The sequence below is a fragment of the Prunus avium genome, chromosome 2 (assembly GCF_965620075.1).
Source record: "Prunus avium chromosome 2, drPruAviu1.hap1.1, whole genome shotgun sequence".
Lineage (NCBI taxonomy): Eukaryota > Viridiplantae > Streptophyta > Magnoliopsida > Rosales > Rosaceae > Prunus > Prunus avium.
In genome coordinates, this window is record NC_142285.1 from 3,894,922 (window position 1) to 3,957,096 (window position 62,175).

Sequence of the window (62,175 nt, forward strand, 5' to 3'; positions counted from 1 at the left end):
ATTTGAAAATTCCTTCACAATGTAAATGTGTGTTAGGCAATGTTGACCAATACAACGTGGCAGCTCAAGTTCGATCGATATTATCATACATTAGAGTAGTTTAGAATATTGAATCTTCAAAAATACAAAAAGATCCTTGAAATTTTTTATTTTTGGTAAAAAGATTCCTTGAAATTGGGTTGGTAGAGAGATGTGTGTTGTTACGTGCTACCTAAGTTTGCTTTTAAATATTCTAAAACCATCTTTTTAAACATGGCATCACCTTCTCTTGAAGTAATGCTCGTTATACATTTTCTCCTCGTCTCTTTTTATATATAGCTAACACAAACTCATCCTTTAGCTCTTCTACATAGCGAACGTGACATACTCATTCACTTCCTCTAAGTAATTCTCAGTTCATATATTGTCCCTTTTGTGGTTATAATTAATTATATCATTCAAGCTTCTCGCAAGAGTTCACCAGCTGAAACATTGCATTGGAGAGCTAGGTAAGTCTTGAAATAGTTGTTTGCCTTCACACTTCAGCACAACGCAAGTGATTCGCTTGACACTTTACTTGGAAATCTCATGTTCGTGACCTTTGTAATATTCTTTCTGTATTTTTGGGGATTAAGGGCCTGTTTACTTTTTTTGGTTTCATGCCTATAAGTTTTCTTGCTTTTCTTCTTCCAAACCTACTTAGCATTATTTTGTCCTATTTCTGTATTATTTATTATCTCACAGCACAAATATATATATCTTTGTTTCATCTATATATTTCTGGCTTTATGTCTGCAGTCTTTCAAGGTAGTTGTTGCATGGCGTTAGTGAGATAATGAGCATTCGGATTACGGATAGTGCTATAAATTGCTGCTAACTCAAGGTTGGTTTTTCTTAGAAATTTTTAATTTTCTTTATCGACTACCTCTTGGCACACACTCATGCGTTCACCAATTTACTTTTGTTTCTTCTTCTTATTTGTTTTTTATAATTGTGATGGAGAACCTTTTAGAGTAAACATACATTAGTTTATGCATTAAAAAACAAGAAAACAAATGAAAAAAACAAAAGAATGAAGTTGTTCAGCAAAATTACATAACCAGGGATATTTGAAGGGTTTTTAATGTTTCACTATTTGTGGTCTCTTCCTTTATATATAGATTTCATTTTATGATCATACACCCATTTTATTAGATTGCTTTCTTAATTAAATAAACTTTTTAAGTTAGAAAACTGTTGAAGTTAGCTCAAGTGGTGAGGGAATGCAAGGTAATGACAAAGAATTAGGATAGGTGTAGGTTCAATACCCTCTAACATAGCCAGAAAAAGAAATAATGATTAAAAAAAAGGAATGTTATTTTCTAGAATTTTGAATGCTTCACCCAAAAAATGTGTTAATTTTAAGTTAGTATATATCCATGTTTTCATTTTTAGCAAGTACCTACCATTTTTTGAAATTGTTACACGTAGGGTTCATTTTAAATGACAATGTGGCACACATAGGGTCCACTTAAAAAAAAAAAATGAAGCAGAATAAAATATTAATAAAACATTTGAAAATTCAACTTAAGATTAAAAAAAAGATTCTTAAACCAAAAAATTAAACTTAATAAAATAAATACTTATGGTCCGCTTGATAACGATTTCAGTTTTTTGTTTTTATTAGTTTTCACTTTTCATTTAAAAAAAATTAAAACTACAAAACTTGTTTGGTAACCAACTTTAGTTTTAAAAATTAAATTGAAAATTGTTTAAAAGTTGTTTGATAACTTATTTCAGTTTTATTTGGAATTTGGAAATGAAATTTTTTTGGGGTCAAATTGTGAAAATATGAGATCATATATAATGAAAGTCCATGTTTCAAATATGATCTTAGTCGGGAGGTCCCAAATACGGAGTTTGGTGACTTAAGTGCAATGCATGTGTGGTGTTGTTAATTGGTAAAAGAGAAACGAGAGAGAAAAAAAACTATCCTTATCTCTCTTAGTGAATTAGCAGTAAATTAGAGAGAAAATTAGTCAAGTGAGCAACGTTTTCGAGGACAAAGCACTGGTCATGTGCCGGTTATTGATTTGAACTTTGTGATATTATTTGTCTGCTTTGCAGTGAGCTGAATGAAACTATGAGGAATTAATTGGATTTGAAACTCGGATATAGGTTTTAAAATGATGGATTCGACTGGAATTTGAGCGGGGTAGTGTTTGTCACCAAAATAGGTGTCGTCTTAAATTTATATAAATAATCGCAAGTGCATAAATCGAATGTAATGTAGACATGTAAGAATGAGGTCATACAAACAAGAACTGCACGAAGAAGATAGAAAGCTAATCCAACCCGAATTAATTCAATTACTAACCTAGTTCCATCCAAGGATGATTTGTTGGTTGAAAAGACAATTAAATAAAGCATAAAAAAAAATTATGGGAATGACAATAAACTAAGGTATTAGAATCCACACCACACTATTCCATAAAACTCTAATTATTTACCTATCAATTCCCATAGAGTAGCAATCTAGAAATCAATTTACTACTTTCTCAAGATATATCAATTAAGCCTCCAATTTAATAAATCTTTTGTAAATCCCCCCTTCATTTATTAGTATAAATTCTAAGCATCACATGTAAAAACAATTATTTAACTATAAAGGATCAAAGTTTCCTAAGTATCCTAAGTGAAAAAGGTTATTTGAATGACAAGAGATCAAAGAAATTTGTATACTAAAAATATAAAACCAAGGATGTATTAATAAATTAATCCAAAACTCTTAACTACCATAAATATATGATAAAAGCGGTGAAGAGAAAGTTAATTTATTAATCATGTGAAGCCAAAGTTATTAACATTGAAGAATATAATTAGGAAATAAAAGAAAAAATATGATAAATTAATTTTATAATGGTGTTTCATCATTAACAGAATTTAACTAGACATAAATAAAATAATAAACTACAGCAAAAGATAAAAACTAAAGTAGAAAGGAAAAATTAAAAACTGCATCATAAACCAAGATTATAAATTTACGTTCGATTTGTTGAAACATTCTTCACAACTGGTTCCGTTCGATTTGTTGACCAAAACCAAAAATTAAGTGAAAAAACCCAAACCACTGATTCTGTTTGGTCGGTTTGGCAGTCTATCGATGTAAATTGCAGCCCTAGGTGAAATGGGATATGAGGGCGACAACTAGGGTGAGATAGAGGGTGGGGGCCGCGTCTGGAAGTTAGATTGGGGGAGGGGCTGTTTGGCCTCGTCGCCTAGCGTGGGTTGGGGGTGCCCCTTGAGGTTGACGATGTCCTTTTAGAAGAGATGAAAAAACAAGGTTTTGTTTGTTTGTTTTTAAAATATTTTTTTTCTTATTTTTAAATTCTTCTTTAAGAACAATCAAGGTAGATGACCCTTGGGGGCTTTAGGTTGCTTTGCCTGGGCCTTACTACACACACATACCTGTATGGATTAATCACAAACCCAATAATACATGATCTACTCATAAGACAAATAGAGTGTTCAAGATTTAAGGACTAGTATGCATTATTGCGACTTAATATTCTTGTTTGACATAGAAGTACAACTTCCACGAAAGAACTATTAATTGATCGCGTTTAGTAAATTCACCATCTATAGAGCAGATGCATACTTTTCTTAGTGTCTCTACATTAATGACTAAAGAACAGTCGTCCTCCTAATTAAACAAACATAAGATGCCCCAGTTTTTATGGATTATCAATACTCAGTTAACAATCCTATGGCTATGAACTACATTGACTATGAGGATGAGAGAGAAAGATCTCATGAATCTAATTAACTTTTTTACTTTCTCTCTATTTCATTTTCATTCGACTATTGTTTAAGCATATAATTATTTATTGGAATATTTCTATCAATAATGATCTGGCCATTAATTTAATATAATTACTAAGTAAATATAGGTAATATCCATAAATGATTAGGTTTTATAGGATATTTCCCACACAATATATAATGGAACAGTATTATAGGTGGCCCTTTGAGTTGGGCTTGACTAAGCATCTACTGATCGATTGTTTATTGAGCTCGACTTGACTTAGCATCTATTGATTGAGTGTTTATGGTTGGCTCGACTGAACTCATTTTTTAAGTGAGTTTAGAGCATCCATAATTCTAAAACACCTCTTTAGACAACATTTATGGAGGAATTGAAAAATAGAGAGACCCCTAGAACACCTCTTTAGACAAATTTTACTGAGTAATTGAAAAATATGGAGACCTTTAGGAGCTCCTAAATTTGAGAGAGAGAGAGAGAGAGAGAGAGAGAGAGGATTTCTAATGGCTCCCTATAATTTAATGCTCCCTTATTTTAATAGTATTTTAACCATTTATTTAATGCCAACTATTTTTTGTTGTTGCTTTTGTGTCTGCACTTTATTCAAAAATTGAATTAAAAAAAATATTAAACTAGAGAGTATGGTTGGAGTTGAAATTTGATAGAGAACTCCTAAAATACTAAAGAGCATGATTGTGGTGGATGCTCTTAAACTCAAGTTTAGCCCAAGTTAAGAAAATATTAAAATCAATGAAAAAAAATAAATCAATGAACGTTTTTAAGTACACAAATATAATAATTGCGACATCTTTGCATTTAATTATAAGATTGTAAAGCCTAACGTTTATGACCAAACTTGAATGAAGCAAACGCAAGCTATTTCATAAAAAGATGTGAGCTGCTAACGAGATTTGTCAGCTGGGCACACCAAAGCTCAAGCTGGGGTCATTTTAACAAGGGGAGAATTTCACTTAGACTCCCTGAAGTTTGGTATAATTAGAGTCAGATCCGACATGTTTCATTTACTACAATCACACCCTTTTGTTAGTCTATATCTGTCTCGTGTTAACTATAGTTCAAAGGTCAAAATAAAGACTAAAACTTAAACAAAATAAAATATAGAAAAAAATCCTAGAACAACCCAAACACCCCAAGAGCATAAGCCCAGAAAATCACCCCACCCTCGTCGCTCATAATCATCGTTTCAAACCTGCTGTGATTGACATAAAAACTAAAGTTTAGTTGCATATCTAGAAACGCTTAGTTTCAAATCTAATGAAATCAAATCACCATCCATGAAACAACCTGAAAGTAGATGGGAGGATTTCAAATTAAATTGAAACAGAGCATCTCGTCGGTAGAATATAATATAATATCATATACGAATCCATTGATGATGGGATGATTGAGAGATCTCAGAATCCCATTACCTTGAGCAAATCAAGGAGTGGGCGGTGGGTGTTTGGCAAACGTGTTGTCAAAGTAGGAATTGAGAAACAAAAATAAGAGAGAGAGATACCAGCGGTGGGTGTGGCTGTGATGGTTTGGTGTGTTGAGAAGTTTTTTTGGTGGGGGAGGAGGAAGAGTGTTGTTTATAGATTATGAGTTAGAATTGCTAGGAGATTTGTTTGGTTAGGTTTTTGATTGGTTTACCTTTGAATTTTTCATAATTAAAAGTGTAGGTGTTGAACTGCAACATAAAATGGAGGAGATTGGTACTTCAATTGCATCTAAAATTGTAGAAAAACCGGTGGCACTAATTGGGAGACAACTCAGTTATCTAATTTACTACGATTCTAACATAGAAAGTCTAAAGAATGTGCTTAAAATTCTTGATGACAAGAAAAATGACCTGCAAAGATTTGTGGATGCTGCAAAAAGGAATGGTGCAACCATCAAAAATCAAGTTCAGAGCTGGCTGGAGAATGTAAACAAAATATTTCATGAAGTGGAAGAACTTGAAAAAAAGGTCAACGAGCAAAGGCGGTGTTTGTATGGATTGTGCCCAAGTTTGAAATCGCGGTATTCTCTGAGTAGGAAAGCCAAGAAAATTGCTGAGCGTGTACTTGATCTCAAACTAGACGAAGGACTAAGTAATAATGTTGCCAATCCTGCACCTCGACAACAACTAGGGTCAATAATCTCTAGTGAAGGTTTTAAGGGTTTTGAATCTAGAAAAGATGTCATGAATGATGTACTTAGTGCTTTGAGGAATGAAAAGACAAGAATAATTGGGATTTGTGGGATGGGAGGTGTGGGTAAAACCACAATGGTGAGAGAAATCATCAAGAGATTAGAAGGAACCAGTCTGTTTGATGATGTTGTGATGGCAACTGTCTCCGCAACAGTTAACATTAGGACAATTCAAATTGCAATTGCACAGTCACTAAGTATGAAATTCGTCGATGAAATTGAATCTATAATAGCACAAAGTTTACATGAGAGAATCAAGCAGAGTAAAAGAATCCTGATTATATTAGATGATGTATGGTCAGAGCTTAAATTTCAGGATGTAGGAATCCCTTTTGGTGTTCATGAAGGGTGCAACATTTTGTTGACATCTCGAAATGAAGAAGTTTGTAAAGTAATGGGGTGTAAAGATGACATTTTTAGAGTCCAAGCCTTAAATAAAGAAGAAGCATGGGAGCTTTTCAGGGCGACTGTAGGTGAATCCTTGGACAATGATCCTGATTTGTCTCATGTTGCAAAATTGATTGTTGACGAATGCAAAGGTTTACCCATTGCTATCATAACTGTTGGGAAAGCTCTTCTACCAAGTAATGGCAAGCATGAATGGAAAACTGCCTTGCATGAACTGAAACATTCCCTCCCTGAAAACATCCCTGGAATGGAACCTGAGGTTTATTCTTGCATAAAATTGAGTTATGATAAATTGGATAGTGATGAAGTCAAGTCATGCTTTTTACTTTGTTGCTTATTTCCAGAAGATTATGATATTCCGATTGAGTATTTGGTGAGGTATGGGGCGGGTCGAGCAACTTTTAGAAACACCAACACAATCGAAGATGAAAGAAACAGAGTGCATTCTTTCGTTGGACAACTAAAAAGAAGGTATTTGTTGATGGATAGTGAAGAGGAAGAGTGTATCAAAATGCATGACATAGTTCGTGATGTTGCTATATCAATTGCCTCAAAAGATCCTCACAAATTTATGGTAAGATCGTTTGATACAGAAGGTGGAGATGGAGGATGGTCAGGATTACAAAAAGCTACAAACCAAGAACATTACAGTGCAATTTCATTAATTAATTTTAAGTTAGATGAAGATAATACAGATGGTTTGGAGTGCCAAAAACTTGAGCTTCTACAACTGATAAATTTCTCCAGTTCAGAATATTCCCACCACTTTAAAAGGTTGAAAGAACTCAAGGTTTTAGCTTTCTTGGGGATGGATATGTCAGGTTATTTGGCCTCGAAAAGATCTCTAGCTCTTGGAGAACCCAAGTACCTTCATACCTTGTGTCTAGAGGATTGTAAATTGGGAGACATATCTCATGTTATTGGAGTTTTGGAGAATTTAGAGATTCTCAGCTTTGCTCGCTCTGATATCAGTAAGTTGCCTAAAGAAATCAGAGATCTTCAACGATTAAGGATTCTAGATGCAACAGATTGTGAAGGACTTGAAGAAATTCCTCATGGTGTCTTATCCAACTTAAGGAGGTTAGAAGAGTTGTACATGGCAAAAAGCTTTCTCAATTGGGGGCCAACAATAGGAAGCAAGGACGAAACGAGCATGGCAAGCCTTGATGAGGTGACGTCTCTATCTGTTCATTTAAAAGTCTTAAGTCATAGAAATACTTGTTGGTCAGATAGTGCAGAATGAGTTTCTCTTAAAGAACGAGCATATAAGATTTCATGTATCTATCAATACTAGTCGATCACACAATGCTGGAATGCCTGGTTATCTATTTGAAAAGAGTTTGATGCTTTATGGTGATGTAACGGAATATATGGAGATTGGAACAATTGGATACCTTTTGAAGCAATCTGAAGACTTAAGCCTACAGGACACATACAATTTAAAGAGTTTGATGCTTTTGAAGCAATCTGATGATCAAGGGAGCTTTCAACGCTTGAAAGTTTTATCAATCATGTTTGACTTCACCATAAAGTATCTTATGAATGGAACAGATTGGACTCGTCAACATCCAGACAAGCGCTCCTTTATGAACCTAAGATCCATTGCAATTAAATTGTGTTATGAGTTAAAATATGTCTTTTCACTATCCGTAGCACAAAACTTGGTACAACTCCAAAGCTTAACAGTTGAAAGTTGTCATAAAGTAGAAGAGATCATATCAAATGAGAGAATGGAAGATGATAATGCATCTCACATGATAAAATTGTCAAAATTAAAAGTTTTGAAGCTTTGTTATCTGCCCGAGCACTTTGGTTTCTACACGAGCAACCAACACGACTCTACCTATGAGGTATATATGTATCTAAATATGTTAGTTAAACAAATAATTAATCTTTTGATGCTTAAATGGTACATATGCTTTTGCAATAAATATGTCATTGAATATTGATTTTTGTGTTATTATTTCTACATACATAAGTTAGAATAATAGTTAAGTTTGTCTGCATATGCAATAAATGTTTATTTGTAAATAGTAATTGAGGGAAATAGTGGGTAGGAAAAGGATTTCTCAAAATTTATGACAGAGGATGTGGGAATATAATTAAGGCAATTTGGAAATAAGACAAATGGTGGAAGTTCATTACTTATGTATTTCTTTCTTTTTGGCTCATGTGTAAGTTCATTATTTATGTAGAATTAATTATTTTACAGATTATAAAGCCTAATGATGAAAGTGTGAAGAAGATGAAAGAGACTAGGAATGACAATCAAGTTGCTGGGTCGACCTCATCTAAATCAAAAGTATTTCCTTCAAATTGCATTTCATGGTTACCAAATCTAGAGGAACTACAAGTGAATTCTTTGACAAGTGATGTGGTATTTGATTTAGAAGGGCATGACTCAGCATTTTCTCAACTACAGACATTTGAAGTGTGCAATTCAAATGAGGTATGTATGTGTTTGTTTGCATGTGATTTTCATAGCGATTTTAGAGTCCCTTGGATTGCATGGAGGTAAGTAACTTGAAGTTTAGAGTCCCTTGGATTGCATGGAGGTAAGTAACTTCTGTGAGTAAAATGTAGTAGGTACCCATAGCACAGATATCACGTGCTAAAATTAATGATAAGCAACCAGCCACGCCATCAGAAACAAAAAAAAATAATTAAAGAATCACGTGCCCTGATCATGGGTCCAATATCACACCACAGAGCTACTCAGAAAACAGCTTTATTCAGACCAAAAAAAAAAAAAACAGCTTTATGATATGACCCATGCGCCGTGCTACTTGTTTTCTTGTTACTAAAAATAAAAAAATAACAATACATGTACCACAACTATTGCTTTATGATATGACCCATATGCCCCAGCTTTAGAATATTAGACATTATTTATAATATTAATTCTATGCATTACTCAAATTTTAAGTTATATGTCATCTATTAATCTCATAACACATGAGTGAACGAAGTACCATATAATAATTTCTCTGTAGAAAGAGCAAAGGAGTCGAACATGAAGTTGTCGCCTTTATGAGTAATACTTATTGAGCTGTCATCAAATAACACTATTTTTCTTCTTTTACATCACAAGGAGCATTTGTGGAAGAACGTTCAACCTGGATTCCAAGGTTTTCAAAATGTAAGATTTTTAACAATTTTCGGATGTGGCAGTCTGAAATATCTATGCCCCTATGAAATTTACAAGCTCCTTGAGAATCTCCAAGAAGTCTTTATATATTTATGTGAGAATATGGAAACTATAGTACTGGCAGCTGCTTCCATAGAGGACAATATCCATGAAGAAGGGAAAGAGACAGGTGGCAGTGGCGCGAGGACTTTGTTTCCCAAACTACTGATCAATAGCTTCACACTTGAGAGATTGCCAAACCTTGAGAGATTTTTCCCTGATGCCTTTTCTTTTGCATGGTCCTCCTCCACGAGAACTATGGTGGTGAAAAGTTGTCCCAAATTAAAGACATTGGGCTTTGCACCAGTAAACAAAAAGCTCCCCGCAGCAGTTGCAGAGAATTTGAGTGATGATCATGTAAGAGGTAGAAAAGAATCAGGATCTGGATGTGCATCATCAACTGGATCTAGATCTGGATTTGGATGTGCGCCACTAGTTTGCTTACAAAGTCGTCCATCTAGTCGCAACTTTACTCAAATACTGCCCCGCCCTGCAAATAGAGAGGTACGTCATTATTCTAAAGCAATATTTAGTGTCTATTTTGTGAAAATTGGTCTTAGGTATAGATTTCATTGAAGATAAAAGATAAATAAAATAAAAAAGAAAAGTTAAATGGGCTTGGCCCAAGCACGACCCATGACAATTGTAAACACTTGTTCATTTTCATTTGGGAAATGATCACCATTATTTTCGCAAACAGTTTTATTGATATCTAGAATGTGATAATATACAATAATTAAACTGCTTAGTTAAACAATAAACAACATTGGTAACTTCTTTTTATATGAATACTAGTAACTTGCTTAGTTCAACAATAAACAATTCACTTTTCTTTTTTAAACAACGTTCTTGATTTCTAGAATGTGATAATATCCCATATGTTTATGATTGAAACACTAACAAATTAATATACAATTACTTTTCTACCCTTTTGGCAGGTTACGCCGGCGAATCTTCAGACCTCAAGTGCTAGCCACAATCTAGAAGATCTTCGTGTAGAAAGTTGCGATTTATTGGAAGTGATATTTTTGGTTCAGGAAACCCCTTCTACTCAAGCATTTGATAAGCTGAGGGAATTGATGTTGGAGAATTTACCAACGCTGAGCCACATATGGGAAAAGGGTTTACAAGTTAGCTCAGGCTTTGGAAACCTGAGATTACTGGGAGTAGTGGGCTGTGGCAATTTGAGATACTTGTTTTCACTGCACATAGCCAAACTTCTTACCTGCCTTGAGATAATAGGAGTTTTCAGTTGTAGTGCGATGGAGAAAATTGTTGGAGAGGTAGAAGGAGGAGGAGAAAGTATTGAGGATGAATTGACATTTCCGCACCTAAATTATATCATACTTCGGAATTTACCCAAACTTGAATCTTTCTGCTCTCAAGCTTATACTTTGAAGTGGCCAGCCTTGGAGGAAGTCAAAGTTGACGAGTGTCCAAAATTAAAAGTGTTTGCTCCTGAGTCTCTGTATGTATAAGCAGCCGACATGTGTCTATAAAGCGTCCACGTGTAAAGAAAAGAAGGTATGTTTTCAATTGAACCAAGCACTATGGTCGGTCACTATAAAATCAGTAGAAGATATATATAGCTTAATATATTTTCATGAATTGGCGTTGCTTTTTATTTTTCTTTGCCTTATCTTTCTTATGTCATTCGTCCATCTCCACATTTTTTATTATTATTATTTTTAAACTTCTTTTCAGGATTTACTATTGTTTAAGCATTAGAGAATAATTTCTATACCATAATTTTGTCTCTAATTGGCACAGAGAAGCCATAAACCCCTGATACCTAAGCTCTATGTTCTTAAAGATTATACTACGTACCCTGATAACACAAATGTAACTCAATAAAAATTACACTAATTTTCTTATATGCTTAGGAATTAGGCTTTTAATTGGACTATAATACAAAATAATCTCTAATCAACTAATTAATATAAAATAAAATAAAAATTGCATTTAAAATGTCTATATATGGCTCGTGAAAATGCTTATTTATATATGGCTCGTTAAAATGCTTCTAAGGATGGTATCCATTACATGCATTTTCTATTTTTTAAAGTAGTATTTAACCATTAATATTGTCCAGTAGCACTTGCATAATATCCATTACATGCATTTTCTATTTTAATCATAGATAATAATTTTTTATTCTTTATTTTGCATAATCTTTGAGAAGAATATCATCAGAAGCCAAGAAGCTAGGGACAAGAGTACATGATATGTTGCGGTGCACATCTACAGGATACCATGACATACCAATTTCGTTACCGTCGCTTTCATCACTGATTATACGTGTTCTTTGTTAATGTTCCTCATATCCTGCCATTGCATCTCTTTGATCAGATAATTTATTTATTATGTTTAGTTGTATTATAAAACTGGATTTATTTGGACCTTCCTTTTCATATGTAATATTACCGTATTGAATCTTTGGATGTTTGGCTCAACTGTTGGTATCTAGTTAATCAAATTACAAGCATGATAGTTTTAACTTATATTGTTTAACTTATATTGGTATCCAGAAATAAGGACAGTTTAGGTAGCCTGAATGGCTTAACTCCACAAGTATCATTGCCATAAAACTCAGGACCTATCTCCACCACGTTGTTTAACCCGAAAATATGAAGCTTTCTGAGGGACGGCAGTTGCCCCAGCGATGGCAACAAGGAACAATGTTTACAATCTCTAAGTTCATTAGAAGATAGATTAGAGAAAGAGGTGTCTCCTAACCAACCTGTAAATCTTATACCCCCATAAGATTCAATCACAAGGTCCTTGACGTTTGTATGAGGCTGAAGCTTTTGGAGCCTTTCTCCATCTTTTGCTGGATCCTCAGTTATACCATCTCCCCATCGCATCCTCGTCATGCGCAATCTTACCAAGTCCTGAGATCACAAGTGTTTTGCTCAAATGCTCAAGCTTTTAAAACTCTAATGTAATGGTCAGTGTGTTTGTCTAAGACAAAATATGGTAACAATCGGAGCTCTTTGAGCTTCCCCATATTTGGCGGCATCCTTTTCAAATTTGTACCTCCGGTTCCAAGACGACGCAAGTTGATTAGCCTTCCCAAGTTGGTTGGTAACTCAACAAGAGCTTTACAATTGAGCAACATAGTGCTTGTAAATTATACAAAACACACATTGTATTAGGTAGTGACCAAATTTTAGGGTAAATAATGACCAATTTGCCCTCATATTTAACGGAAATATTGACAGAATGTAACGGTGGGACCATTTGAGTAATTAATATAGAGTTGATGGACCATTTGAACGAAAAATTTAATTCAGGCCCCAAAATATAAATCGCGTACAAGTTTGGGGACCATTTGAGTAATTAACCCATTATATATATTAAATAGGCTTATTATCACAAAACGTCCTTAAGGTTTACGAAACTATCAGATTGCATCCTTAATATTTTTTTTGTCATTCACGGTCCTCAAGGTTAGTATGTGGGATCACAAATGGTCCATGCCGTTAGGTTCCGTCAAAAACTCCGTTAGTTTGCTAATGTGGCATATATATATATCTGCGAATGTTCACACATCTATCACAAATGGTCCCTGCGAAATTTTTTAATTTTTTAATTTAAAATTCATAAAATTTTGATTTTCTTTTTTATTTTATTTAAAAATATATATTGTATTTTAAATATGTATGGCACTATATTTTTGAAGACATATGCTATTTGGCGGAGGAGAAGTGCATCAACCTCATAATCATCCCGTTCCACATGCAAGCTAATATAGACGGCGCCATGGAGGATGCCAACCCTAGTTTGAAGAGCATCAACAATAACGTGATCGAGGAGGCTCCCTTCTCCGTGGCGGTTTTTGTCGACCGCGGATTTAGTATGTCCCATATGACCGAGTCATACAAGTACACCTCCCTGGCCTACCGCCACTTCGCCATGTTCTTCATCGGAGGGGCAGATGACCTCGAGGCGTTAAGCGTATGCATGGAGGATGGCAGGAAATCCGAGGGTTAACTTAAAGGTTGTACGGTTTATCGTTATCCCAAATAACAACAACAGAAACAGCAACGACGAAACTGATCCAAAGGTAATGGAAGACAGTGGGAGGGAGAGGCAAATAGACAAGTTGTACGTGGACGAGTTTAGGCTGAAGTCCAAGCACAACCCCAACATACAATTCTTGGAGGAGGCTGTGAATAGCTGGGAACAAACTCTGAATCTCATAAGGGAGTTGGAGGGTGAATATGACTTGTACGTAGTGGGAAGAAGGCATGGTAGCACATCACCAGCGAAGGCATTTTCGGATCATTATTTGAGCCAGACTGACGATCAATTGGGGCCTCTCGGGGAAGCATTATTGACTTCAAGTTTTGCAATTAATGCATTCATTCTTGTAGTGCAGCAGGGGGCCGTTGTGGATGAACCAGAGGATGAAAACGTTTCGGTTATATGAAATTAGCAAAAACCCTTCAAAATTCTTTGTGAACTTAGAATAGGATGACTTGACTTAGATCCTTTTCCTTTCTTTTTTGCTTCTTGTTTTGTTTTGCTAAATCAGGAAAAGTTATAAAGAAATTATTCACCCTTTTCATTGCATCTAGTTTTGAACCGTGTCAGTTCTATATTCAAGATATAGTAGAATGATACTGAGAGTTTCAAGAGCGAGCTTGTAGCTAAAGTGATTGCGAGCAGGTGCACTTTAAGTTTTACCACTAAGGAGCGATGTTAGACCAACAAGTAAATGGTTGGAGCTTGGATGAAACATTGGACATGCAGCTTTTCTTGCATATGTTTGAGCTAAAAAAATTTCCTGTTTCTTAATCACATTTATGGATTGAATTGAATTACATAATTTGTCTATGGATTGAATTGTGAACAAAATCCTCATATAGAGTTTCAATGTATATAATGGAATATCTGTAGAATTTCAATGTTTATAACTTTTGCCAATAAGCTAGACTTGTCACATGAGAATCTTCTGTCTGACTAATAAAAAATTGAAAAAGAATAATTACAGCTATATTTGAAACTTAACTATTAACCTGTCCATTCACCCTATGAAGAAGAAGAAGAAGAAGTTACTACTATCAACTGTCAACAAAAACTTTTCTTTTGAGAGAGCTGAACAAGGGATAGCTTTTAAAATGATTCAGACAACTCAATTGTGTTCTGTGTGACCTTAAGTTTTGATTTGAAGCTTTGTCAAATATTTTCATCAGAATTTAATTACGGTTTGTACAGAAGATTTTACCATATCAGCATTTCGTCCTTGGTTGCAGTCGAAGCAACTATGAATGCCTGAAATGCTAATTGTTAGTTAGTATATGAAAGAGTTAGCACAATGAAATGCAATGAAAAATCACTCAAGAGCTGGCAGCTATTTTAATTGTTACCAAAAGAAAGGGGAGATAGAAGGGAAAAGACAAGTCCAAATTTTATTTACAAATTCGTAGAATATTAGCCAAATCTGCTAAATGATTTCAGTAGAAAGTCACTATGCCATATATGCCTCGCTGTAAGATTACGCTTGAAGTTAGAAAATAACAAAACTATATTCCCTTTTAACTATTCAAAAAACAGCTCAATCAATAAGAATGTGCTTCAAATTTTCAAGAATTTTCAAAAAACAACTAAACTCGACTGCTTTGAATGAAAGTTAATACAAGAAGTAAATTGCCGAACTCATCTTTAAGGACTCTTTAGTAGCTCTATTTTTCAGTGCAATTTGAACGGCCAGAGGGGCCATCTGAATTATTTGGGTCTCCACAGAGCGATTATCCATTCCAAACAACAAAAGAGATAGATATACAGGAGATTAATCACAACTGGCAGGAATCGTAATAATAACAGAAGATTCCATTAGCAGTAAGCATATAGTCCAAGAAGAACAGCGGCAAAATCAACTAACCTGTTAGCTTGTTGCTCCTCAAGCTGTTTTGTTCTGTATATCACTTTTACTCCCTGAAAAGTACAACAAAATTTATCGTCGACAAATTTCACAACATTAAGCACAGTAGAACTAACAGTAGAAATGCATTTGAAGAGCATAAGCAGTCAGAGTGAAGTATATTTTAACTCACAGGAATGGACTCCAGAATTTTAGCAACTTCGGGAGATGCAGCCTTTCCTTCCACAAAAAGGAAAAAGGTAGTAGCTCCAATGACCTTGTGATAAAACATCCATGGTAAAATCTGATCTAAGCCAGCTGAAGTACTCGTAGTAATACATATCTGCACACAAAACTAACTTGTTAAGAGAGGAAAACTTCATTCTACCAAAATGTTTGCTTTCCTGATATTAATAAGCAGTACTCATAAAATAACTAGAACAGGAAAGTCCTAATGATACCTGATTCATATAATCAAATTCTAATACCCAACCATTCACTCTATATACTGGTACCATATAAAGTCTAATATGTAAACGGCAATGTTATCATATGTTCTCACTGCGAGTCTGCAGAACAGGTCGTCAATGAAACAATCAATCGCATTACGTTTATCTATTTGAATACCCAAGTTGCTCATGATTATACATCAAACCACATATAACACTCATTAAATGGCTGTAGCTAATTCTTCATTACATTCCATGATTTGAAGAACTATGATATTTCCTATATTCTTAGGCTGTGCAGAATCACTTGACATGCCATTGCAAGTGTAAAGCATATATAATAGTGTCTTCTATTAACAAGTCAGGCAAGTCTATTTGGAAAGCAAGGTTAAGTTGAGGTTTCCAGAATACGGATGAAGTCGGTTCACATTATTGCATGGCATTTGAACAGAAAGTGTTTCACGATTGAGATGATAATATGAAAACTCAAGCACCATATGTAATCTCTGTTGGAAAAATGGCTCACATTTAGTATGCAAGTGAAGGAGGAAGCGACCGGTCGCTGGGTATTTGCGACCGGTCGTTTTGAAGCAGATTCGAAGTCTGGAGGTGAAGCTGGAAGTCGCGAAAAGCGACCGGTCGCAAGGTGCAAGCGACCGGTCGCCTTCAGTCAGAGTGTAAAGCGACCGGTCGCCAGTAACGGGCGACCGGTCGCTAGGCTGCTGTGCTGTTTTCTTCCACGCGTTTTTCAAGAGGCCTTCACATGTATTGGTTCCCTACCTAATCCCTCGGGCCTCTAAGGTGTGTTATGGGTTCTAGGAGGTCTAGCAAGGTGCTGGAAAAGCTGGAGCACCATTGAATGAGGATTGTTGACTTGTTTCAAAGAGTACCTACCTTATAGCTCTAGATAGGGTGGCTGAAGTTGCAGCTATCAATGCCTAGCCTTTGGTCTGCCCAAGTTGTGGTCCATGTTAAGTAACCAAGGGCAGAACGTGGGAGGAAAGAAGGAGTCTCTTCTGAAGTCCAAAGGCTTGTGTATTAAAGGCAAGAGGAAGCAAGACAGCAATTGTGTGGTTAATCTCAAAGTTGTCAAGTAGCTGGGAGCTATTGTGTTCAAAGGGAGGTTATCTCACCAAGGGAGGAAGAGAGAGAAGGCAATCAGTTCAAGAGAGAGCTGAGTTGAGTCTTGAGTAGTCTAGACACCAAGGAAGGGAAACACCAAGTGTGAGAGAGTGTTCACAAGTGTATCAAAGTGTTGAGCAAGGGGTGAGAGAGAAAAGAGAGCTTGGGAGAGAATAGAGTTCTAAGGGGGTTTCTTTGTAAACTAAAGTTGTAACTTATTCTTTCATTAGTGAATTTCTCAAGGGGATCAACAAGAGGATGTAGGCAATTGCTGAACCTCTCTAATACTTGTGTCATTCTATGCTTGGTTGGTTTCTCAAGTGTGTGTGTGTGTGTGATTCATCCATCCTTGTGTGTGTCACAAAGTCCATCAACAACAAGATCATTAGGGAAGTGAGTGAAAGTGTTTGTCAATTTTCACAACAATCTCCAGTAAAGAGCAGCTACTACGCTGCAATAAAATTCACTTCTATTGTAAGCTTTTGGTTTATTTATTTATTTTCTGTGTTTGCTTTGCCTCAAATTATTGAAGCAACTTACTGCATTAACTAGCTCGGAAAAACAATTTAACAATCCAAGGGTCCATGGTTCAAGTGAAAAATCAAAAGCTCTGGTCTGACAAGAGAGAATTGAAAATCCATATCAAAAACTTGCTAGTTCCTAGATTCTCCGCAACAAAACTATTGCTTGACCAATGCACCACCAACAAATCACACCTAGTGTTGGGATAGCGGCTCAAATTAGTTGTCAAAGGCATGGAGGATAACCAACGACTCAGCTGGTGAGGAGGCATTTCAAAATGCAAAACAGCGCTTTTTGGCAGACATTAATGGCCTCTGCTGTGCCATCTGTCTGCCTGATCCAAGTATTTATATTGATGAAATAGATTGGTACCCTATTATCGATCCCGAACTCATTAAGGAAGTGGATCATGAGTACTTTGCTCCTGATAAGGAAGAAGGGAAAGGCAAGTTCGGGCGAAGAAATATTCAGCTTTTGTTCCTCCAGATGGACATAACAGGGTCCCAAATAACAGCAGAAATCCTTGGGAATGTGACAACATTCAGGGTAGTGGAGATTTGAAAAACACAGTTCAGGGCAGGAACCAGTGGAATACTAATGGTGACAACCCTTGGGAAAGTGGAATTACTCGGGGCAATGGAAGTATGGAGAAGAATGCATGGGAAGATAGCAGGGATAAGTCATGGGGATGGAACCAGGTGGGAGATAATATCACTCTGTCAAAGGGTTGGGATAATGATGTTAATCCTTGGGAAGGTGGCTGTCAGGGTGTTGCGTCTGTGGAAGGTAATAGATGGGGTGATCCAATATGTAAGTCTTGGGGCTACAACCAACAGGAGTCAAAGAATGTGGGTCATAGTGAGAATCGTTGGGGGGGCGGTCCTAGTCAAAACAACAAATCTCTAAAAGATAGAGGGTGGAGAGATCGTGGAGGAGATGAGTGGGGTTCGAAACAGTGGGGGAGCCAGAATAACCAGAAAAATAATTTGGATTTTAGGATAGTAAACAGTGGTTCGGGAGCTAGGAACGAGGGTGGCCATAAGAGGGAACGTCCTCACGAGTATATAGCAGGCTATAAAAGCTCAAGATTTCAAGGGAGTGATTTTCAAACAGGTAATTGCTGGAGTAGGGGAAATAATAGAAAGGGGGTCAGTTTTGCCCGAGTGTGATAGAGAATGGGGCATCAGTATATGTAATGGCCTCGAAACCGTCTATCCTTGGGAGTCAATAGAAGCAGATTTGCAGGCATGATCTACATATCATATCATTTCTGTTATCTATCTCCTATAAACAGTGTGTAATTTTGTTCTTCCAGAGTGCAATTTGAGGGATATAGTTTGGGGGCCTTTAATTTTAATGGACACTCAATGTTTGCGGCATTTATCATTGTAGAATTACTTGAACTGAATGTAATGTTACCCCTACTTTCCAGAAAGAAGTGCGACTTGTAGTGTTGACTGGATAAGCTCAAAATATTAAATTGAATGCCAAAGTTAATATAAAATAATTTGTGTCATATTGGTGTGTCCAGTTTTCTGTTTATAACTTCACATATATTGTATGTTTCTTTTCCCATATTTTATCGTTCAAGTTTTTCTCTCATCCTATGATGCGGGGATTGCTCGACTTCAAGTCAAAGTTCTCTGCTCAGTCTCTTTAGCAGTGAGAATTGGGCTCCATTTTGGGCCTCTTAAAAAGATCTACTAAATTCAATATAACTCTTACTATTCACCCCCCCAAAAAAAAAGTTTAACAAAATCATTATTTTTTTTTCAAATAGAAATTAATGTATGTACATATGGTATCATCATCATGCTAATATAATAATCAAATCAAATCCTCATCATGCTATGCATAAATTTTTTTTTTTTTTTTTAAAAAACCCTATAATAATAGCATTGATACTCTGTGTAGCTCAAGTTCAAATCTAAACAAATAGTCAAACAGAAATTAAACAAAATATATGGGATCTCAAGTTATGAAATTTCTTTTTTCCAACATGCACATTAGAACCACATTTCAACTATTATAAGAAGTAATAATCTTCGAAGAATTTAATACAATGGACTCATTCATAAAAGTAGAGTAATTAAATGCAGCTCAAGTTAATTTTCTTACCTCTCCATTTTGGATGTGAAAGTGAGATTTTGAGGAAGACAAGGGTGGAATGAAATCTTGAGATTGATCGATTGTTTGAGATCAAGAGAGGAAGAGTTGCTTAGAAGAAGGGAAATGCTGAGGTTGATTGAGGCAAAAACGCTGAAAAGAAGAGAAAATTTGAAAGAGCGGCTGGTCTGAGAGAGATTGAATGAAAAGAGGCGACAAACGAAAGAGGAGAAGATGCCTTTAGGCTTGTAAACCTTTCGATTTATGTTTTTTTTAAGGGAAATAGCGGTATATACCCCTAATTTTATAATCTTAACTAAAAATACCACCCCCCCCCCCAATATTTGTACAACTATCACCTATAAATATAAAATTATTGTCCACTTATTGCTGAATTTTCACAACTTCAGAAATTTTGTTCTCTCTTAGGTCACTCAGCTCTCTCTCTCTCTCTGGCACAGCTCTGTTTCTGTTTGGTTTCTATCTAAAGCAGCTCGCTGTGTCTCTCTTGGCTCTCTCTCTCTTGGCTCTCTCTGTGTCTAGCGCAACTCTGTGTCTCTCTCTTTGCTCTCTTTCTCATAGCGCAGCTCTTTCTCTCTCTAGCTTCGTTATGTATCTTTCTCCCTCTATTCGGTCTCTTGCTCTCTGTTTGGAATCGCGAACCCCTCCCTTTAGGTATGTCTTCTGAATAGCTGCTTGCAACCTTGAAGCTTTAGTGGATTGCCGACCTCGAAAAGGTAGTGTTGATGGTTATTTTCTTAAAATTAGTGGGATTATGTGAAATGGGTTATATTTTGATTGTTTGGGTTTATGATAAATTCGTTTTGGCTTTAATTGCTTTGGGTTAGGTTTTGTTGAATATTCATGCTCAGTCATCTGGGTTTGTACCAATTGCACTTAGATTGGTCTGGATATGTGAATCTTGAAACTTGGGATTTTCCATTTGATGTAGTATATCTGTATAGTGTGATTGCTGATGTGTTACTGTTGTACTGCTGTTGCGTTCCTCTTATTTCACTGTCGTATTGCTGTTATGTTGATGTTATATTGCTATTATATTGCTTTTATATTGTTGTTATATTGCTATTGTATTGTATGGTTATTGTGGTTATATTGTGTTAATGAAATGTTGTTTTGTCATGGTTAGAAATGGAGACAATTGTTATTCTCATGTGCTACAATGGAAAATGGGTCACCTCGAAGAAGATGTGCAAATACGAAGGGGGTGAGTCAAAAGGCTTAATAGTTCCACGGACCATCAAATTTGCTGAACTGTTGGACCGTGTGCATCAGATTCGTAATACAAACGACAGGGAAGACAAGGTTAGCTTAAAATTCTCAGTTTTGGTGGCCTCGAATAAGTGGAAGCACATAAAGATTGAGGACGATGATGATGTCAAATTTTTTATGAAGTACAATTGTGAGGTAACACCTTCAAAACTAGCTCCCTTACTCGTGAGTATAGAAGATAAAGGACTGAGAAATGATGTAGTTGATAGTATGCATATGACGACAGATAGTAGTCGGATGGGTCGTTCTTCAGTTGGCATTGTTGAAAGCAATCAAGTAACTTGGAATAATACAAATGGCACTGATGTGGGAGGTGAAATAGGGACAGATTTTATGGATATGATTGATTTTAGCGAGGTGGATCAGATGCATGGTGGTGATAATGGTACTGAAAGAAATGAAGTGTCAGTGTACTCTGCCCCTCCTATTTTGGGCTGCTTGAACACATCTGCCCAACTGCCAATAATGCGTTTAGGAGGAGAATCTGAACCCATTCGTGAACATTATTCGAATGAAATAGGTGAACAGAACCGGTACAATGAAGCCGGTGTAAATGATGGAGAAGCATATTTGGATGGGGGGTTTTCGCGAAGTCATTGGAATCCGAAAATTACAGTTGGGCAAATTTTCTCTACTAAGAAAGCATGGTTGACGGAGTTACAGTTGATGGCATTAAGAGGCCACTTTGAATTTAAGGTGCAATCGTCTTGCACTAAGAGGTTAGTTGTGGTTTGTTGTCAACGTCCATGCCCATGGCGAGTCCGAGCATCGAGATTTGGAGATAACAGCTTCATGATTGTGAGGTGTACAACTGTCCATAAATGTGATTTGAGGGTTGTAAGTGACAACCATCGTCAAGCAACTGCAGCACTTGTAGCCACTTCATTTAAAAGGAAGTTTAAGGATTCTCGGACAATATACACACCAAGTGACATTATGAGAGATGTGAAACACAACTTTGGTTTCAGCATCCATTATTCGAAAGCTTGGAAAGCAAGGGAGTTAGCTCTATTGTCCATTAGAGGATCAGCGGAGGAGGCATATTATATCCTTCCAGCTTATTGCTATGAATTGGAGCGTATGAATCCCGGCACAAAAACACACATCCAAACTGATGAGAACAATCACTTTGTGTATTTATTTATGGTGGTTGGCGCATGTATTAGAGGGTTTCGTTCTTCCATGCGCCCAATGATAGCCGTGGATGCCACTCATTTAAAATCCAAGTACAAGGGTGTTATGTTTGTAGCAAATGCATTTGATGGTAATCGAAATATATATCCTCTTGCTTTTGGGATCGGGGATTTGGAGACGGATGCATCATGGCATTGGTTTTTCACTAAACTTCATGAAGCCATTGGTGAGTGTCCCAATCTTGTTATTATTTCTGATCGCAATGTTAGCATAGAGAATGTGTGGAACAAAGTTTTTCCAACGGCGCAACATGGCATATGCTTTTATCATATGAAGGGGAACATGAAACGCACTTGCAAGTTGAAAAAGCATGATCACATACTTATGAACTTTGAGAAGGCTGCAAAATCTTATTCCATTGCTGAATTTGATTGTCATTTTCGCAAGATCAAGCGAAAGGAACATGTTGCTCAATATCTTGAAGACGCAGGGTTACATAAGTGGTCTAGAGCTCACATGGATGGACGCCGCTACAATGTAATGACAACAAATATTGCGGAGTCAATCAACTCAGTCCTTAGGTTTGCAAGGATGATTCCAGTGGTTCATTTGATAGGGGAAATTATGAATCTCCTTGTGAAATGGTTCACCGAACGTCGTGACTTGGCTTTGAATTGCACAACAACATTGTGCCCCAATTTTGGAGAGAAGAAGTTGAGGAACAGGTTGGAGGATGCTGCAAGGATGAATGTGGTTAAAGTAAATAATGCACAGTATAATGTTTTAGACGGTTATATGGATGGCCTCGTAGATTTGACGAACAACAGTTGTAGTTGTAGAAAGTTTCAGCTTGAGCAGCTACCTTGCAAGCATGTAGTTGCAGTTTGCCGCTTCTTGAAAGTAAATGTATACTCAAAGGCTTCTCGGTATTACACTCGGAAAACTTGGATGGATGCTTATTCGGATAGCATCTACCCGGTACAGCCTCACGGAAGGTGGGATATTCCTGAAGATGTTCGAAGTCAAGTTGTGCTGCCTCCCATGGCAAGGGTCATGCCAGGCAGACGAAAGAAGTTAAGAATTCCCTCGCACGGAGAGGGCACCATTACAAGAAAGTGCTCAAGGTGTGGTTCCGGAGGCCACAATAAAAGCACCTGTAAAAACAATATTCCATTGCGCAATGTATCTTAGACAATATGATTTGTGTTGCTTTGGTAGGTCATGTAAACTTTACTTTTATTTGTGGTGGGTTTCGTGTTATGTTGAATGGGAATTGTTTTAAATTTGCATAATTTGGATTGCATTGCTACAACATGCTGTATTGCTTCCAGATTGTTATTTTATTGTACTTTTATTGCACTGGTATTGCTTCCAGATTGCTATTATAATTTGAGTGCGAAATTAAAAGGCCTGGAATGTAATTCCAAAAGGATCCAAAACATTAAAGTTCTTAGAATTCCTTTATTACACAGTTACCCTGATACTCCGACTAAACCTTCTTTTCTGATTACAAATTCAGCGGATGCATAGGCCAGATGTGGGGCAAATACAAGGTGAAATGTCCTATGTGTTTGACTACATATAGTTGTTGAAGGAGCATTACGAATGTTAACCCCAATAGATTGCTCATGTCTTGCCAAGAACACTCTTGAATTTATGCAATGTGCCCAAGCCAGTCCCAAAGCTGGACTCACTCGTCTGCCTGATGTGTCCAGGGACTCCAAGTTTCCCAACCTCACCCCATTCACTCCATCATGTGGCCCAATAAAATCCACCACTTGGTTGGTGACAACCACTGCCAACCCAAACTTATTTGCTAAACCCTTCAATGTCCCAGATATATATGTTGAAGAACAATTCAGACCGCCATTTCAAATCTGCCGGTGTTGTCTGATACTGTGATCGGAACAATGCACCAATGGAATCAATGACAATGAGTTTGACAGGTAGGTGGGTGTGATCAATGGCAATAAATGCTTCTATGTCTCCAAGGACATGGATGAGTTCTTGAGCATCATGAACACCACGAACATATATGTCTTCCAATGGCTCCAACCTTATTAAGTTGGGGTATGATGCATGATAAAGGTTGCCTAGTTGTTGCAATCGACGAAATGAAAAGCTAAATTCTGTGAATATGTAGACGGAGGAGCCCCCTAGTCCGCCATGTGAGGGTGGGAGCTGAGCTCGTACCGTAAGTTGGAGACAAAGCTGCGTCTTCCCGGAACCACTCTCCCCTACCAATTCTGTTATGGAGTTGCAGGGTATCCCACCCCCCAAGCAGTGATCTAGTATTGGGCATCCAATGGATAATTTAGGGGTTGAAAGAGGAAGGAGCATGAGGTTTTGGGGTGTCATGTTTCTGTAATTTAGGGGGGGATGTGATGGTGCCACAAGGCATGCATTATATATATAGAGTTCATTTTGAAGGTCTGTAATGTAGGCCATATGTCTTTTAAGGGATGTATACTTCATCATTTTTCCAGGTTGTAATTACTTTTTTTTTTATGTTTTTCACCAATTTGTTGAGGACCAAATAATTTGAAAAACATTCTGATGCAGTACGTATTGTAATAGGATCATATTGTAACTCTATCATCTCTCTATTGTACTCTTATTGACATAATATTGCCATTATACGCTTGTTTATTGTATAGTTATTGCTGCTATATCGCCACTCAACTGGACACCGATAAACTGTATACGCACAAATACAAAAAGAGGCATGATCATTCCATAAAATCCTATTTCCAAACTTACATAATACAACAACAGGCCACCCCATGGTTACATAATACAAAAAGACGCCACCTCATAGTTCCATTTCCCTGCTGTTGACAAATTCGAAGTTTGCATACTGTTCAAGTGCGGCGACCACGACCCATGAAATTCATGACCCCGCCCACAGTGATGTTGGCCCAGTTTCCTGCCGGATCCACTATTTTTGCAAACTTACGAAATAGTTCAAATCCCCTTTCCACTTGTTCTTGCTTCAACTTGGCCATTCCTTCTGATTCCTTGAATACCATAATTGCAGTGGTAGGGGCAATTTCAATTTTTCCTTTGATTGCCTTTATATGTACGAGATGCATGCGGGCATGATAACGAGAGCGAATTGTGCGCTTTTTTATGACATCCCATCTAGCTTGGCCCTCCACAATTTTTGATACTATGTCTGCATGGAGATTTTTCCAAAAAATGGTATTGCCTCGACACTGCTGCATGCCATGGACCAAGTCTGCAGTGAGTGAATTGGGTGACTTGGCTTCTGTTTCAGTCTCCCCTCCTTCAGTAATTGAAAGCGTTGGGTTTGGTGTGAGGTTATGGTCCATGGTCTTCGATATTTATTGTAGGCTGGTGTATGACTTAATTGGAAAAAAGGGGGACTAAATGTGATGAGAGTGAAATCAGTGGGGAAGGTAATGGCTGCAAGCAGGAGTTAATGTGATGGAAGCTTTGATTTCAAACAGCTGGGTTTATTAATATAGGCAGGTTTTAATGACCTGGAGTAACAGAGACAGTTAGTGGCGGGAGGGATTAGGGGGAGTCATTGGCGGGAGGGATTGGCGAGAGTCTTAGGCGGGATAGTATTGGGCGGGAGTTATTACCCAGTTCACTGTATGCCTTTTTGTAATATATTTCTATTTTGGATGTTCCGAAGTTGGTAATTTTCCCATTATGTAATTCAAATAAGGGATTTGCCTATTTGCCTAATTGATCAACTCATTCAAATTGACCAATATGGTTATTGTCTTATTTCTCATTTCAGCAATCTCAATTCGTTTCCATTTTTCCATTATTCATATTTTCCTATTTTCCATGTGTCATCCAATAATGCAATTATCAAATTATCCATTTTTTCATTATTTGTGCCTATTTTTTCCTATTTTGCAATTTCCCAAGTTTCCTTTTGTTCTATTTCCAGTTTTCCAATTTTTCAATGTTCCTATTTTCCCATTATGTAATGAAAAAAAGTTGCCTACTTTGCCTAATTGAGAAAGTAATTAAAATTGTCCAATATGGTAATTGTAATTCGTTTCCAATTTTCCTTTTTTCCATGTGTCCCTGTTTCCTATTTCCATTTATCCAATTTTCAGTTTTTGTCCAATTATCCAATTGTTCTATTAACCAATTTTCTTTTTTCCAATTGCCCTATTTTCTAAGTTTTCTATTTTTCCTATTTCCAATTTTCCAATTTTCCAATTTGCTAACTTTCCTTTTGTTCTATTTCCTATTTTGCTATTTTCCAAGTTGCCTTATTTGCTATTTTTCAATTATCCAGGTATCCAATAGTCCAATTTTCCAATTTTCCAATTTGCGAATTTGCCTATTTTCCAAGTGTCCTTTTTTCCTATTTCCTATTTCCTATTTCCAATTTTCCAATTTTCCTTTTTTCCAATTTTCATGTTTTCAGAGTTTCCTTTTTTTCCTTTTTCCTATTTTCCAAGTTTCCTTTTCTTCAATTTCGAATTTCGAATTTTCCAATTTTCCAAGTTGCTTTATTTTCCAATTACCCAATTTTCCAATTTCCTATTTTCCAACTGTCCTTTTTTCCTTTTTCCAATTTTCCAATTTTCCAAGTGTCCTTTTATCCTATTTCCTAGTTTCCTCTTTCCAATTTTCCAATTTTCAAAGTTTCCATTTTTTCGTATTTCCGATTTTCCAATTTTCCAATTTTCCTTTTCTTCTATTTTCAATTTTCCAATTTTCCAAGTTTCCTTATTTCCAAGTTTGCACTTTTGCACTATTGCTATTTTGCTATTTTGCAATTTTGCAATTTACCATTATGGTTTGCTTTTTTTCGTTTGTAAGCCAATTTTATTGTTGTTAATGTAATGCTGTACTGCTGTAAATTACAGCCAAGGAGTTAATGGTGTAGTTTGCAATCCCATCAATTTAATGCACCAACAAAATACCCAATATATGAACCTTCGTATATATAACTGCAACATAGGCAGCTTAATTAACGGGAAAGGTAAACATTCATATCAGTCTGACTCAAAGGCAAAGGCAAACATTCATATCAGTACTTCATATCAGTCTTACTCAAAGGTAAGCATTCTCCACATTCATATCAGTACTTCATATCAGTCTTACTCAAACGCAAACATTCTCCACTAAAGCTAACCATATTGTCGTTTACAACTTCAGACAGAATCTACGTTTATTTGTTTTGTTGCAATCGGCAGCTGTGAATTGTAGTACTTCAATACTTCAATACTTAAAGATGTCGGTTGTACGGCCTCCAAACGAGCAAGTGAGTTACCCGGGGGACATGCCGTGGCATGTGCCATTCCCATCTCCACCGCTGACTCCCAATGATGATCCCACTTCATCTGGAAGTGAGGCCGACAGCACTGATCCCCTTGACAAAATATGTGCCGTGAAGCAGGAGCTCCAATATTTCTCTAAGGCAACAGATTGGTGGGAGACCAAATGTGATCTTGATGGCCAAGTGATGGGAAACTTGGCCAACAAGTTGAACAAAGCATTTGCTGGAGAAGTTAAGCAAACTCTAAAAGCAAAAAGTCGGAGCAAAAAGTTAGAGTCGTTGAAGTTGAAATTGGAACAGCGAAAGAAAGATGCCGTCGAAAAATTCACAAAAACTGAAGAATATAACCATGAAATGGTTGAATGTTTCAACACTGGCTTCGAAATGTTCCGAGATTATGCTTCGGTCATCTCACCAAACTACAATTGGAGTGAAATTGATGTAGCTGGTGTGTGGGATGTGCTCAATATGGGTGCTGAGGGAATGCCTCATCATAGTCTCGTGCGTGCAGCGAGGACAAAGAACAAAGACATGGATCTTTTGATGGACCTGTAGTAAGGGTGAGTGCTGCTTCAGTTCATCTGACCCGAGTACATGGATCTTTTGTTGCCTTCGTTTTCCCTTCGCGGGATAGTATTGTTAAGGTTCGGGGGCGATTTGTTTTGCATCTGTGAAATGTACTGTAATGGATGTGTGTGTATTGTATGTACATTTACTTAATATTGCTGTTATATTGCGTGTATATTGCTTAATATTGACTTTGTATTGCATATATAGTGTATGAATATTGCCACTTATTGGATGTATAGTGCTAAACTATTGCTACCGTATCATCCATATATTGCTCCCGTATTGGCTCTATAGTGGATGTATATTGGTCTGATATTGCTATTATATCGTATGTCAATGGCATTTGGTCTAATAACACTCCACTTCGTTCAAAGTAATCCTGATTTCAAATATCACGGACACGACAATTGTTATCCATCCTTATATTTCCCAAGTTTCCTTTTGTTCTATTTCCAGTTTTCCAATTTTTCAATGTTCCTATTTTCCCATTATGTAATGAAAAAAAGTTGCCTGCTTTGGCTAATTGAGAAAGTAATTAATATTGTCCAATATGGTAATTGTCTTATTTCCCATTTCCACAATTTCAATTCGTTTCCAATTTTCCTTTTTTCCATGTGTCCCTGTTTCCTATTTCCATTTATCCAATTTTCAGTTTTTGTCCAATTATCCAATTGTTCTATTAACCAATTTTCTTATTTCCAATTGCCCTATTTTCTAAGTTTCCTTTTTTTCCTATTTCCAATTTTCCAATTTGCTAACTTTCCTTTTGTTCTATTTCCTATTTCCTATTTCTTATTTCCAATTTTCCAAATTTCCTTTTTTCCAATTTTCATGTTTTCATAGTTTCCTTTTTTTCCTTTTTCCAATTATCCAAGTTTCCTTTTGTTCAATTTCCAATTTCCAATTTTCCAATTACCCAATTTTCCAATTTCCTATTTTCCTATTTTCCAAGTGTCCTTTTTTCCTTTTTCCAATTTTCCAATTTTCCAAGTGTCCTTTTATCCTATTTCCTACTTTCCTCTTTCCAATTTTCCAATTTTCCAAGTTTCCATTTTTTGGTTTTTCCGATTTTCCAATTTTCATTTTCTTCTATATTTCCAATTTTTGAATTTTCCACGTTTCCTTATTTCCCATTTTCCAAGTTTGCAGTTTTGCTATTTTCCTATTTTCCTATTTTCCAATTTTAATTTCTGAAATTCCCAATAAATGCTTAGTTACATAGTCCTATTTTGGGTTGAAATGCACAAATTCCAATTTCCCATTAAGGTTTGGTTTTTTCGTTTGTAAGCCAAATTTATTGTTGTTAATGTAATGCTCTACTGCTGTAAATTACAGCCAAGGAGTTAATGGTGTAGTTTGCAATCCCATCAATTTAATGCACCAACTAAATACCGAAGTACATGGATCTTTTGTTGCCTTCGTTTTCCCTTCGCAGGATAGTATTGTTAAAGCTTCGGTGGCGATTTGTTTTGCATGTGTAAAATGTAGTCTGTAATGGATGTGTATGTATCGTATGTAGAATCACTTAATATTGCTGTTATATTGCATGTATATTGCTTAATATTGCCTTTGTATTGTATTGCTAGTGTATGCATATTGCCACCCTATTAGATGTATATTGTCATACTATTGCTATCGTATTATCCTTATATTGCCCTAATATTGTGTCTATAGTGTATGTATATTGGCCTCATATTGCTATTATATCATATGTCAATGGCATTTGCTCAAATAAGTCGCCACTTCGTTCAAAACCAGGATGATTTTTGGCATGCTTGGGCCAAATACAACAGAAAAAAAAATCCATTCAAGCTTCTACAATGGAACGCACAATAACCGTTTTACATGTCCTTCCAAGACCAGTGTGAAGTATCCTCGGATGGTACTGTAGAACTCTAGGTCCATCCGGAATTTGATAGAAGAAAACTTATTCAGAATCTTTCATATTTGTAACCACTTTGCTTGTTCTCGGAGGAAGAAACAAAAATAATCATAATAATAAACGGTGTGATTTCAATAATTTCAAAAGATTGATGTCAAAACTGTTTGTTAGACATCAATCTTTTGGGCATGTCTCACACAATTAAGCCCACAAAATAAAGTAAACATGCTATAAGCTCCACAGTAATATTTACTTCATCTCTATAATCAGAATAATGGGGGAAAAAAAGCACGAAGAAATACATGAAATGAAAAACAACTCGGCAATGACTGTGAGATTGTGTACATAAAACTTGGAACAACGTAACCAATTCAACCTAAGGCATCTCATACGTATGCCTACAGAAAATAACAGTGTATGGTCATCTTCTTTAGAATATTGCAATCAACACTTGGTTGAGACCGACCTGCAAAAACAACTGGGTTAAGTACAGAGATAGAGTTTATGAATGGCAGTTCCAGAATTAAGACCTATGTTGATTTGTAACTCCCACCGAGTCAGTTCATAGTGCCAAATGCAGCTATCTGGCACACAGATATGACAAGCCAAAAGATCCCAAGGAAAAAAGCAAACTAAACAAGAAAAAAGAGGCATGCCATAAATGGGAACCGGAGCAGAAAGCATCACATAAGCATAGAAGCAGATTGGCTCCATTACAATGTTCAAGAATGATGTAAATACTAGATAAAAGAGTTGTTATTCAAACCTCAGCAGGTTTCTCGGTTTCATTCCTGGACCTTCAATATCGTCTTGCACAATAGCATCATTCCACTTCGTCAAACTTCCAGACAAAGACTCCGCAATTTCTTTTAGACCCTGCAACAAAGTGGCATGACTTAAATACAGAAGGAAACTAATCCAATATGCAAGATGAAAGACGAGTGATTGGTACCTGCTCCAGCTAAGATCAGCAAACACAGTATGAGGTTCCAAATTCCAATAACAACATAATGCTAAGCAGAAAAGTAGAATTGCTGCCGACAGTATTTAAATCGAACTAAGTCAAAACTAAATTGAGAAATCTTAAGAAAGCTGTATGCTTCAGTAAGTCCACTAACAAATTCCCAGTGCAGGAAATGAAATTTACCTATATCACATAAATTGCAAACAAAACCACAGACACAAAATGTGAACAATGGCTACAAAAGCATCCATAAAGAGCAACAATATTTATATATGGAGGTGTACAAAATAGGTAACCTTCAAAATCGAAACAGTGTGTGTGCCATGTAAGGCAATTAGCCACTGCTTCTAGACTGTACAATATTACACCTCACAATATACAGCAGGGCCAAAGACCCGGGTTGCTACACATAATAACTAAACCTAGTAGCTCTAGCAAAAAGGCAGGAATTTCCAGCAAAGCATCCACGTCTGCATCTTCATATAAACGAGTTCCTGACATAATTAATGAGCACAGTGAATTCCCAAGTCCTAAGTCCACACTCAACCAAATTCACAGACATTAAGACATATACCTCATACATATGCCTCCCCCCTTAAACCCTCTATTGCAAGCTTCAGTCTGTAATATTTGGTCTTCAAAGGGTCAATTGTATGCAACGAAATCCCAGCACTGAGATGCTCCAAGAATTTTACGGTCATGATTCCGCAAGACGCACTGTCAAGCCAATAAGTTGGGAAATTAGAACTGCATTTATGTAAAATAGTTTCTAAACTCCACTAAATTCACAAACCTTACCCATCTCGTTGTTGTGGCACATCTCCAATGGTGCAAACTGAGAATGGCGTAAAGCTTGACATCTGCAGCCCCCTTTGCTTAACCTCTTCAAGCTCAGAAGCTTCATAAAAGTTCATATTGTACAGCACTTGTGGCAGCGTCTCGGCAATAGGGCGAAGCAGTCCAACCAGCTTCTTTGTGGCGGTAAAATCAGAGTACGAGTCATACACAGTTGCAGTATGATTGACAAAATCAAGTTTGATTGCAACCCAGTGGGACAATTTCAGATTATATGGAAAATAGACCTTCCTAACTTTTGTCCAAGCTTGGCCATACCCGTGTTGCCACGTACCGCGCACATAGTGATGTATATTGTTCAGCTTGCTGGGTGTAAGGTCACTGATGTTTGAAGCAGCTGCCTTCTTCGCTCCACGTGTCTTGCCAGTCGCTGTGACCGGCTCTAGAAATTGCTGCACACATTGAAATGAAGCCATATTACATAATGACAACCGAAAGCAAATGAAGCAGTGAATGTTAAATGGTAACATGTTTACCTGCAAGCAACAATCTGCCGTTGTCCACTGAGTTCCAAATACCAACGGATGCGCGAGTTGCCTTTTCCGGATGAGAAAGGTTGCCATGTCCAAGTGCTGAAAGTTCACGTATATAATATAAGCACAATTTCATACAACTGTACACTTAATAAAGGTTAGAAAACAATTGAAGTATCGTAATAAAGTAGAGAATTGTGTATTCTTACCCTTGAGCTAATCCATTCCGTATCATCGATCAGTTTGTAGAAAAAATCAGCGCCCACCGAACATGATTCCAGCAGGACCTCCGAACTACAAGAGGCAAAAACGTAAATTCCCGATCAGAACTTAGGTGGTAACAGTTTTCACAACATATATGTCCCATTTAAAATAACAGTTTTCAGAACTTAGGCAAAAACGTAAATTCCCATTTAAAATCGTTTATATTGTAAAATAATAGTCGTATACATGCTGTCAAATTATACTATAAGCACATTGGGCCGTGAGCAATCAATAACGTGGCCGTCATGCGGAGGCCCTACGGGCATAAGTTGAAATCCGGCTACAGTCCGGCTACAATGAGGGAGTTATATATGGCCCTTACGTCAGACAAATATAGAATTGACTTATATGTAGCAATTAGGTGAGACAAATATAGAATTCTTGCTAAGTAGGAAGCTACTTCACTGGGGAGTGGAATAATTTTGCCTCAATTGTAACAAAACTTTCAAATTCTATATATACATATGAAGAAACATTATAAAACAGGAAACAAAAAACTTGTTTGATTTTATCTCCATGTTTTAGTGGCCAATCATCTTGACTTTATTTGTCTCCATTTTTGTCCCCTTGAGCACCAATTGAGAATTCTTAGGTAAACTACTTATCTCTATTTGTTTCTCCACTTGAAATTGTAACGACAACCAAGCAATTGTATTTGTCTTCTATTTCAACTCTGTTTTTCTTCACTTCAAATGTGACCATAAGTTCAATTCTTTGTTCGAGTAATAATTTGTTTTAGATTAAGAAACTCTTTGAACACATAACCATAATCCAAGAGGTAACTGCCATATACACTTTAAACGCATCCTCGACTGCATTAATATTTTTTGTTATGAATAGAAACGTTTTATTGATAATCAAGAGGAAAAAACATCGATTAAACAATGAAAAGGAAAACTCCAGAACAACTAAAGAAAATCTAGGCAGCTATGACTGAAGATAAAACACTGAGGAAAGACACTAGCAGAGTCGAGGAACATGAGGAACATAACATGGAGGAGAAGACCAGATGCCATGGGCGGAAGGAGCCGCTATTACAACCCCTTCTAAATCTCTGTTATTGTCTTCTTTTGAGTCTAAATGTTATAATAATAAACTACAATTCAAAATTTCTTACTACCTATATTTAACAAAATACATTTAACAGCAGCAGTCAATATTTTTTTGCTTTAACAAAGTCTGAATTTTGTTCATCACAAATATACACATGTATATTAAAGCGAACTTGGTAATTCTCTCATTTCTATATTAGCACATACTAGCATAACATGAAGATTGGATTTTGAAGGTAAAGAATCCTAACCTGATCTCGTTTTTCCAGCCAATGCAAAACTCCATTACTGCCTTCACATCTTCAATGGGAAGGGGTTTTGATGGATCAAAACATGGCGGGGTTTCAGTCGCATCCGACACACTCATCGTCCTCTTCTTCCTCAACGGATCAGTAAATGGACTACACAAAGTGTGGGACGGACGCTTCTGTCTACAGCCTTTACCTTTCTCTTCTTTTGTTTCAACACTTTTAGACCCTTCTCCATCACCAGCCATACTCACTTTCGGTATACTTGGAGGATTGATCGGACCTCCCGATGCCATACTATCACTTCTTTTCCAATCTTCTAACAAAAACATCAGTCTTTTGCAGATTTCGTCACACCCGGCCACATCTTCCGGGGTAGGCAGCTTCTCGACTTGTGCATGCTCAGCTGCTTCATGCACTTCTAAGTGAGGAACGGAAGTGACAATTTCTGGCTCTTCGACTAGCAAGGCTGCGGATGGTTCGGCTCCATCACCGGGGCTTTTTGTTTCCATTGTTGCCGGTTCTATATGCGGACTACCATAGTCATGTAATGGTCCTTCATTCATATGAGGACTACGGAGGTCCTCATGTCCTTCCCCACCCTCATTCAACCCACTATTTATTTTTTTCAGCTGCTCTATCTCCCCCTTGAAATAATGTTCCATGGAAGCTAGGGTCTTGCCAAAATCCTCCACTGATTGTTTATATTTTGCAGACTCTGTTTCATGTTTCAAGGACTCCATCCGTACAATTTCTTCCAACTGATGCACTCTCTTGCGAAGTCCTCGATTCGAAGCGGCTAAATTGGCCAATTCATCCTTTGTCCTTTCAAAGTCACGCTTCAAAGTGCGTAAATGAGTGGACGCGACTTTACCCTGCATTAAGTTATAATGCAAATGTTACAATATTTCAAAAATATTTCCCATCAACAGCAGTTTTTTTCCTATGGTATTATGACGTATATATTGAAAAAAAAGTAATGCTTGCCTTAGAAGACGATGGAAGGCTAGCAATTTCAGCAATGTCCTCATTTTTTTCTTGCACAGAGGCAGAAGTGCTGGTTTTTGGTTCTTCGTCATCGCCAATCAACTCAACAACTTCTTCAGTGTCATCAACATCGTCACCCCAACTCCAATACGGCTGCTGCTTCTCAATTACAGATGGGCGGAGAGGTTGCACATCAACCTGCAATTTACAGAGACAAAAAACATATTATTAAACCTATAATTTGAATCAGAAGCATAACATTAGTATTATTAACAGAACTAACCTCTGCATTTTCAAAGACTTGGCTCATTACTTCGTGAAAACGAGGCAAACTATTGATTCTCCATTGTAGTATACGAGGGACTTGGGCATTCTGTTCGCGCACAACGATATGCAATGCAGCGAATGCTGGAAACACCTCAAAAGCCCATATCTGTTTTCAAGAAAAATATATCAATCACTGTAAACAAAGTAAATGGAACTTATACATAAACGGATATTTCCTCACCTGGAGTGCAAAGCCAAATCCTTTTATGTGGTACTCCCTTGGTCTACCACTTGCCATTGTCTTGGATTGGTTTGCTGATTTTTTGGTTTTTAAGGCTTTCTGGGGCACTTTGACTCGCTGGTACTCTGCGCACAGTGCCCTCAACAATGACGAATTTGTCTTGGCATATGACACAGCACCCCACGGATATTTCTGGAAGTCTTCAACATCTTCGGCCAATTTCAAGTAGCGCTTGTCAATGTTGACATGCTTTTCACTGCCCAACAGCACAAACACAGCGAAATATAAAAGCCCAAACTTGAAGACGTCCTCCTCATCACTGCAGTCGATGAAGGCTTGTTCGAGTTCGGAAAGGCTGACTGTTTTATTGTTGCAGAAATACTTCTTCTTCAATGAGCAGTTGTCATTAGTTGCAGTCGGAATGAAGGGAAGCTTTCCAAACTGCAGCCCTGTGATGACGCAAAACTGCTGCGCTGTGAACTGTATGACCTTGTTGCCAACGATGAATTTGATCCCGTTGACTTGAGAAACTGTCCTCGGGTCTGCCTTTCTCAACAACAAGCCTTGGATAATTTGTGTTGTCTACTTCAGGTCCTCAATTACTAACAAATGGCCAAAACAACTGTCCTTGAACCTTTGTAACTGTTGCCCACTAAATTTGTCCTTAATTGTACAGATCGCTGTTTTTGTATGGGAAAAGGTCAACGCCTTTCCCTGGATTTTTTCATCCGCAGCAATCATCAACTTTGCTTTCGAGACCATATTTCCCTACACACCACCATTATACAAATAATTTCAAGCCTTTTAAATATACACAATTACAAGCAATAAACACACAATACAGATGCATCTCATGGCAATATGAATAAGATATATCAGTGATAAAACTACAATACAGCCCCAATAGAACTTTATATGCATTTCATGTTTGTTCACCAATGGCCCATGACAGAAAAAATACAAATTCATTGTACCTTCAACCCTTATCTTTTCTCTCCACAAGTCTTGCTCTTATATTTTCCCATTTCCTTCTCTTATATTTTCCAATTTCCTTATGTTATATTTTCTGTCCACAACCCGTGCTCTTATATTTTCCCACGTCCTTCTCTTATATTTTATCTTCAAAAGGCTTCCTACAAAAGTTTTTCCCATTTCATACACCTACAAGTGCAAAAAATGGGAAAAACTTTTGACTACAAAGTAACTACGGAGTGAAGTGAAGTGAAGCCTATCGTCGGATTTGACACAAGGGGGTAATAATGACACATTGTGCAGAAAAACATCATTTTATTTGAAAGAAACAATGTAATTCGTAAGCAGTGAACAGTGTGGATATCAAACATAATTTAATCCCAATTGCCATGATTTAAACCTCAAACTAAATATGTTGTGTATTCCAGGTTGATTCAGACATTGTTACATGTCAATAAATCAAGAAGCTACGTTACGTAACCACAAAAAGCATGCTGAGAAATGAGAGGCATCACAAAAAACAGAAATCTAACCTCAAGGAGTCTGACAACAAAATATTTTACGTAGTCCCGTCCGCTATTCTTTACAATATTCTCCAAAAGATACAGTTATGGTGACTTCTGCTCACTAGAAACCTGCAAATTAGTTTCTACAATTAGATACTAAACACTAGTTACATCCAATATTGTTTGAACAAATAAGTGACTGATAAACCAAAGGCCTAACACGAAAATGCTTCCCGAATGAGAAGGGAAATGGGAAGGAGAAGCTATTTCAGTATAGGCTCTTCAAATCCATTTAAAAGATAGCACAAGCAACACATCTGCAGGTACTGTAACTTCAAAACTAGCCCATTGTGCACCCAAAACTAATATACATCCCCACATATGGTTCTTTGCCCTTTGTTTACACATTCAATATTCATCCCCAAACTGAAATTCCAAATAATCACAACAGAATATGAAAAACAAAGATAACTTATCCATATCCAATATGCAAGCCCTAAACTTATCAATGACGTGTTTGTTTCACTGCCGTACAATGTATAGCCCAAATTACTTTCAAAAACTTACATTTAAAACAAGTCATAAAAGTGTGTCATTGAACTACATTTATTGTTGTGGAACATGAATAAAACCATAATAAACCATTACAACCATAACAAACTAGCAATACAACAGCACTAAAATGAATATACAACGTCACTACATCAGCAATAACCCGGCAACAACAGAGCAATACAACATCAATACCAACAACAAAACAACACCAGTGCAAGCATCATTCCACAAACAACAAACCCATTCACTGTTTCAAACAATGAATCATCGGAATCACAACATTTCAGACCTAAACCAATTTCAGTGCAACCCCAAAACCAATTTCTGAAAAACCCCTAAACCCTATACCCATTTCAGAGAACTCACTAAACCAATTTCAGAGAAAGCCCTAAACCTAAACCCTAAACCAATTTCAAACAAACCCATAAACGATTTTCATACAAACCCATAAAACCTTCGTTTTCCGTAAGAAAATTTCGATGAACAGTACCTGGTTCATGTAATCGATGGCATTGATCTTCAATTAACGGATTCCGCTGGGAGAGGAAGAGAGAAGAGAGAGTGAGACCTGAGCCACCAAAGACTGAGAGCGTGAGAGCTCAGCCACGAGCGACGACAGAGTGAGAGCTGAGTGACCAGAGAGTGGAGACTGTGAGAGACGGAGCCAAAGAGAGAGCTGATTCGCGAGAGGTGATTTTCAGAAAAAGTGTTAGGTGAGCAATGAGTGTACAATAATTTTATATTTATAGGTGATAGTTGTACAAATATTGGGGGGGGGGGGGGGTGGTATTTTTAGTTAAGATTATAAAATGGGGGGTATATACCGCTATTTCCCTTTTTTTTAATACATAAATAGAATTCGAACTTGGAACATTTACAAACAAAATAGAAAGAAAAAAGAAAAGAGAAGGGATTGCGTCCCTTTGGTACCCAAAAAGAAAAGAGAAGGGATTGCGTCCCTTTGGTACCCACCTCATTTTGCCTATATTCTTATATTTTCCTAAACAAATTTTTTTGAACTACCAAAGGCAATTTTAGTGTCGCAGATCTGTAACTGTATTGTTAAAAAAATGTCGAGTTCTATAATATTTTATTGTTATTGCACAATGAAGATTATCGATCGTAGAGACACCTTATTATAGTCAAACAATATAGGTAGAATATTTTTCAGGTTGTATTTCGTTCTCCAAAAGGAGGTATTTATAATACAAGGATGTAACCCTAGTAGGGTCAAACTAAGAAACAAGATAAAATCCTAATTACACAATATAAAATCCTAATTACACAATATCTGTACAAAAAGAAAGAAATATAGTTCTAATAAACTAGGAAATAAATATCCTAATTAAGTTAGGATCTCGCTAACACTCCCCCTCAAGTTGGAGCAAATATGTCACGCATGCCCAACTTGTCAAGGGAGTTGAGAAAGACCGTAGTAGACACAGCTTTCGTAAGAACATCTGCCAGTTGATACTCGGATGATATAAATGGAAAATAAATAATTTTAGCATCCAACTTCTCTTTAACAAAATGTTGATCAACCTCCACGTGCTTTGTACGATAACGTTGCACAGGGTTATGCGCAATTGCAATTGCAGCTCTATTATCACAATACAAATCCATGGGTTTCTGGGGTCCAAACCCAAGATCTCTCAACAATCTTCTCAACCATTGTAACTCGCACACACCTTGAGCCATCCCACGGTATTCAGCCTCGGCACTAGACCTAGACACCATTTTTTACTTTTTGCTCCTCCAAGTTACAAGATTACCACTAACAAATGTAAAATACCTAGATGTAGAACGTCTATCAGTGACTGAACCAGCCCAATCAGTATCGGTATATCCTTCCACATCTATATAACCATATTTGCAAAACATTAACTCATTGCTAGGAGTTACTTTCAGATACCTCAAAATGCGCGTCACAGCACCCATATGATCTTTACTAGGAGAATGCATAAACTGACTCACTACACTCACTGCATATGCAATATCAGGACATGTATGGGCTAAATAAATCAATTTCCCCACAATTCGTTGATAATGCTCTTTATATGTAGGGACTTGATCAGGATACAACCCCAACTTATGATTCTGTTCACTAGGGGTATCAATTGGTTTACAATCCAACATTCCTGTCTCTGAAAGTAAATCCAAAATATACTTTCTTTGAGATAGAAAGATACCATGTTTAGATCTAGCAACTTCAATCCCAAGAAAGAACTTCAAATCACCCAATGACTTCATCTCAAACTCAGAAGCCAGATACTTTTGAAGATTTTGCATTTCTGCGTGATCATCTCCAGTCACAATCATATCATTAACATAAATAATTAAAGCTGTCAATTTACCTTTATGAAACCTTAGAAACAAAGTATGGTCTGAGTTACTTTGCACATACCCAAATTTCTTCATAGATACTACAAATCTCCCAAACTACGCTCTTGGAGACTGCTTCAATTCATATAAGGACTTCCGCATCTTACACACAACACCCTCCTTAGAGGTTACATGAATACCAGGAGGGAAATCCATATAAATCTCCTCCTTGAGGTCACCATGTAGAAACACATTTTCAACATCGAATTGCAACAACGGCCAGTCGCGGTTAGCAGCTAAGGACAATAGTATACACACAGTATTGAGCTTTGCCACTGGAGCAAAGGTCTCCAAATAATCCACTCCATAGGTCTGAGTATAACCTTTTGCTACCAATCTAGCCTTGTAACGGTCAATGGAACCATCAACTTTATGCTTTAAAATAAACACCAATCTGCATCCAACAACTTTCTTCCCTTGTGACAAAGGAACTAAATCCCATGTTTTATTCTTATTCAAGGCATCCATTTCAACATTCATGGCATCTATCCATTTGGGGTTAGATAAAGCATCATGCAACTTAGTTGGCACACATACACTAGATAATTGACACAAATATGATGCATATGACTTAGACAAACGATGCGTTGATACATAATGACTAATGAGATATTTAGACTTGACATGTATATCAGGAGAAATTACCTCACTTAATTCACTATCACTAGTAGATTGGGGTATTGGCAGGGCAGAGAGGGGTATTGCATCAAACTCATCTATACAAGAATCATTGTCACTATTTTCAAATACAGACAACTGGTCGCTTGCTTTAGTGCCACTGATCGTTTTGATACTGACAGCACCTGCTTCATCTCCAGATGGGCGACCAGTTGAGTTCCAAAGGGCGACCGATCGTTTCTTCACAGAGACCGCATGTTTCATCTTCATATATGGGCGACCGGTCGCTAGCTTCAGCGCGACCGGTTGTTTCCTTCCCGAGAGCAGTATCTTCAAACATATCATTCTCCAATTCAAGTCTAACATTCTCCAATCTAAGACTCTTCACTCCCCCTCTCCCCCTGAATTGGAGAGGAGGGAGAGACATAATATGTCACTTCTTCATGGAAAGTCACGTCCAAAGTAACATGCACCTTCTGGGTAAGTGGATGATATCACTTATAACCCTTCTGAGTAGAACAATAACCAATAAAGACACATCGCAGAGCACAAGGATCAAGTTTACTCCGTTAATGAGAGTAGACATGAACATAGGCAACATACCTAAAAACTTTAGGGGGCAACTTGGAGACGGAGACAGGAGAAACATGGTCACCAAACACGTCATGCGGAGTCTTGAAATCAAAAACCCTGCTAGGAGTACGATTAATCAAATAGGCAGTAGATAGAGCAGCATGCCCCCAAAGATGATGGGGAACAGACATATTCAATATGAGTGAGCGGGCAACTTCAAGTAATTTTCAGTTCTTTCTTTCAGACACACCATTTTGTTGAGGGGTAAAATGACTTGTCATTTAGTGAATAATACCTTGAGCACATAAAAAAGACACCAAAGTATTATTTACATATTCGCCTCCGTTATCAGTTCGGAATACTTTGACCCGAGCATGAAACTAAGTAGACACCATAGTACAGAACTTTGGAAGGATGAAAGCAACATCATGTTTATTTTTAGCAATAAAACCCAAGTGAGTCAGGTACAATCATCAATAAATGTGATGAACCAATGAAATCCATTCGAAGTAAAGCGAGCCAGACCCCACACAACAGAATGCACTAAATCAAAACGTTTTGCAGCTTTACTGTCACTCAAAGGAAACACAGTGCAATGGCTCTTGGCCAAAATACATGTCTCACACTTAAAACTGGACTCATCACAAGAGCGGAACAAAGATGGAAACAGACGTTTATGGTAGTCAGATGACGGGTGTCCCAAGCGACGATGCCATAACCAAATTTGATGTTTGTCTTTGACACTGCAACTTTGAATAGTATTAATGACACGATCACGAACTGGTGCAAAAGGCAATGTCAAATAATATAACCCTCATATCCGTTTACCATGCCCAATCGTCTCGTAAGTCTTGAGATTCTGAAAAGAGCAATGCGTATGATAGAAAGTAGCATAAGCATTCAGTGTATCAAGTAATCGACCAACAGATAACAAGTTACAATGGATATTGGGAACTAGTAACACACAAGACAAGGACAGAGTATGAGTGAGAGAGATTGTGCCCTCGCCAGTAATTGGAGAGGGCAAGCCATTAGCACTAGTTATATATGGGTCACGGGTGTTACTAAACAACTCATCAAAAAATTTAGCATCATAAGTCATATGAGCAGAAGCACCAGTGTCAATTATCTAAGTATTGGAGCTAGTACCTAGAATAGAGTCAGAAACACACAAATTTGCAGAGGCAGCAGGAATAGCAGCAACAATGGAGTTATCACCCGTGATTGCTGCAGAAATTCAACAGATCACGGCAGAGTATACAATAGAGGCACAAATACAACAGATGCACGAAGACAAGCACGAACACGGTAGAATACACAACGGAACACAGCAAAGGAGCAAATACGGCAAATGCACGAAGACAGGAATGACACGAATACATTAGAGGCACAGATACTACAACACAACACACAAACCCAGGGGGGCACACACGGCATAGGTAGAGAAAAAAAATACAGGGCTAGAACACGGGTGGGCACAACACACAGGTCACCAGAAAACCTGGTTATGATGCCAATTCAAATAATATGGGTAGAATATTTTTTAGGTTGTATTTCATTCTCCAAAAGGAGGTATTTATAATACAAGGATATAACTATAGTAAGGCCAAACTAAGAAACAAGATAAAATCCTAATTACACAATATATGTACAAAAAGAAAGAAATATAATCATAATAAACTAGGAAATAAATATCCTAATTAAGTTAGGATTTCGCTAACAATTATTACTGCACAAAAGAGACTATTGAGTGCAGAAACACTTCAGGAAGAGAAAGAAGGAAACTAACAAAACATTTAAAGGAAAAAAAAAATTGCAATAGTAAGACATGCTACAATGAGCGTGGCGAGTGAGAAGAAAATATCAAAACGTGACAAAGGGCAATGACAAGATAGTTATATTATCAATGAACAATGGAAAATATATGGGAAGCTTTTATACATAGTTATGTGTGCTTAGGTAGACAATATGACTATATAAGGTAGACAATGGTAATTTGGAATAATAACAAATGAACGCGGTACGCGCTGTACACATAAAAAATGATCGCATTGAGCACATGAATTTTTTTCTGGGTATTATTATCTCATTAACAAATCAAAATCTTATTTTTATTAGAAAAAAGTAAACTATTTCTCGAAATGTTAATACATTTGGAAACTACACCTCATTCCCTTTGAAATAGGAGGGATGGAAAATCTTCAATGGCCTATGGATCTGAGCGTCATTCAATTGAGGAAGGTGGGGATAACATAACCCAGTCAATCGGTTTTGTCTTCCTCCTACCCAATCCATAGCTTCATTAGCTCCTTTTTCCCTCTTCTTCTACACTGGTTTTCTTGCAAAGTATTCACACAAATAAATATTTTAGAGTTATTGTGACAACAATTGTTTCCCATATGTTGAGATCCAATTATTGCCAATATTTTGGAGCAGGTCGAATTGTTGTCTGACAAGTATGTTGATGTATAGAATATTATCAACTTATAACTAATCCGTTATAATCCCCGCAAAATAAAAAGAAAATACCCGTCAACATAGTGGGTTTGGAAATGATAAGTTTCCTTCATGACTATTTCATCTTCTACCTTAGACAAAATGTGGAAGTTTTTCTCAATTTCTTCCTTCAACATATTTTGAATTTAGCGAGTTATCCAATCCAATTATAAGCACCAAACATAATCATAGTGATGGGTAGAGGTGGAAGCGAGTAGGAAGGATGCGAGAAAGCTTGAAAATTTAGAGTCTTCAAGCGTCAAGAAAAAAAATCTCGTGTTGTGCTTGTTCAGTCTAGTTTAGTTTGCTTTAATCCTGAAAATTAGCTTCGAAACTGAAACTTACACACGGTCTGATTTGGTTTGATTTTCATATTAATAGTGTTGACGCGAAAAAATGGTTCTTTGACTTTGAGGGTCAACTTAGTAATTCTATGCCTTCGGTATCCTTGATGCCTCGGTAGCCTGCGCAATCTGCAAAGAGAGAGTACGCTCGGTAAGACCTAAGGCACCGGTGTGGTACCGGCCGAAGGCTCTCCGATGCTTAAGTAAGTTCGGGAATAGAAAGTTCAACTGACAGATCAATAGGCTTGTATGCCGTAAGTTCTGATTACCTCCATTTTGGGATGGTTGGCCTCCTCTTATAGGTCTTGGGAGGTGTGCATTTTGTTGAATATTTCGATGTGGGACTGTGGGCGTCGCTTGGGAGCGTGCCACGTGTCCCAGGAGAGGGCGTTGCCCTAATGGAGAGATCGGTAGGTAGAGTGCCGAGGGCGCCTCTGACCAAGCCCAGTTTCCTCTACGTGTCTTGCCCTTATTGGCTGTTTATTTTGGGTGTAAACAAATAGATTTGGATTTAAACAAAGAAGTAAAATTAAACATAAGCGGTCCTACATTGATGCTCTGGTCTCTGGCTAATCCCGAAAATGCTCGTTAAATGGGGGCGGTAACCGATTCCAAACAATGCAGTTAAATTTTTGAGCGAAAGTTCACTCATTTTGTCAAAAAAAATTCCAGTCTTTTTTCCAGTCTTTCTATTTTATCAAGTGGAAAGAATTTTAGAGAAAGATATAGGGGCAGACACAAATTTTAAAATGCCACCTCAGTCCCCGCCCCCACCCCAAAACTTCACCTTCTTCCACGGCCACCGCAAGCCCTCACAGGACCGCCCTACAGTCCGCGGCGGCCTCTTCTCCAACCGCGTCTCCCTCCCAAACCGCAAATACCCCATCGCCGCCCCCCAATCTCAGCCCTTCGAACTCTCCAAATGGGACCCACACCTCCCCCAATCCTCGCCGTCCACTTCATCATCCAACCCTGCCGACACGACACTCCTCTCATTTCTCTCCCCTATCGCGCGCTTCATTCTCGACGCGTTCCGCAAGAACAAGAACCACTGGGGCCCACCAGTCGTCTCGGAGCTCCGAAAGCTCCGCCGGGTTACGCCGGACCTCGTCGCCGAGGTGCTCAAGGTCCAAAACGACCCCGTCTCCGCTTCCAAGTTCTTCCACTGGGCAGGTAAGCAAAAGGGTTTCAAGCACACTTATGCTTCCTACAATGCCTTGGCCTATTGTCTGAACAGGTCCAACCGGTTCCGGTCCGCGGACCAAGTCCCAGAGTTGATGGACTCGCAGGGCAAACCGCCCAGCGAGAAACAGTTTGAGATTCTCATCAGAATGCACTCCGATGCCAATAGAGGTCTTAGGGTTTATTACGTGTATGAAAAAATGAAGAAATTTGGGGTTAAACCCAGGGTTTTCTTGTACAATAGGATAATGGATGCGTTAGTGAAGTCGGGTTATTTGGATTTGGCATTATCAGTTTACGAAGACTTTAGGGGTGATGGGTTGGTCGAGGAGAGTGTTACTTTTATGATCTTGATAAAGGGTCTTTGTAAAATGGGAAGAATGGATGAAATGTTGCAGCTTTTGGAGAAAATGAGGGTGAATTTGTGTAAACCTGACGTGTTTGCATACACGGCAATGATTAAGGTTTTGATTTCAGAGGGGAACTCGGACGGCTGTTTGAGGGTTTGGGAGGAAATGAAGAGAGATAGGGTAGAGGCGGACGTTATGGCATATGCAACTCTGGTTACGGGTCTGTGTAAGGGAGGGAGGGTGGAGAAAGGATACGATTTGTTTAGGGAGATGAAGGTTAAGGGTTTCCTGATTGATAGAGCGATTTACGGGGTGTTGATTGAGGGGTTCGTGGCAGACAGGAAGGTTGGAGCGGCATGTGATTTGTTGAAGGAATTGATGGATTCAGGGTATAGAGCAGATTTGGGGATATATAATTCTCTTATTGAGGGTTTATGTAATGCGAAGCGGGTTGACAAAGCTTATAAGATTTTCCGAGTTACAGTTCAAGAGGGTCTTCAGCCAGATTTTGCTACGGTGAATCCCATTTTGGTGTCTTATGCTGAGATGAGAAGAATGGATAACTTTTGCGATATGCTTGCAGAGATGGAGAAATTTGATTTTCCTGTTATTGATGATCTTTCAAAATTCTTTTCCTTTATGGTAGGAAAGGAGGATGGAGTACCGTTAGCTTTGGAAGTGTTTGGGGAGTTGAAAGTTAAAGGTTATTATAGTGTTGGAATCTACAATATCCTTATGGGATCCCTCCACAAATCTGGGAAAGTGACGAAAGCATTGTCTCTCTTTAATGAAATGAAGGATGTGGATTTGCAGCCCGATGCGTCCACTTATAGCATTGCAATTATGTGTTTTGTTGAAGATGAGGACATCCATGAGGCTTGTGCCTCTCATAATAAGATAATTGAGATGTCTTGTGTTCCTTCTATCTCTGCTTATTGTTCTCTTGCAAGAGGTCTTTGCAAAGTTGGCGAGATTGATACAGTTATGCTGCTTGTTCGTGACTGCTTAGCCAGTGTGACAAGTGGGCCCATGGAATTCAAGTATTCTCTTACCATTCTTCATGCATGTAAATCTAATAATGCTGAGAAGGTGATTGAAGTACTAAACGAGATGATGCAGCAGGGTTGTCCTCCGGATGATGTTATATACTCTGCTATAATCTCTGGCATGTGTAAGCATGGAACAATAGAGGAGGCAAGGAAGATATTTTCTAATTTGAAAGAGCGCAAACTTTTAACAGAAGCCAACATGATTGTGTATGATGAAGTATTAATTGAACACATGAAGAAGAAGACGGCAGATCTGGTGGTGTCAGGATTGAAGTTTTTTGGTTTAGAATCCAAGTTGAAAGCAAAGGGTTGTAAACTGCTGTCGGGATGAATTATGAAGCCAGGTACTGAATTCACTGGTTTTTTGGCTTTTAACATGTTTAATATGTATAGGATAGTCCATAACCCATTGGAGAGTATGTACCTTCTGTTGCAATTTGCTTTTAATGCATGAAGTTGTATCGGGTGAACACTGCAATTAAGATCTGTATGTATTTGTGGTTGTAGTCTTCAGAGTGGCAGATGGTGCACCTTTCCAGGGTAGTGTTATGAGGCTTCATATCAGCGGGCATCATGAGTGATGTTTGTTTTTTCAGTGTCTCATAACTTCTCCAACAGGTCAGTTTAGTTCTCCAAAGCCTTGTTTTAAACCTAGTGAGATCCTTTATTGTCAATGTGCTTTAGCAAGCTGATTCTTGCTTCTTTTTTTTTTTTTTTTTTTCTTTCTTTCTTTCTAGATTGTGCTTTAGCTCGGCATATTTTGGAAAAGAATCAAGAATATTTTGTTTATCAGAGATTAAGCGCAAAGAGGTGTTAAAGTTATCTTCAAGTTACCAATAATGGAAGGCTCAAACGGGGGAGATGATGGGTTGAAAAAGTTTCAGGGCAGCAGAGAGGCCCGCATACGGATGTGGATGGGGCAGGCTGATTCTTGATATATGCGGAGAAGAAAACCTAGTTCAGAACTTCCATTCTGTGTTACAGGTCTAAGCCGTTTACATGGTTATTTGTCTATCAATCAAATTATTGTTGTTTTTGTAAGAAAGTCAATGAGGCTTGATATTCCGTTGATAGCAGGGGGATATATTTCTCTCAAGGCAAACTCCAAGTTCCCATTTCAATAACAGTGATGGGCTGAACATGCAGGAGTTGATGTTTCCTAATCTTTTTTTGCAATAGGTCAAAGATGACAGATCTGAAATGTTCATAATTTGTGAGAGAAATTGCGACTGCAACGCCAATTTCATGTAATGCGCAATATTCAAGGCGACTTTTGAGTTTTGGCATAGCAGGTTTATTTCATGAACCTTTTCTACTTTGTATTCTGCATCTTGAAATAAATTATCAAAAAAATTTCAGAATTGACAATAATTTCAATTACGAGGATTCAAAATTTAAAGAAATCATTCTATTGATCTATATGAAATACTGTCTGTAAAATCCTTCAGGTGGGATTGTCACTTCTGCTAGCAACCAAGAAGCTTATCGGAAACACTAACAGCAAAACCTCCTCTGCCTATTATGCAAACTCTATATATATTCATTCCATATTTTCTTTTTACAAACAATAGAAACACAATGCATGCACTCTAATTCTCAAGGAAGGAAGAGAAGGTGCCATTAGATATAGAAAATTGTCAAAGCCTATAAGTTTCCCTGCATCCCCTTCTTTCCCTTACATTCAAAGAATCACCATTCACGACTTCACGCTGATCTGAAATATAAAACTAAACCTTACCAAGCAGCAAACAGAAAGTCTAGACTTCCCTTTTGGGTCGGTTGCGTGTTCGTGGAAGGGCAGATTTTTCCTCTATAGACAAGTCAACTACATCATCCTCATCAGTTTCCCTGATCGCTTGGTTAATTGCAATCTACATAAACAATACAAACATCACGACCTACTTACAAAAATATAGAGAGAAAAAAAAACAACACATGCGCGCATACGAAAATATAAGCAGTCAGGATAATGACAATTTGCAGCAGGTTTTCCATATTTCTTGTGGCATAATTTTCTTCGAAGGCTAATTATAATGTGAGACCAACAAAAGTCAAGCTGTGAAGAACAGACGTGCTATCCCATGAATTAACAGTTACTATAATCGCAAATGTAATAAATAATTTGCTTGGCAGACCACAAGTATCTCGGACAATGATTTGTTGACTGAGTTTCCAGAATCTGGTAGTTCATAGTTCATAAACATAACAACTAATTGGAGAAAAAGAAAAAGAACATCGCAAACAAACAGATTATGAAATTACTCTATTTTTAGCAGTATTTGCAAAACTCTCACTTTCCAGCCCCTCCTGTTCACCTAGGGGTTCCAAAGATAGTTTTTTACATTAAAGAAAAGAGGAAAACATAAGATTGTTCCCATTACAATATGGAATATTTAGAAAACAAAGCTAAAAGCTTCTGTCAAAACAGCAGCAGAAGATATAAGCACAGAAAAAGGATAAATATCTTAATTTTAAACCGAGTATTCTTTTTAAGGCACATCTCTAATAACATGTCTCTAAGAACATGCCATCAGACAATGCCGAAATCATGATTTTAAACAAAATTGAGATTATATGTGAATATGCATTTTACATTTCACAGGAACAAGTTGATAAAAGCTCCTAATTTTCGTTATTGTTCCATGTCGGGGTGATTACGACATCAAAATTTAAACATAATGAGAAAACTACCAGAGCAAAACAGAGTACATTAGAGTAAAAAAAACACCATGACAGAGCAAAACGACACATTTTATATTCTAGCCATTGAAGGCTTGCCTGGCAGTTCAATTGCCAAATTTTATATTCTATGTGAAAGAAATCATTGGCAATCTTGCTCATTCCAATCACCACAAAAACGAAAAGAAATATAAAACCGCTTGCAATCTTCAACAAAACCCAAAACCCACATGAACTTTAACATCTCAGAAGCATTAAGCCGCATGCAAAAAAAGACAAAAACCCAGCTGCAGAAATTTCACAAACCTCTTCAAGAAAGTCTTCGTCGAGCTTATCGGCGATTCTCATGGAGGTGAAGACAGTGACAGCGATCAGAGAGAGTGGCATAACGAATGCGAACACGTACTGGTTCGTGGTGGGACCGGCACATGTCACCACCGTTAGGCCTCTGGCTTTCCGGCCGGAAAATCGAGTCGCCGGCGATTTGGGCACGTGCGGGGGGTTGAGTAGAGCACGTGAGGACGGGGCTGGTGGAGAGAGAGTGAGAGAGGCTGTGTTGGAGACGAGAAGCCTTGCCATGGTATGGTAGTAGCTTAGCTTTTCGGCTCGGAGTGGATAATGTTTTATTTTGCTTTTATAAAAGGAAGATGTTAGGCTTATCACATTTTTATACCACATTGTATATCATCTCTCTAAATAGAGGTGAGTCTCATTGTATTGGTGGGCTTCACCTCTATTAAAAAGGTGGTACACAATGTAGTATAAAAATGTGATAAGCCTAGTATTACCCTTTATAAAAACACTGCGGGTCATGTTAACATTGTCTTTCTTGTTTTTTTTTTTTTTTAAATTTAAAATTTAAAATTATTTAATTAGAGAAAGACAATAGATTGTATTTATACACACAAACGTCAGTCACAAACGCATTACAGAGGAGTCCATCAGCAACAATAAGTGCACAAGGTGTACCTCCATTGATACGCACATAGGACCAAAGAAACTCCAGTGTAAAAGCGTCAAGGTTAGTGTTAGGACTCAAGATCCCACATTGGAAAAATAAGCATATTTTAGAGTGGTTTAAGAACTCATGGGCACTCTTCCCTTACAAGCCGTTTTTTAGGGACAAGTTCTATCTAAGAGTTCTTAACATTTGGTATCAAAACCTTGTTTCACCACGCAACTGGGCCCAATTCCACGACAAGGGTGACCTATAGGCTAAATTAAGATGATCGGTGTTATGTATGGGCATGATATCGAGTCATTGAATACCGATAGTTGAGTACGAAAGCATGATGGAATGTTAGGACTGAAGATCCCACATTGGAAAAATAACATATTCTAAAGTGGTTTAAGAGCTCATGGGCACGGGATAGATGCAACTTTTCCCTCTCGTCTGTTTGTACAATATCTAGTCAAGCACTCCCAAACACTCCCAAGCCAAAGGGAAGGGAGTCCCACATCGACAAAACACAAGAGGAGGGGACTCTTCCTCACTTATAAAAGAAGACCCCTCTCCTTCAAGAAGAGGAGAGGAGAAAGAAAGGAGGAGAAAGAAAAGAGGAGTTAGGCAGGCTACTGGGGCCCCATGGGTTTACCCATGAGCCCATTTACAAGCCCACGGATCATTGGCCTTCAGCCAGATCATCAGCCTCCAGCCTTCCTACCTTCAGCCTTCAGCCTTCGGCATTCTTCTTCTTCCCCTTGGGTCTAACCCTATGTGCAATGTATACACACATTATTGTAATGAGAACATACTTCTCCGTGGACGTAGCCCATTATTCGGGTGAACCACGTACATTTGTCTTATGTATGCATGTCCATTTACTTATCGAATGCTCTTACATACTGAGGGTCCTCACCTTCAGCATCCACCTCATCTTTAAGTTGGCCTACTTACTACCCATCTAGTTTTAGCGCAAACATCGTCTTTCTTGTTTTTTGTGGTATTTAAAGAAGAAATCCTATTTTTAAAAATTTGTATAAGTAGTTTTTTGTTTTTAAATTTTATTTATCGGCAGAGAAGGTGATTCCAACACAAGTATGAAAGAATTAGATTAGAACTAATCAGTTCCACTAGGTTTTAATTGAGTCTATGCACTTAACCCATCAAACCGAAGTAGTAATCAAATCTCCATTTTCACAACAATAATGTTTGACACCTTGTATTTTCAACTATAACCCATCTATTTAGCTTAACCTTTTGAAAGTCAATTTTCCTCAACTACAACTCATCTCTTTACTGTTGTTTGAATAAAATTCTGTTTTTTTCTAAATAAAACCCGTTGACTATGATCCAACTCAGCAAGTTACTTAATCAAGCGCAAAATCAAATATCTTGTACGTTTTGGAGAATTCAGTACCTTCCATGTCTTCATCAATCATCATGTTTCTCAATAAGTTTTTCATGAACCAATTTCTTTTACTAGGGCTACGATGTAGCCTAGCTATGAACACTCAAATTCTTTGATATTGTTAATTTTATTTATCTATTCATGTCGAGTGCTTGTTACCATTCTTAATGCTTTCAATTAATTCGCCATTAATTGTATGATTGGAAGAATTGGGTTGAGACCAGAAGGAGATGCCTAATAAATAGCTTCTTGTAACAAGTACCATAAATTACGTAGCAACTCGGAAGATTAGGTTATGGTTTGTGTAGTCTTTAATGTTTTCCGCAAATCTTAATGGGTTATTAACCATTTAAATCCATAACTAGGAATAGAGTGGGTTGACGGTACGAAACACCATCAATATAACTCGAAAGAGAGTATTTGTGAGATAAGGGAAAACGATTATCAACATGTTAGGTAATTAGGATTGACAAGCTAGAAGGATTTGGGTGGGATTAAGCTAGGTGAAATCGGTGTCCTAGTGCTTTATCATCTTTGTTTTCATTTTTTACATTGTTTACTTATTCTTATTTTATTTGCTTAATTACATTTTCGTCATTTTAATCCTCTTATCGTTTAATTCAAATATAATTAGAAATAAATCACTCTAGTATTTACTAGATTAACTTGATCCTTATTGGAACGATACTCTATTTACCATTATATTAATTTGAGCGATTTTGTCCACTTGCAATTAATCATATCATTTACCCATTACTCCATAAAAAATACAAATAAATAAATGAAGTAAAATTGCTACCTCTTCTCTTTCACGCCAATAACTTGCCCTTTTTTTTACCCTTTCACTTTATTGTCTTGTTTTGCACAATTTGCCTCTTGTTTTCCACACCTCTCACATTTGTCAACATCTACTACCCTACCTATCTAATATTCATCCCTTCGTCTCTCTTTCCCCATCTCAAAGGGTTTTTTTTTTCTTTTTGTCCAAGGGTAAAAGAATCATTTCACAAAGAAATTAGGTCTTGAAAATCAGTTGGAAAAGAGTCACCGTTAGGGGTGGGCACGGTACGGTACGGTATTGGGCTCGTACCGCTACCGATACTGGAAATTAAAACCGATATGGTACGGTATGGGATTATGGTTTGCCAAAGTTGGTACCGTATCATACCGTACCAAATTGGTATCGATATGGTACGGTACCATTTCGGTATCAAAATAACACACCTAAAAAATGAACCAAAACAGGACATGTATATATATACAGAGAGTAAGAAATCGAAATTATACTTATTACAAACCATGGAAAAATTCAAGATTAATAATCCACAGGAGCAAAACAGGACATGTATATATATATATATCTCAAATAAACATATTCAAATATAAAGGGTAATGCAAGCAAAAAAACAGAGAAGCAAATTATGAGTCCAAAATATTTGAATAAAATAAAATAGATACAAATTCATTTAAACAGATCCTCAAAGCACAACAGTAGATCCTTCAAACCACAACTGCAGAGATCAACATATCAAAAACATAATTATCGTACCTCCATTGAAATCAAACTACCGAAAAAGTTCTTTCCTTTCATACATTCAAACCAGATATAGTAGCTTTACCTTAAAATCATCCAGAGCTATCACAAATTTTGTATGAAATTCGATGGGGTTAGGTTAGAATTCCAGGGAAAGAGAGAGGGCGAGGTCGCTTTTGTAGAAAAAACTAAAAACTAACACCAGCTAGCTCAAGACAAACAAACCAAACAACACAGCAAGCAAGTAAAAACTCACAGACACGGAAGAAGAAAAGAAAGGAAGAAGACTAACGCAAGAAACTCAGAGAGAAAAATGGAGAAGAAAAGCTGAAGCACGTCTGATAAGTTCACATTCAAAAAATGATAATAGTTTGCTACAACACTCATTACAAAATAGAGACAACGTCTCTTTGAGAGACAGACTTTCCAGCAAAAAGAGAAAAGTTGTATTGGGACAACAACCGACAGCATGGGTGAAATAACAGTAGCTCATTGAGCCAATAAACAAAATATACCACCCGACATCATGCTCTTACAACAGTAGCTTTGGATTCCTCTTTAGCTTGGTTTAACTCTCAACAGCTTTGCTTTGGGAGAGAGAGAGAGAGAGAGGAAGTCGAGAGAGAGGGTGAGTTCTCTGTCGAGAGAGGATGAGATGAGGTCTATACCGATAAAGTTGGGCTTCTGGCTGGATGAGATGAGCTTCAGAATGGTTCGATCGATTGAGGGGTATTGAGTGTTGATTTTTGGTATAAAACTTTCTGGTTAGCAACGTATGCAGAGGAGAGAAAACTCAGAGAGTATTTGTTTCAGTATATTTTCTTGTATTTCAACAGAGCCAAGAACACACAGAATATATGCATGACTCATTCTGTCAAAAACAGATCCTAAAAATATCTAGGACACAAGGATTCATCTCCAGCCTTTCAAGGTCATTGGAGGCTACGATTCTTACACCTAGGCAAGGAATTGTTACAACAGATAGGACTAAGACAGCTAAGAAAGACAGATGTAGAGTTTCCCAAAATAGACAGAAAACTAGCCGTTGGACATAACCTTTAACGGCTATTGCTATAAAAGGAAAGTTCTTCAGCTCCTTTGATTTCTTCATCCTCTTCACTGTTAATCTGCAGGCTTAACTTCTGCAGCTTGATTCAAAGCTAGTATGCAGCTTAACTCTCAACAGCCTCTCCTAAGCTGCTTACTGGTTTCACTCCAAGTTTCAACCTCAAGTAATTGAATCGATCTTTGGGCAGAGCTTTTGTAAAAATATCTGCCAACTGTTCTTCACTTCTGCAGAACTTCATGTCAAGCACCCCTTCTTGTAAAGCTTCCCTTATGAAATGATACCTTCGGTTTATGTGTCTTGTTCTCTGATGGAAAACAGGATTTTTAACCATTGATATTGCTGACATGTTGTCACAAAACAATGGCGTTGCATCAGATTGCATTTCACCAAAATCATCCAACACAAACCTTAGCCAGATAGCTTGAGCTGTTGCCTCAGCAGCTGAAACGTATTCAGCTTCTGCAGTTGACAATGCAACTGTGTTTTGCTTGACTGAAGCCCATGAAAAAACTCCACTACCAAAACTGAATGCATATCCAGATGTACTTCTACTGTCATCTTCACTGCCAGCCCAATCAGAGTCACAAAAACCAATCAGAACAGCATTTTTGTCCCTTGTAAATTCAATGCCATAGCTGAGAGTGCCTTGAATGTATCTGAGAACCCTTTTTGCAATTCCCATGTGCTTCTTTGTAGGGCTGTGCATGAATCTTGATAACAGACTGGCTGCAAACATTATATCAGGTCTGGTTGCAGTTAAATATAACAAGCTGCCAACAATTTTTCTAAACAGACCTTCATCGGCTAATTCACTTCCATCAACTTTCTTTAGTCTTTCACCAGTGGGAAGAGGAATTGTAACTGATTTACAATCCTCGAGGCCAAACTTCACAAGCAAGGACTTTGCATACTTGCTTTGATGAATAAACACCCCTTTTTCAGATTGTAGAACCCCCATTCCTAAGAAATGATGTAGGAGTCCAAGGTCAGTCATTTCATACTTTTGCATCATGTCCTTTTTAAACTCACTGAGCAATGCATTACTGTTTCCAGTATACACTATATCATCAACATATATAGAGACAATGATCAATTTTCCCTCTTCATCAGTTCTGGTATATAAGGTGGCCTCACTAATGCTTCTTTGAAACTTGCAGCTAGTGAGATAAGAGTCAATCTCACTGTACCAGGCTCTGGGAGCCTGCTTCAAACCATAGAGAGCCTTCCTTAGCTTATAAACCTTATGACTAGCCTTTTTCACTTCAAACCCCTCTGGTTGCTCAGTATAAACCTCCTCCTCAAGTACTCCATTCAAGAAGGCTGACTTCACGTCTAGTTGAAACAACTTCCAACCCTTTTGTGCTGCAAGTGCAATCAAAGTTCTAATTGTATCTAACCTTGCCACTGGGGCAAAGGTTTCATTAAAGTCAATACCAGGTTTCTGAGCATACCCTTTAGCTACAAGCCTAGCCTTGTGTTTTTGAACCGTTCCATCCAGATTAAGCTTGGTTTTGAACACCCATTTGACTCCTATGACTGGTTTATGAGTAGGCCTTTCCACCAGCTCCCAAGTTCCATTCTTTTCAATAGTTTCAATCTCAGCTTCCATTGCTTCCTTCCATGCTTTGTCTTCAATAGCTTCATAATAATTTTCTGGTTCAATAATAGTCATATGACATCTTGCATAGATGTCCTCCAAGCTTCTCAACCTTACTGGTGTATTACTTGGAGTTGAGCCTTGACTAGAACCACTGCCATTGCTCTCAGGGACATGTTCATCATCTGAGATTAATTGATTTTGATTTGGGGAATCAATGCTGTGAGTTTCATGAGAGGTTTCCTCTGCTTCAGTTATCTCAGAATTTCCATTTTCAAAAATAAGAGGCATGGAGACAGTTTCAACTTGCTTGCTTTCCCAATTCCAGGATTTGTTCTCATCAAAAACAACACTTCTTGAGAGTATAATCTTCTGAGTTTGAAGATTATAAATCCTGTAACCCTTCTCACAGCTGCCATAACCCATAAAGATTCCTTTGCTTGCTTTGTCATCAAACTTCTGTCTAAGATTTGATGGAATGTGACTGTAACAGATGCTTCCAAACACTCTTAAGTGTTTTACACCAGGTTTTCTTCCTGTGAAAGCTTCAAATGGTGTTTTGTCTGTAACTGAAGTGGTATAGCACCTGTTTTGCAGATACACAGCAGTACCAACTGCTTCAGCCCAGAACTTTACAGGAATTTTCTTCTCAGTCATCATTGATCTTGCCATTTCACAGATGGTTCTGTTTCTTCTTTCAGCAACTCCATTTTGCTGAGGTGAGTAGGCAATAGTCAGTTGCCTCTCCATGCCAAGATCACTGCAATACTCAAGGAATTCATGTGAAGTGTACTCTCCACCTCTGTCACTTCTTAGTTTCTTTAAATTGAATCCACTTTGTAGCTCAACAAATGCTTTGAACTTTTTGAACACACTTATCACACTTGACTTGTTTCTTAGAAAATATACCCAACACATTCTTGAATAGTCATCAATGAATGTGATGAAGTATTTATTTCCTCCAATGGACTCATTTTGCATTGGACCACATACATCTGTGTGTATCAACTCAAGTGGACTGTTGGCTCTCCAAGGCTTCTCATTCTCAAATGGTTCTCTGTGGCTTTTACCATACACACAGCCTTCACATACTCCTTCCTTTTCTGAGAAATTAGGCAAGCCTAGCACCATTTGTGTTTGCTGCATTTTTTTCATGCTTGCAAAGTTCAAGTGCCCCAATCTTCTATGCCAAACCCATGGATCTTCTTGTACTGCTCCTTTCATTGCCATTGAGCAGATAGATTCCATAGATAATGGAAAACATCTATTTCCAGCCATTTCAACTTTGGCAACAACATTATCAAGGCTGCTGTCATCACATATTAATGCATGATTTCCTCCAAATAGAATGTAGTACCCATGCTCCAGCATTTGTCCTATACTCAACAAATTCTCATTCAGACCAGGGACAAGCAGCACTTCATTTATGTATCTTCTTCCTTTTCTTGTCTCAACTACAAGTGTCCCTTTTCCTGTGGCTTGAACAAGATCACCAGTGCCCATTTTCACTTTGCAGGTCACTGACATATCAAGATTGATCAATAAAGACTGTTGAGAGGTCATGTGGTTGCTGCATGCACTGTCAACAAACCACACAGACTTGCTTGATGCAATTGAACTTGCATGACAAGCATAGAACATTGTTCCTGTGGTTACCTCTTCTTCCTTTGCACAATTTGCAACTTGTTTACCACTTTCACAGTCCTTTGTTAAATGGCCAAATCGACTACACTTCTCACATTTTGGTTTTCCTTTATATCTGCAAATACCAAAATGGTATTTCTTACATACTTGGCACTGTGGTTTCACACCACCTTGACTGCTACTTCCTTCTGATTTGTTTTGTGAATTGAAGCTGTTGTTCCAATTCCCTCCAGAGCCATTATTCCAATTTGAGTTTCCACCTTGAGACCAATTCGAGCCTTTTTTGTTTTGTCCTTGCCATTTTTGATTTTGCTTTCCCTGAGAACTTTTGTTAGCTCCAGAAGCTTGATTATTTCCAACTCTGAGGCTGCTAAAAGCCTTCTCAGTTCCAGCCAACTTATCCCTTTCATCATGCAAATCCTCCCTTTTATCATAGACTTTGACAGATGCAAGAATTTCTTCAACTCTAATAGTTTCAAGGTCTCTGGTTTCTTCAATGATTGACACAATGGACTTGTACTTCCTACTTATACTCATCAACAATTTTTGGACAATCCTTTTCTCTGTTACATCTTCTCCTAGAGATTTCAAGTTGTTTACAATTCCAAAAAATCGAGCAAAGTAGTCATCCAGAGATTCAGCATCATTCATTCTCAAATATTCAAAATCAACTCTAATAGCTTGTAATTTCACAGCTCTTACCTTTTTATCTCCTCTGAACTCTCTTCTCAGAATTTCCCAAGCACCTTTTGCAGTCTTCTCATTTCTGATGCGAGGAAAAAGTTCATCAGTTAGTGCTCCTTGTATAAGACTCAAAGCCTTGGCATTTTTTATCTTATCTTCTTTGGAGATAGTCGGTGCTTCCACTGGAATTTGCACAGTCTCATCTTCTTCTTTTACAGAGCCTTCTTCTCCTTCAGAACTCTCTGGTTCTTCCTCCTCAAGAATCGGCTGTGGATATACTCCAAGCTCCACTGCATCCCATAGATCATATGCTATGAGAATAGTCTCCATTTTTACTGACCAAAAATCATAGTTTGCACCATTAAACTGTGGAGTTCTTAAATCTCCACTTGAAGAACCTGAACCCACCATTTTGAATGAGTCTCAGTGAACCAGACACTAAAAGAGCAACCTTTATCCCTTTTGAAAATTTCTCAGGAAAGCCCTCTTTCTCACAGCTCACGCCCCTCTCTGAAATCAGACCCACAGCTCTGATACCATGTTGATTTTTGGTATAAAACTTTCTGGTTAGCAACGTATGCAGAGGAGAGAAAACTCAGAGAGTATTTGTTTCAGTATATTTTCTTGTATTTCAACAGAGCCAAGAACACACAGAATATATGCATGACTCATTCTGTCAAAAACATATCCTAAAAATATCTAGGACACAAGGATTCATCTCCAGCCTTTCAAGGTCATTGGAGGCTACGATTCTTACACCTAGGCAAGGAATTGTTACAACAGATAGGACTAAGACAGCTAAGAAAGACAGCTGTAGAGTTTCCCAAAATAGACAGAAAACTAGCCGTTGGACATAACCTTTAACGGCTATTGCTATAAAAGGAAAGTTCTTCAGCTCCTTTGATTTCTTCATCCTCTTCACTGTTAATCTGCAGGCTTAACTTCTGCAGCTTGATTCAAAGCTAGTATGCAGCTTAACTCTCAACATTGAGAAAGATCGAGAGTTTGAGAGAAAGAGAGAGCTGGCTGGGAGTGGGAGGAGAGTTCAAGAGTCTAGGTGAGAGCTCGAGTAAAACTCGCGTATATTTTTGTTTTTGTTACTATTCGGTACGGTACGGTGGCAAACGGTGGCTAATATATGCTACCGCACCCGTGTCATACAAGATTGGTACGATACGGTATGATACCGTATTAATTCGGTGGCCGTACAGTACGGTATAAAATGGTATGATATGACACGGTATTGATACGATTTCGGTATATACGGTATAGGTGCCCAGCCCTAGTCACCGCTGCTGCCATAATTGCAATAGAAGCAGTGGCCCATCCTGGCCAGAGGATTTCTGGCCCAGTTTCTTTACTGAGCTCCTTGATGAGAAAAAGACTCAGGCTACTCTTGACTTGGTAATACAGCATAAGCCTCGTATTAGGAGTTATTTTTTTCAAATGATTGTGCATTTTTACCAAATGGTTTTAAACCTATACAAGTAAAAATATGTTTTTAAAACGGTACAAGTAAGAATACTTTATTTAAAATAATACTTCTTGAAAAGAAAAAGTTCTTTATTGTTTTTTGGTAACATTAAAAATAATTCTTATTGAATTTACAGTTTCAAAGCATGAGTTTCTCTTTTCCTTTTATTCCTTTTGTTCTTTCACAAGTTAGCTAGTTTCATCAAGCATTCTCTGCTTTCGTCAGTAACTTCATTGAAGCTAATGGCAAAGCTGATGCAATACAGTTCCTTGTTGAGCCCATCTAAGATTTCAAAGCAAGTTACAAATTTTATAGAGCTCGGAGAATTACGGAAACTAGCAACATCATGGAAAGGGCACCAGACGAGTTTGATGACATCTTTTCATTTTGGATGAGGAAATGGTGTCTGTATGCTGAAATGAGAAACAGTTTCATTGAAACAGACTGAAAATTTTTGACTAGAGATTCTGAAATGACCAAAATGCAGAGGTGAAAAGTTTTGTTCACTCATAACTTCATCTTTATCTCCATCTTTTGGAAAAGTTGCGAAAAATCAATGTAGCTTTCTCTGTTGTAACCATCAATCAACAAGTGGGTACTGTTCACACATGGGCTGCCCACACTTTTTTTTTTTTTTTTTTTTGGGGTCAAGGCTGCCGACACTTTCTTCTTTTTATTCCTCTTCTGCTCCTTTTCTCTTTCATTTTCCTATCACCACCAACGTTCATCCTCTTCTTCTTCTTCATAAAGCCCAAACTCGTGGGTACTATTTATCACACTAGAAGTCCGATTTTGAAAGCTCAAATCAGAAAACTTCCTTCATCAAAGTTGTGCATCTGCTCGAATACTATAACTTATCCAAAAATGAGCATCATCAGATCGGTCTAGCTACCTCGAATCGGCTATGACATTTCTGTGTTTATCCACGACTGGTGAGTTTTCTGCAGCTCGGTTTTCAACAGTTTTCTTTCATCTCCAGTGCTTGTTTGACAAAATGTCCTTCTCTAAGGTTGTGCCTCAGTTGGAGAAATATGACATATCCAAAACTCAGAGCAATCTAACTACTCTAGCTATGTCTGTGGTAAGCATGTTCGTCACTTCCTCAGATTCTGCTATTATCACTGTACAGTACCTTATTCACTCTTGTATGTCACTTTTCCCTTGCTCAGATGACAATGCTTCCTTCATGAAGGTTGTTCAGAAGTCTTTTCAGCATGGTACACCTGAAACAAGCTTTTGTTAGTTTTCAAGTGTTGTTTGAGTTGGTTATTTCTCTTTGGGAGCTTCACCCAGGATTTCGGACCAATATTAAGGTAAAGTTTTAAGATGCTTTGATTTCTGGAAATTTGTATCTGAGTTGTTGGCCCAAGCCGGTTTTGAAAGTGAAAGGACCAGAAGATAATTTAAAATAAGTATAAGTGCCAAAGTGCAAATAAAGGAAAATATAAGGTCCAAAGTGAAATTATGGATAAGTTTGAAGACTGAAATGTATTGGAAAAAGTATAGGGGCCATGCCACAGTAAAAAAATAAAGAAAGTATAAGGACAAAAGTGAAATTATTGACAAGTGTGAGGACTAAAGTGCAATTAAAGCCAGTTATAACGACTAAATTGCAAATAAGGATTTTTAGTGACATTTTTGAAATGTTCAACTAGGAATCAGTTGCCCAAACAAGAACAATTTGAGTTCAAAGGTGCAGAATGCAAGTGAGACATCAGCTTTGGATTCCAGTTAGGAGGATTCACTCCCGGACATGTATTTTTGTGTATGTATGACATAGTATATATTGTTAGCTATGTTGTCTATTAGTCAATTAATGTGGCTAGTCAATTAATGAGGATTAGTTTGGCACCTACAATGGTTGACACCTACAATGGTTTGGTTGCCTAACTTTGTAGACTTGACCTTGGGAATTCAAAGGTTGCCTAACTTGGGGGGCTTGACTATTGTAATAAATGTTTTAGGAAACTATATATATGTTGATTGTAAGTAATGAAGAAATAAGTGAAAATCAGAAAATATTCTACAACTCTCATTCTCTCTACACTTTCCACTCTCTCCTCTCAATATTCTCTATGTTTTAACATGGTATCAGAGCAGCGATCTTGGAATTGCTGACTCTTGTTCTGAATCTTCGCTACCTCCATGGGGGAAGATGTTTTTTTCCTTGCTGGAAATAGCACCACCAACTCTTCTCAACCTACCTACCTAGAAGCATTGACGACACCGATCCCGACCCAGACACCGACCCGACCAATTGGCCTCACCTGGACTAGGTGTTGCTGCCGACCCAACCAACCGACCCCGATGATCCAGACCTCGACCCCGACTGAAACTACACGATATGAAAAAGATCAAAAGAGATATGAAGCTACAAGTGGTGACTCTGGCTATGTATTCCATACTTCGGATGATAGAAATTCAACGGGCTGGATAATTGATTCTGGCGCAACCGATCATATGACATTTGATCCTGATGATTTTCTGAGTACTAGTCAACCCAGACGAACTAGTATTGCTAATGCCAATGGAGTTACTTCTCCTGTGACAGGGGCTGGCACTTTGGCTCTCTCATCCTCTCTTTCATTATCTAATACTTTACTTGTTCCATCTCTATCAAATAAGCTAATGTCAGTTAGTCAGATTACTGAACAATTGAATTGTTGTGTATTAATCTACCCGAGTTTTTGTTTACTTCAGGATATTCACACTAAGGAGATTATTGGTCGTGGTACTATGAGAGGGGGGCTATATTATATGGAGGATCTCAGTACAGGCATGGCTCATAATGTGACACATGATATCAAACAAAGGCAAGTCTGGTTGTGGCACCGTCGATTGGGGCATCCATCCTTTGGATATATGAAGCATATTCTACCAAACTTATTATCAGATTTCAAGGACTTTGACTTCAAATGTGACATTTGCATTTTGGCTAAAAGTCACCCTGTGCCCTACCATTAAGTTCAAGTAAGAGTATTAC

At 37.6% G+C, this 62,175-nt stretch overlaps 4 protein-coding genes, 1 long non-coding RNA gene and 5 pseudogenes across 7 annotated transcripts; 6 read left to right on the forward strand and 4 right to left on the reverse strand.

The window, feature by feature from the left end:
* Window positions 1-350: 350 nt before the first annotated feature.
* LOC148296278 (uncharacterized) lies at window positions 351-3,175 on the forward strand. Its single transcript, XR_015833980.1, has 3 exons — window positions 351-488; window positions 778-862; window positions 2,086-3,175. It is a non-coding gene; the product is annotated as an uncharacterized LOC148296278 (long non-coding RNA).
* Window positions 3,176-3,271: 96 nt separating this feature from the next.
* Window positions 3,272-11,490, forward strand: LOC148296279 (putative disease resistance protein At4g27220; annotated as a pseudogene). The gene is made up of 4 exons (XR_015833976.1): window positions 3,272-8,232; window positions 8,595-8,831; window positions 9,474-10,073; window positions 10,508-11,490. The product of XR_015833976.1 is annotated as a putative disease resistance protein At4g27220 (transcript).
* Window positions 11,491-17,590: 6,100 nt separating this feature from the next.
* Window positions 17,591-18,697, forward strand: LOC148296280 (uncharacterized; annotated as a pseudogene).
* A 2,086-nt stretch (window positions 18,698-20,783) lies between these two features.
* On the forward strand, window positions 20,784-23,304 carry LOC148296281 (uncharacterized). Its single transcript, XM_088249349.1, has one exon. It carries the CDS (start codon window positions 20,784-20,786, stop codon window positions 23,247-23,249), a length of 2,466 nt encoding a protein of 821 aa, XP_088105475.1. The 3' UTR covers window positions 23,250-23,304.
* A 226-nt stretch (window positions 23,305-23,530) lies between these two features.
* On the reverse strand, window positions 23,531-24,416 carry LOC110752129 (DNA repair protein XRCC3 homolog pseudogene; annotated as a pseudogene).
* Window positions 24,417-27,285: 2,869 nt separating this feature from the next.
* LOC148296282 (uncharacterized) lies at window positions 27,286-27,885 on the forward strand. The gene has a single exon (XM_088249356.1). The coding sequence runs from the start codon at window positions 27,286-27,288 to the stop codon at window positions 27,883-27,885; it is 600 nt and encodes a 199-aa protein (XP_088105482.1).
* A 3,227-nt stretch (window positions 27,886-31,112) lies between these two features.
* LOC148296283 (uncharacterized) lies at window positions 31,113-34,050 on the reverse strand. The gene is made up of 6 exons (XM_088249355.1): window positions 33,642-34,050; window positions 32,284-32,368; window positions 32,078-32,173; window positions 31,545-31,993; window positions 31,321-31,463; window positions 31,113-31,240 (listed from the first exon to the last, which is right to left on the reverse strand). The coding sequence occupies exons 1-5, from the start codon at window positions 33,968-33,970 to the stop codon at window positions 31,322-31,324; spliced, it is 1,101 nt and encodes a 366-aa protein (XP_088105481.1). The 5' UTR covers window positions 33,971-34,050; the 3' UTR covers window positions 31,113-31,240; window position 31,321.
* Window positions 33,970-35,895, reverse strand: LOC148296284 (uncharacterized; annotated as a pseudogene).
* Window positions 35,896-44,328: 8,433 nt separating this feature from the next.
* Window positions 44,329-47,409, forward strand: LOC148296285 (pentatricopeptide repeat-containing protein At4g20740 pseudogene; annotated as a pseudogene). Its single transcript, XR_015833966.1, has 3 exons — window positions 44,329-46,504; window positions 46,668-46,778; window positions 46,898-47,409. The product of XR_015833966.1 is annotated as a pentatricopeptide repeat-containing protein At4g20740 pseudogene (transcript).
* A 191-nt stretch (window positions 47,410-47,600) lies between these two features.
* LOC110767109 (uncharacterized) lies at window positions 47,601-49,432 on the reverse strand. Its single transcript, XM_021970552.2, has 2 exons — window positions 49,146-49,432; window positions 47,601-48,031 (listed from the first exon to the last, which is right to left on the reverse strand). Exons 1-2 carry the CDS (start codon window positions 49,416-49,418, stop codon window positions 47,918-47,920), a joined length of 387 nt encoding a protein of 128 aa, XP_021826244.2. The 5' UTR covers window positions 49,419-49,432; the 3' UTR covers window positions 47,601-47,917.
* Between the last annotated feature and the right edge of the window lie 12,743 nt (window positions 49,433-62,175).

Bases quoted from the DNA above. Each gene is read 5' to 3' on its own strand.
- LOC148296281 (XM_088249349.1), top strand. From the start codon at position 20,784: ATGGAGACAATTGTTATTCTCATGTGCTACAATGGAAAATGGGTCACC.
- LOC148296282 (XM_088249356.1), top strand. From the start codon at position 27,286: ATGTCGGTTGTACGGCCTCCAAACGAGCAAGTGAGTTACCCGGGGGAC.
- LOC148296283 (XM_088249355.1), bottom strand. From the start codon at position 33,970: ATGTTTTTGTTAGAAGATTGGAAAAGAAGTGATAGTATGGCATCGGGA. The intron at 32,369-33,641 runs GTTAGGATTCTT...TGCCTCTTGTAG, and splicing joins GGCTGGAAAAACGAGATCAG to TTCGGAGGTCCTGCTGGAAT. The intron at 32,174-32,283 runs GTAAGAATACAC...GTGAACTTTCAG, and splicing joins CGGAATGGATTAGCTCAAGG to CACTTGGACATGGCAACCTT.
- LOC110767109 (XM_021970552.2), bottom strand. From the start codon at position 49,418: ATGGCAAGGCTTCTCGTCTCCAACACAGCCTCTCTCACTCTCTCTCCA. The intron at 48,032-49,145 runs GTTTGTGAAATT...TTGTTTATGTAG, and splicing joins ACGAAGACTTTCTTGAAGAG to ATTGCAATTAACCAAGCGAT.